The 72089-nt window shown below is 37.2% G+C and overlaps 3 protein-coding genes and 1 long non-coding RNA gene across 6 annotated transcripts; 3 read left to right on the forward strand and 1 right to left on the reverse strand.

Annotated features, from left to right (window-relative positions):
* Window positions 1-2348: 2348 nt before the first annotated feature.
* On the forward strand, window positions 2349-2804 carry LOC141634522 (uncharacterized). Its single transcript, XM_074446663.1, has one exon. The coding sequence runs from the start codon at window positions 2349-2351 to the stop codon at window positions 2802-2804; it is 456 nt and encodes a 151-aa protein (XP_074302764.1).
* A 21861-nt stretch (window positions 2805-24665) lies between these two features.
* LOC141627405 (uncharacterized) lies at window positions 24666-27482 on the forward strand. 3 transcript variants are annotated; one of them, XR_012536980.1, is made up of 3 exons: window positions 24666-24917; window positions 25259-26760; window positions 26885-27482. It is a non-coding gene; the product is annotated as an uncharacterized LOC141627405 (long non-coding RNA). The 3 variants fall into 3 exon arrangements; XR_012536981.1 differs by having other exon boundaries at window positions 25259-26483; window positions 26682-27482; XR_012536979.1 differs by having other exon boundaries at window positions 25259-27482.
* Window positions 27483-28601: 1119 nt separating this feature from the next.
* LOC141634526 (uncharacterized) lies at window positions 28602-49161 on the forward strand. Its single transcript, XM_074446665.1, has 5 exons — window positions 28602-30275; window positions 31558-32334; window positions 32482-32793; window positions 48154-48419; window positions 48963-49161. Exons 1-5 carry the CDS (start codon window positions 28602-28604, stop codon window positions 49159-49161), a joined length of 3228 nt encoding a protein of 1075 aa, XP_074302766.1.
* Window positions 49162-54348: 5187 nt separating this feature from the next.
* On the reverse strand, window positions 54349-54828 carry LOC141634535 (uncharacterized). The gene has a single exon (XM_074446673.1). It carries the CDS (start codon window positions 54826-54828, stop codon window positions 54349-54351), a length of 480 nt encoding a protein of 159 aa, XP_074302774.1.
* Between the last annotated feature and the right edge of the window lie 17261 nt (window positions 54829-72089).

Genomic DNA, 72089 nt, shown 5'->3' on the forward strand with positions numbered 1-72089 from the left:
GTGTGAAGGACAACCAAATTGGTTGAAAAGAATGGAGAAACCCATCATCAAATCTGAAGTCCAGATTAATCACCCGTTTTTTTATTTTTTTCGTTTCGTGTTGCCTAATTAGCTGTAATTAGTGTAAGAAGACACTAATCTTACGTCCAGATTTATTAAAACGTTTATTATTGTTAAATGGAGGCATGTCTCCATATGTAATGGTTGTTAAACAACTTTGTTTTGTATAATTATCACTAATGATGTAATAAATGGGACAGTTTAATCCCATTCTTAAACATGTACTAATGTTGTTCTATTTTTTGGAGGGAGCAATTAACTTTATGCTTTATCTTATTTAACTACTAATTATTCAACACTCTCTCCACTCAACAAACCCCACCAAAGTCCTTTATTCATTCTTTATTCACTTCCTTAAATATTGTGCCCCATCCAAAGGGGAAGAAAAAGAAGAATAGGAGGGAGTATAATATGTGTTGAATTGTCATCTAGTGAGGATCGAACCCATGACCTCTTGGTATGTGTACCCTCACTATTACCACTATGACACATTCAGCTTGTTGATATTAAATACAACTGATTATATTTAATTACAATTAACAGATTAATTCGTCCAAGCTAACATTATATATATTTAATTAAATATAACTTATTATATTTATTTTACGAATTGACAGTTAATTCGTCTCAACTTAATATTATTTAATTTTCATTAAATAATTATCTCATCAACACATTGACTAACTTTTTAGTCATTTTGGGCATCAATGTAATTATATTTCTATAACCACATTTCTCAAACACGTCCTATAGGTGTGACCTTTAGGGACCAGTTGATCACCGCCATCTGTATGATAATAACGTCAAACTCTCTAGCAAGCCAACCGTTATTAGGTAAACGTTAATCAACTGATTAAATATACGAAGTATACCCTTGTGAACCTGTAAGAGATTTACAAATGTTATCTCACTAATTTGTGGAGGACACAAGCTCCAACATGCCTATAGGAGAATGCCCTTCAGGCTATGTAATGCTCCCGCCACATTTCAACGTTGCATGATGAGTGTCTTTTCTGACTACTTAGAAACCATAATGGAAGTTTTTTATGGATGATTTAAGTGTCTATGGAAAAGATTTTGAGTCATGTTTACATAATTTGTCACTTGTCTTGCAAAAATGTGAGGATGTTAGCCATGTTTTAAATTGGGAGAAGTGTCACTTCTTGCTCAATGAAGGCATTGTCTTGGGTCATTTCATTTTGGAAAAGGGTGTCGAGGTTGATAAAGCTAAAGTTGAGCTAATAGAGAAATTACCGCCACCCGTGAATGTCAAAGGGGTGCGGAGTTTTCACGGCCACGCGGGGTTTTACCGACGATTCATAAAAGTTTTTTCCAAAATTACAAAACCCCTTACTCAACTTTTGCTTAAAGATGCCTTATTCAAATTTACTCATGAGTGTTTTGAGGCTTTTGATAGGATTAAAGAAGCTCTAATTTCGGCACCGATTATTCAAACGCCAAATTGGGAGTTGCCTTTCAAGATAATGTGTGATGCAAGCAACTATACTGTTGGCGCAGTTCTTGGCCAACCGATTGGGAAAGCTTTACATGCCATATATAATATAAGCAAAACCTTTGATGCTACACAAGTCAACTATGATACCAAAGAAAAAGAACTTCTTGCTATAGTGTATGCCTTGGACAAGTTCCGCTCCTACTTACTTGGATCCAAAGTCATATTATTCTCGGACCATCATGCTCTTAGACACCACTTGGTAAATAAAGAATCAAAACCAAGATTGTTGTGGTGGTTATTGTTGCTTCAAGAATTCGACTTAGAGATAAGAGACAAGAAAGGGGCTGAGAATGTAGTTGCGGATCACTTGTCAAGAATTCGGTTTGACAACAATGAAGAAGATACACCAATTAATGATTCCTTTCCCGATGATGTTCTAATGGCCATCCACACACAACTCGAACGAGACACAACACCATGGTTTGCCGATTTTTCAAACTACATTGTAGGAGGAGTTCTTCACCCGAATTTGAACTACAATCAACGAAATAGATTCCTATTTGAAGTGAAGAGGTATTTTGGGGATGATCCCAATCTCTACAAGGCATGTAGAGATAGTCTATAGCGAAAGTGTGTGCCACAATGGGAGGATCAAGGAGTTTTGGAGGGTTTCCACTCATCCCCATATGGAGGACACCATGGAGCAAGAAGGATGGTTGCCAAAGTCCTACACTCGGGCTTCTATTGGCCCACCATGTTTGAAGATGCTAGAGAATTCATCCTTCTTTATGATCCTTGCCAAAGAACCGGGAACATCTCTTGGAGAAATGAGATGCCACAACGAGGCGTATTGGAAGTTGAAATCTTCGATGTTTGGGGAATTGATTACCAAGGTCCCTTTGTATCGTCTCAATGTAACAAGTACATTCTAGTTGTCGTTGATTACGTTTCAAAGTTTGGAGTCCCTAGAGCTATTATTAGTGATGGTGCAACACACTTCCATGAGAAAAAACTTGCATCTCTGTTGACAAAATATGGTGTTCAACATAGAACTGGCTTGGGATATCACCCTCAAACAAGTGATCAAGTCGAAGTTTCCAATAGAGAGATCAAGAAAATTCTTGATAAAGTTGTTAACAAGACTCGTAAGGATTGGAGCATGAAACTTGATGATACTTTTTGGGATTATAGGACGGCCTATAAGACCCCTGTAGGAGCATCCCCTTACAAGTTAGTCTATGGAAAGGCTTGCCACTTGCCGATTGAATTAGAATACAAGGCCTTTTAGGCAATCAAAGCTCTAAATCTTGATCTCAAGCTAAGTGGAGAGAAGAGGATCCTAAAAATCGATGAGGTGGAGGAATTTCGACTTCACTCATATGAGAATGCCAAGATCTACAAAGAACGCACTAACATGCTCCATGATAAGAGGATCAAGTAAAAGGCATTGCCCCAAGGGAGACAAAGTCCTTCTATATAACTCCATATATCGAATCTTCCCCGGAAAGTTGAATTCACGATGGACGGGTCCCTTTGTGATCACAAATGTTGGAAAGTATGGAGACTTTGAGATAATGTCGGAAGAAGGAAATTGGTTCAAGGTCAATGGTCAACGAATCAAGCCATATTATGAAGGAACCTTCTTAGGCAATGTTGTCAGGATCGAATCCTACTTTGGATCGAATAGGGGTGGTAGGATCGGATCGCAGGATCGAATCGTAGGATCGTAAGATCCTACAAATAGCTTGGATAAACAAGTATATGTAAACTATTTAGTATAATTTGTGATGTATAATGTTAAAAAGTTTATTTAATGACATGAAAGTCTTAATAATCATATCAATATATTACATATACCTTTAATTTAGAGTTGTAAATATACAAGAACAACCTACTCACAAATTTGTTGCACAAATAAGCAATTTACGATCCTGAACGATCCTACCATCAATCCTACACGATCCTGTATGATCCTATCCGATCCTACCCAATCCTGACCGATCCTATACCGATCCTACCGCCAAAACGATCCTACGACGATTTGAATCGTTTTCCACCTACGATCCGGATCCCAATTTTAACAACATGGTTCATAGGAGAGGTTGAGGCCATCCACCTCGAGCCTCTCCCACCATGATAAAGCATTGAAATAGAGAAGAGTTTTGTGGAGTCCTCTCTAAATCACCACTTGTAAATATACTAACTTACTTTCTAGCACTTAACTTCTTACACTGCATTTTAATTACCTTATTTTAAGCATAATTTTTGATATGAGAGGAAGTGCGGGAGGCTTAATAATCAAATTTGATATGTGAAGGTTATGAAATTCGAGTGTGGGGAAGCTATGCCTAGGCTAAGAGAGCCTATAGCAATCAATCCATTGCTAGGAAGCTAGAAGGAGGAAGCCTTAAAAGAGCTAAAAGGAGGATCCCCACGAGTTGGCCTCAACCCATGGGAGTGGGGGCCAAAAAGTCTTGAAGAAAAATTTCTGCAGCAAAAGACAGGCGTCCTGGATTCGACCCGGGCATCCCAAATACTCAAAACGGGTGAGCTAGCTTGAGGACGCACATCCCTATATGCCTCTAAGAAATAATTTTTCCTGAAGCAAAAGTCAGGCGACCTGAATTCGAAACGGGCGTCCCTATACTCAGGACGGGTGAACCATCTTGGGGACGCACATCCCCCTTTACGTCTACAAAAATTTCTGCAGCAGGAAACGCACGGCTTCCTCACCACTCCGCGCGTCTCCCTCCCATGCTCCTCTTCTAATGACTACAAACCCTCTTTTGTTTTCCTCATTACCACCACACTCATTAAGACACATCAACTTCTCTCTCTTGTAGTAACCAAACGTCCCTCACAAATACTCAACACCACCAAACCTCATCTGCAAAAACCCAAATCAACCTCCCTAAACATTAGCTCACCCAAATCTAGGGTTTGAGAAGTTCCACAAAGCAAAGAGATCCTATTTAGGGAATTTTGATTTTACTCTCAACCACAAAGTTCTATGGAATCCCTAACTCAAGCAAAAGCAACTTCATAGCAAGGGAAAAGAGAAGGCCAACAAGGTTAATTGGGAGTTCTTCTCGCTCACACCACAATGAAAGGAGAAGGGAAAATGAAGACATCAATGATCTCTCTCGACTTGAGCGGTTCCCCAACATCGAATTCGTCAATGATGCACAAAGTATAGTCTTCCACCGGTTATAGGGTAAAAACATCCTTCCTAAAAAGTTTGTTTGTCTTGATACCTTAAGGTAATTGGGAATTTATCATCAAACCGAGGATTTGTTTGGACTCTCAACTATGTTTCACATGCATGAACTTACCTATCAATCACTTATGAGTTTCCTAAAGATCTCTACCATAAATGACACCATTTGCATTGAGTTTCATTTGGAGAATGTAACAAGGATGATAACTTTGGTTGAATTTGTGGATATCTTGGGTTTAGATGTATCGACCTCTCGGCCATACAAGCTTAGGAAAAATAGTGTAGCACCTCTTTGTAGAGCCCTAACGGGCCGTGACTTGACAAAGATAAAAGACTGTTCGGCTTCCGACATAAAAAACCCCATTATAAGATTGACATACCTTTTCATCACGAGCACCCTACTAGCTTGACGTGACCCGGCCGTGGTAAATGAGATTGATATTAAATTCATGGAATCATATTTTAAAATACAAGGGAAATGCGAGTGTAATTTCAATGCCCCTTTTGTGTTACTTGAACGATGGGCACGATTTCACAATGGATGTGATAATGGGATGAGACACATTGTCAATGGAGGCTTGATTACAATAATAGCCAAGAGGTATAACCCAAATTTCAACAAAGACAATTCCTATGTCCCTCTTTCGGGCGATACTAGGATCAATGAACGACTTCTATTCCAACAACAATATTGGATAGCCTATTAAGGGTATGAGAGGCAATTCAAATGGTTAACAAAAGGGATTGCCCCACTAAGCCTTCCAATGGAAGTATTGACAAGGATTTCACCAAGGAGAGGGCCCCTTTTCCCAAATATCATCATACCTAGTGCCCAAAAATTCAAGACAAGCAGGTCAACCCCCACCCCCTACTCAACAACAAGCAAGTGAACCGCAATAAAATGAGGGGGAAACAATCACTATTCCTCCCTACCTCTTTCCTTGCCAACCCTACAACCACCCAAACCCGTTTATTCTCCCAAAGGATAACTTTGCTATGGGTTTACTTCAAGCAATGCATAGACAACAAAAAAACGATAGGGTGGATGACTACTATGCTCTCTATCTCAATTTCCATCAATTGGCCTGCCAAGGTCAGATTAATGAGGAAGGAGCCCATCCTTCATGGGCTCAAATTGACATACTCTTCTCTACTTCGGCCCATGGGAATGAAGGAGCTACTGGTAATGGTAACGGGAAGGAGGATGATGGGGATGAGTTTATGGATTTTTATGAGAGTGATGAATCGAGAGTGAATTAGAGTGATGAACTTGGAAGGGATGATGATGAAAAATGAAATAGTTCTTTGGCATTAGCTTGGTGGAGGAGGGCAAAGAGGCACCCAACATGGCTTTTAAAAGATCTTTCTTCCTCTCTTATTCTCGTGTCAGAAGTTAATTTGCATAATAACATAGTTTAGATCAATTCTTGCTATTTTGGCTTTTGCCTAATGAGTGTCCTAGTAACATCAAAGGAATTTTTCCACCTTAGCAACATCAAGGTGATGACAAATTTTACTCCCACAAGAGAAATCCAAAACGACAATTTGCATAGCATGCATGGCTTTGTGGCCAAACTCCCTTCATAGCCTTAACCGGTTTGAGGAAGTTTGATCACAACCATCTTGAGTTAATTTAAATTAGCTATCCGAAAAATCGAAAGCATGCATCATATAGCATAGTTTAGTTTGCATCATATGTAAATACATTCCATGTAGTATGCATTTAGTGTAGAATTCATGCATTTCATATAGTTTCATGCATTTGCATATTTTCCTATCGTCTTGTCCATTGATGACAAAGTCCATACTAGTGTGGGGATGAGAAATTCTAACATCTAACCTATTTCAAAAATGATAAAAATTTAAAAATTTAAAAATTCCAAAAACATGTTCTTTCTTTGTAGTATAGAATTGTATATATATTTGTTTGTTTGTCACTCTTATCACATGAGGACGACTACGCCACATTCGAAGCATGATGGATATTGAAGATAACATGGTATGATCTTTACAAATCTCCTTCCCCCTTCTTACATGTTAATGACAATGTGGCTATTTTTTATTGATGCGGTATGAACCTATGTGTTGTTAAGAGTTTGCATTTAGTTTAAATGGCATTTTAGTTGGTAGAAGCATATGCATTAGAATTGTGTATATGTTAGTTGTATCATTGCATGTAGTTACATGATAGAAATGTTTTGTGAAAATGCCTATTTAGGAAGCTTGACAAATGTCTATAAGGCCCTTGTAGATAATTTTTCTCCTCGAGACTTTGTTTGCTAGAATACTTTCAAGACACCCTAGGATGTGTCATACTAGTATCTTTTATCCCATGGTCTAACGCCTAGTCAAGAGTGGCTTGTGGTGTGATAACTCCTTGGCTACCGTCTATTCCAAGGTGACCCTTGATGCCATGTAACCGTCCTTGCACTTCTATCATCATTTTGTCAACAAAAAGGGAATGGGCACAAAAACATCAAATTGAGTTCAAGTTATCAATGTTAAAAATGTTTGCAATTGCATCAATGAAATGATGAGAAAAAATAGATTCCTATGCTTTTAATAGAAGTTCCCTTGCTACAAATGGGGTTACTTTCAAATGTTCAAAAATACAAAGTTGAAAATGCCATACGTAAAAAAATGGCATGAAATGTTCTTTGTTGTCAAATGCTACAAAAATGAGGGGAAAATAAACCCAAAAGCAAACTACTATCATGAAACTCTTATACTTTGAATCCCTTTTATCCATTGATGATCCTATCTTTGTTGCATGGTAGAAAGGGGACGACCCTTCTTCTTATCTAGGCAAGAGGGGAATTCCGCGATCCTACAGTGTTTTCTAACACAAGGGAATTGGCTCTTGACAAAAGCATTTAGCAATTATGGACGAAAGTAGCCTAGTTTAACACAACTTAGAAGTGACTTGTTTGTATCCTCTTGGACTTAGTAACTAGGAGAACTAATATCTATGATGAAGTGTGTACCCTTAAATTGCTTCCCTTGTAGATGATTTCTGCCACTTAGATGAGGAATGTGGCTATTCTTTTGTAGATGCATCCTTTGATTTGTTTTTGTGCTTAATGTTTGGATGCATTGCCATTTTGGCAAGCCCCACCTTACCTTCCAAGAAGGCATATTACCTCATAGATGTCTTATTGTGAGTTGAAGGGGCGGAGTGAGACCCGCTAATTGTCTCACATTGGCTATGTTATAAATATAGGTCATAGTTTTAGTCACCTCTTTACTCGGGATGAGCAAAGGTTCGGTTTGGGGATATTTGATGTGACTCTATTTACGCACATTTAGCCCCTAACTAACCTCGTTCCTATGCTGCCTAGCATGTATTAGGGTCGTTTCTATATTAAGCTTCCTATTTTGCATATTCTATGAAGTTTTGTGCCCTTGGTAGGGGAGGAGTGTTGGGAAATGTGTCCTCAACAGTAGTGCAATCACATGATTTAAATATCATTATTAAATCTCATTTTAAGAATACATGTGGGATGTAATTTTTTACAGTCAACTGGTCCACACATATCGGTAATGATTGGCTGACTAGAGTTTGACATTACTGTCGTGCGACGGTGGTGATCAGTTGATCCCCTTAAGTAATACCTATAGGGAAATACTCTTAGTTGATTATTTAATTTATCGTATACCGATACGAGTTAATTAAATTGCTTAAAATTGACGGATGATTTTGTGAGTATAATTTACGTATCTTATTGTAAATATGATTAAATGAGACACGGTCTAAGTAATCGAATTGTTTAATTACTTAGATGAAATCATTGTTTACAGAAACAATTGAAACGGAATGAATAAATTATTATAAATACATAATGTTCTAATTTATAATTTGGAAATATTTTTGGTACGAGTAATTACGAATTACTAGTCGATTTTGTAAATGACATATTTTATGAGTATGTTGATTTTTAATATGTTAAAAATACATTACATTGTGACATGTCATGTAACATGTTACATGTGACAAAATTGACAAATGACAAAATAAAATGGACCATCCATTTTATTATGAAAATGCCGAAATTAGAAGGAGTATGGGGTTAATATTGTGTTTTCATATTAGTGGAAAACATAATGATGAAAGACTACCTTCTAGCCATGCAACCCTAAGCTTTTGAGAAGAGCAAAAATAAAAAGCATTGGGCATAGTACCCAAGGCCAATATTTCGGCCAACCATATGAGAAAAGAAAAGAGAGTTTTTTTTTCAATATTCATTCATCATTTTTGATACAAAAATTTTCTAGTGTAAGAAAATGTATAATCTCTACAATATGTGATTTTTCTAGAGAAATAAAATCTCACAAATACTCCCTCTTGACCGAAATTTTCAAAAGTAAAAATACAATTTATTTTGTGTCAATTTTATAGTAAAACCAATATTATTACTAGATCTAAATAATATTGGTTATTATGAGTTTCCTTGGGTATATGCTTTTGGGAGAGGTTCTAATTTGAACCTTGTTCATCCAATATTTGGAAGCTCAAGAACAAGTGAGTAGGTGAACTCACTTGTGCCCATAAATCCGAAAATCACAATGTAAGATGATGGTTTCTTCTTTATATTGTTTATTAGTTTGCATGCATAAGATTACTTATTAATTTTATGACAAATTAAATTAAAACATATATGAATATGTTAGCATATAAATCTACCTTTTCCTTCAATCGGTATCAAGAGCCTTGGTTGTTTGCATGCAAATCGGTTAAAAGTTTTTCCGAGTTATAAAGATTAACATATAAAACTTGTATAATTTGTGTTATTATGATATATCACAAAATTAATTTTTGCATGTTAAAGTTTCTGATCCTAAAATGTATTTAGGATATTTTGGTTAATTTATGGATTTTATTGTTGGTTTTATATAATATTGGCATTAAAATGTGATTTTTATGATAAAAATGTCATTTTTGGACGAAAATTAGCTCAACTTTGAATTTTCCAGTGTTTTTTGGATATGTTTTCACATATATTATTTTTAGATGATCTGGAAATTTTCATAATTTTATGAGTTCTTATGCTCGAAAAATGGATTTTTCATGATAAAAATCGGATTTAAGTGAAAAATAGGTTAATATGAGATAAATTTCGAATCTGGTCATAGAAATTTAGTATGTTGTCATATGCAATTTTACAAGATGTGTGTAATATAATAGGCTATATTGAAGTCTTTGTGCATGATTTATGGATTTTTGATGAAAAATAGCATAAATAGTGACATTATTAGTGAAAAATTAATAAAACATAATCTATGACTAAGGAAAAATGTCACATGTTGCATTTTATTGTCTTTTTCAGATCTAAAATTGAAAAGTTGATGAATATAATTTTCTCATATTTTTATGATTATTTTGTTAAAAAACCGATAAACCGCAACATTGTTTTTCCGGAAAAATTTCGAAATTTTTAACCTAAGTTTTTTGAACATTATGAGTGTCATGGTATTTTTTCCAGAATGTTCATGAGTTTAAATTTTGAATTTTGAATTTATTTGAATTTTTGTGATTTATTTGAAGTTTATAACATTTTTATTGTAATTTTGGTCCATTAATGAACAATTTTAGAAATATGAGTTAATTATGGTCAAATTATTAGTGAAGACTAAATTTTGAGTCCTAAGAGGTTAGGGTAATTAACTTATGCATAAATATGAATTTATGTAATTTTTGTGATTATAAAATGTTGAAATCACGCAAATCCGTAAAAACCGAGTAATATACGATATTGGCTAATTAAAGGCGATTTAGCATAAAATTGGGCATGTTCATACATATTATAATGCTGCATTTTCTTTATGATTGTCATAATTTTATTTATGTAATTTTGAATTATGTAATTTTTACTTAGTATGGCCTTAGTTTTTAATTGGTATTACCCGAAATGTATGGGAATATCGATTCGGTTGTAATTTTATTGTGATCTCGTATCACCGTCTTGTAATTTAATAGATTTATTTTATTATAGTTACAAATGTATAATAGGAAATTATGTAATTTATTATGTAATTTTATTCATTTCGGAGTTCCCAAAGACGGATTTCTTCAAGATGGCGATACATAAAGACGGTGTTACCTAGAGATGCGTGCCACAACCGAAGTTCAAGGGACCAATGGAGTTGGTTTCCGAATATGTAATAGTTAATTAGATTTTCTATTTTAGGAAGGCCATACTAGGATTTATTTTTTATGCTTTGCATTTTATTTATATGTCGCATGCATCACTAAATCGCCATAACTAAAACATGCATTATCATCTTCATCGAGTGTATCGACCGTGTCAATTAAAATTATCTTAGTTCATCGCTTTAGTTCACTTAAAACGTGATAGATAATAAATTGACATGACCTCTCGCTAAAACAATTAATTGAGACATAGCCTTACCAAATAGTAGAAACCATGAAAACCTATTTCGCGAGGGAGTGCACTCGGCCACACCGGGGTACAAACCTTGTTACGTAGGAGAAGTGGGTGATAAATGTCTATCCACCGAATTCATGTTGATAAGGGATGTATCGGCCACACCGTGCCCAAGTTGATGGGGATTTGGATCATGGACACATTTATTCGAAATTTGGGTTGAACTCAACAAAAGTTTTTGATAAGGGATGTATCGGCCACACCGTGCCCTTGTCGGATGTGTTTTGGGCTAAAGATAAATGTTAATGTAATTTTATCGACCAAGAGTTCTAAAAGTAGAATCGATTAAAGAGTTAATCCACCGAGTTATATTGATAAGGGATGTATCGGCCACACCGTGCCCAAGTTAATATGAATTTGGATCTTGGAATCATTTATCATAGTTGGGTAGAGGTCACTATGTAAATGCTATACTTGTTTTTCAAGTATTAATAAAACGATAAATGTTAAGTTTTCCACTATTCCGTTGTTATATTGTTCTATTTCTTTACCACAATTCATATACGATATCATTTCGATTCAAAACTCCATTAAAACATCATATCTAAAGACAAAATTTGAATTTTTTTCTAAAGACCTCGAATGAACCATTGCTAAGGATCTCTTGTAAAGAGTATAGATTAAAGTTATTCATTATCAAACAGGTTTTTGATTCTTGACTAACACTTCTACTTACAATGGATTATGTTTCATATACTTAATTGAATTAAGTACCATGAAGCGATAAATTGTTTTGGTAATTAGTTTTGTCAGAATTCGTAATTGACCAAAATAACGCAACCACTTCAATGAAAGTTTTAAGACTAAAACGATTGAATTGAAGAGTAATCTTTATAAGATTCACCTTTGTTTCTCTAAGTAAAGACTCATTGAAATGACAGGGAGCATTCTCTTAAACCGTTAAGATGAGGACAAGGTTAAAGAAGTAAAATTAGAATGGAATTGATACAAGGTTATGTTAAAGGTAAAGTTGTTGAGAATGACGATACTAAACCTATCAATCCCGACCGATAAAGTTTCCATTGTCTTAAATGTTAGACACGAGAAAGGAAACTACCCCAAATTATTGAAGAATCAACAAGTTAGTTGTGGGACATCTAATGAGACCTTCTTCGTTAAATGTTTATTTGATTAAACATAAATTTTGCTAGTATTACTTCGTCAATATTAGAAACCGGTGGTGGTTTTCATCATTATGTTTGATACATAGGATGATTAGAATATGACGACTAGCAACAATGAAGTCAAGAGATAGAGTCATTGTGTACTAAATCTAGTTTTCGGGTTTGGAGTTGTACTTAATTGTGACTATTAAGTACATAAACTCTAAATAAGAATACAATTTGTTAAAGATACAAAAGAGGTTTCACTTTTGGGACCCTATACACCATGATTTGATGTATGGCTAGCCCATCATCAAGGTGATTATATTATAAACCAAACTAGAATGATATATCATGAAGATGATGCAAGACTCAAATTGGTAACCCAAGATTAAACCTCAAATTTTGGAATGATGAACGCAAGAGTTATCGAGTACTCTTAAAACGATTAGATTGTTAATGGTATATGCGTATCTTGTATTCAAATTAAGCAAGATATCTCGTACCTTTTGGTTGAAAAGGAGATCGAGGTTATAAATCATCGATCCAAAATAGGTTGATCATCATCTTTTACCAACGATTTAAGTTGACACTGGTGTGTTCAGTTAATAAGGTAAATACAGAAATCTTTGAAGAAGTTCAAGAGTTCAAGGAATCACGATTTAGTCGTGATGGGATTATCAAAGTGAAGACTTTGATATAAGCCAAAGGAAATGTGATATAGTATCACAATTTAATCTCTCCTAGCACGCATTATGAAATAATGTGTGGATGGATAAGAAATCAAACGCTATTCGATATGGTTTGGACTTCAATCAAGTTACTTTGAGTTACTTGATCCTTTTGGGGATTTTATCATTTTTGTCTAAATTATTTTTCCACTAAATCGAATCATATGAGATATGAAATGGTAAGGGTACCATGGTTGTAAGTTTTCACAAGAAACAAATGATCATTTTTCCCTTTTCAATTATCACGAGCACGACGGGTTTGCGGCTCATGAAGCTGTCTTTCTAAAATACAAGTTTATTTCTAGAAGACAGAGTGGGAGAAATTATTCAAGAGCCACAGAGAATGTTATGTCGCAAGAAACTGGTCTTTCTTGGCTACATGAGACGTTTTTTGTAAGACATTATTTCTTCAAAACCTAGGAGGTTAAATTCGTCACTTGTTAAAAATGATGAATTCATGCTACTTTTAAAAAAGTAAAGAGCTTATAACTTAGAAAAGAAATTGTTTGATTCAAGTTGATTACTTCTAGAAAGTAATGAACATATGACTTACATAAGAGTGTTTAAGTCACAACTCAATACAAGGCTTAGAGCCATGAAAATCCGAAACAAAAGGGCTTGATTAGTGACAAAGGGTTTTGCACTAATAAAGAGATATTTCAAAGCAAGATTGGTTGCAAAGGGTTTTGCACTAATTGAAATGATTAAGTCTATTTGGATCTTCTTAGGGATTGTGTTTTATTATGAGGATATGCATACAGCAAGTGAATCTAAAACCCACTTCTTCAATAGAAGGAATGCATTCAATATATGTCATGAGTTTTATGGATTCTTGCAATTCTAAGATAATGTGAAACTTAGGAGAGGATCTTAAGTAGGACATCAATGAGTTATAATCAACATTTTGATCATGTCATAAAACATTTCTCGAGAAGTCGAGAAGTTGTGTTTATACATGGAGTTTAGTGGGAGTTACGGAATTTTTAATTAGTCCGATATGTGGATGACATATTGATCATTGAGAATGATTTAAGACTTTTGGAGTATTATAATACATATTGAATATCCGGATTTATGAAGATAAATCCACATGATATTAGCGTCAGTAAGAAGTCTTATGTTGATAAGATTCATAACTAGTTCAATTAAATTGAACATATTTGATTGATTTCATTTGCTTCCGCTGCCGAATCAATTAAAAAGAAATGATGTATAACACTTCATATGCCTTGAGTATGATGAATTGTTTTCAAAATCGAATTTTAGTAATCTTTACCAAGTAAGCCATAAAGATTACCCTTAAGTGCTTGCAGAAGCATTAAGGCTATGATGCAAAGTGTTTATGATGCAATTTTGTGTAAGGGTGTTACACAAGTGACAATTGACAATTGAGATTGCGCATGGTTTCCGACAAAACCATAATCAAAACACATTATGATGGTTAAGATACCATTGTGGCAATGTTAATTAAGAAGTAGATTTTCTAGAATCGTTCTAGGCAATAAAGAACAATGAGAGATATTTATAACGGAAATTGAGTACACTTGCAATCATGAGATGTGCAAGAAGGATGAGTCTCGCACACTGTGAAAACAGTGGGAGCTATTCTTAGGCTAGAGGGCCTATGTCTTGAATGGATCTCGACACGTACTCAGAAAGTTTTGTAATGCAAATGTATACATTACAAAGGAAAACGAGTATGTAGTAAGGTTGAGTAAAGTACAAGAAATTGATAAAACCTACTAACCAAAGCCTTCTCAAAGGCTAAACATGATGAGTCATGTCATTTCAATTGAATTGAAATGAACAACTACATACAAGATCAAATTAGATTATAGAACATGAAATAGTAATCAGGCATTGACTATTTATATGTGATAATCGCATTTGTCGTTCGAGTTTTACTTTAAAACTCTTTTATTATACTTTTTTACATCCAAACGGGTTGTAGAGACAACGTTGAACCCCGTTAAAGTGAACCCGGATTAACATAGTATTAGCCTATAGTCGCTTGTATGAGGTGACGTCTCGAAGTGACTAGAGTGTGATGCGATTGATGGCAAGTTCAAGTGCCATAGAGTCATGTGAGATGACTAGTCGATCACATAGGCGAGAATGTTAGGAACACTTTGTCGGGCCTTATGACCGCTTATAGAGTTACTCGCAATTTATATAGCCTGGTCGTGGCGAGAGCAAAATATAGTATTCTAATGAGTCGATTCTTTTGACTAAAGACCTGTTCGCCTAAGATGGCACGATTTGATTAACTTTGATTTGTGTTACTACGACCTTCGTAAATGGGGTCAAATGGGCATATTTTGGGTTATGATGGCTGTGGCTAGTCGAAGGGAATAAGTGCGATAGGAATTGTCCACCCCCTTGTCAGGGTTAAAACAATATCTCAGGGCCACTCGAGGAGTAATGAACTGGAAATGAGTGGCCACGCTCGGAAGGTATCTATGATAGATAAATTCGGTCAATCAGTTATTCTCCAGATCGAGTAAACCACTCTCGATATGATCACTTGCAAGTACGACCTGAAAGACACCTTGCATTGAGTGGGAGATAGTAATAGGACAAGAGAATTGGTGACGCACACTTGTCGAGGACAAGTGGGAGATTGTTGGGAAATGTGTCCTCAACAATAGTACAATCACATGATTTAAATATCATTATTAAATCTCATTTTAAGAATACATGTGAGATGTAATTTTTTACAGTCAACTGGTCCACACATATCAGTAATGATTGGCTGCCTAGTGTTTGACATTATTGTCGTGTGACGGTGGTGATCAGTTGATCCCCTTAGGTCATACCTATAGGGAAATACTCTTAATTGATTATTTAATTAATCGTATACCGATACGAGTTAATTAAATTGCTTAAAATTGACGGATGATTTTGTGAGTATAGTTTACGTATCTTATTGTAAATATGATTAAATGAGACACGGTCTAAGTAATCGAATTGTTTTATTACTTAGATGAAATCATTGTTTACATAAACAATTGAAACGGAATGAATAAATTATTATAAATACAGAATGTTGTAATTTATAATTTGGAAACATTTTTGGTACGAGTAATTACGAATTACTAGTCGATTTTGTAAATGACATATTTTATGAGTATGTTGATTTTTAATATGTTAAAAATACATTACATTGTGACATGTCATGTAACATGTTACATGTGACAAAATTAACAAATGACAAAATAAAATGGACCATCCATTTTATTATGAAAATGCCGAAATTAGAAGAAGTATGGGGTTAATATTGTGTTTTCATATTAGTGGAAAACATAATGATGAAAGACTACCTTCTAGCCATGCAACCCTAAGCTTTTGAGAAGAGCAAAAATAAAAAGCATTGGGCATAGTACCCAAGGCCAATATTTCGGCCAACCATATGAGAAAAGAAAAGAGAGTTTTTCTTTTCAATATTCATTCATCATTTTTGATACAAAAATTTTCTAGTGTAAGAAAATGTATAATCTCTACAATATGTGATTTTTCTAGAGAAATAAAATCTCACAAATACTCCCTCTTGGCCGAGATTTTCAAGAGTAAAAATACAATTTATGTTGTGTCAATTTTATAGTAAAACCAATATTATTACTAGATCTAAATAATATTGGTTATTATGAGTTTCCTTGGGTATATGCTTTTGGGAGAGGTTCTAATTTGAACCTTGTTCATCCAATATTTGGAAGCTCAAGAACAAGTGAGTAGGTGAACTCACTTGTGCCCATAAATCCGAAAATCACAATGTAAGATGATGGTTTCTTCTTTATATTGTTTATTAGTTTGCATGCATAAGATTACTTATTAATTTTATGACAAATTAAATTAAAACATATATGAATATGTTAGAATATAAATCTACCTTTTCCTTCAAGGAGCGCTAGCCTTGCGTGTATGGAGCAAAACAGAGCTAAATTGATCGCATCTAACAACCAAGCAACAAGGAGGAAATCGATACTAAAGGCGTAAGATGATTGAACAAATAAATGGGTAATGATGAAGGACCCCCACGACCCTTGAAGGATCCCTATGAGTTAGGGGATAGCCAAATGAAGAAGAAGTAAATATGCCCTTGAGGACGGGCGTCTCAGAAGCAGGACAGGCGTCCCACTGAGAAGGACTGGCATCCCCAAGCTGAGCCCGAGCGTCCCCAAAGCAGGACATGCGGTTTTCAATAGAGGATGGGTATCCATCAAGAGGAGGTCGTGTGCCCCGTGCCAGGACTTGCAAGGCGTTGGACCTCATTTAAGGTGCTTAATCATCATTTAAGCCCTTAGTTAACCCAATACTTGTACTTAGTATAAATACTCTCTTATAATAGGAGATTAGCATCAAGTCATTATAGTACATTAGACATCAATTAGCTTAATTATATTTTAATCCTTCCTTAATTATTGTTCAAGAATTCTTAGATCTAGTTGGGTAATTGAAGATTATTTGGGTTAATTATTGGAGAATTGACAACTATTCATCATCAATCAAGTTATCTTCTATTATTCTTTCCTTTCCATTTGTTCATCATAAGTTTCGTACAATTTCTTTACTCTTTTCTTAATCATTGTTTATTGCTTTACCCTTCCATCATGTTTATGTTTGTTAAGTTGATTGACACAATTGTTAACATGATTTCCATGATAATGAGTTAGCAGTTTCTTAAATAAGGTTAGTGGGGGATTAAGGGAGTTAATCATGGTGTACATCTTTACTTAATGAGTTTATATAAATGTTTGCTTGTTATAGTTTCAACTTATGCACATGTTATGCTTGATGAAATGCTTGATTGACAACCTACTATGATTCTCTTATCCTTTCAACAAGACTGGTAAGACCTAAACCAACTCAAGGTTTGTTAGACCATGCATATAGTTGAATAGGGAGAATTAAGTCGTTGTTGGTGTTGTAAAGTGTTGACCGACTCGGCTCCGAGACCCAAAACTCTCTAGGAATTGTAAGATATAAACTAGCTCGATTCCATTACAACAATAAATTGTTTGCATCTATTAAACTTATTTATGTGATCTCATCATTATTTCCCTATGAACCCATGACACCCTAGTATCTTTAATCAATTGCTTACACCACAATTACTTATCTTGCTTTGCTTTTCCATTTGTTTACATTTCCCTTGTTAAGTAGTTTAGAATACATTCTCAACTTAAACCAAATTGTGACCTAAGACATAAGTACTTGCATTTGATAGCTTAGTTCAATACCCGTCTCTTAGGATCCGACCTCTACTTACCGCCCTACTAAGAGTAGTTTTTTGAGACTATAAATATTGTTTGAGAGCGTACAACGACACGTTCATCATTAATCCTAGGTAAAAGTTCATGTATGACCTAATATGAATGTCTATTCCATTTAATTTGCATTCTAAAAATTAATTTAGGTCAAGTAAACGATTTAAAGAACACGATAAAAAAAACCACACAACAAAGCCTCACGTGGCATACTAATCAAGACCGACACAACATTAATTTGTGAGACACGTTCACCAGGAAGAGGATCAAAAGATCAGTACCCAAGTGCCGATATTATACTCTCAAACTCTTGCCATTTTAGAATTAATCATAACAAACAAATCATATTAATACTTCGTAATAAATCAAACAATTAATAATATGAACAAACTAAACCAATTATTTCATAATTAGGCATGTGATCATAAGATTTAGACAGTTAAACCCTAATGGCCGAAAATCACGAAACACAATAAATTAAACATATATAGGCCAAAGAATTCATCTTTAAGTAATTCAACATATCTATTTCATAGATCTTGCATAATTCACCCATAATTAACCAATTAAAGCAAAATTCAACTAAACATGCGATAATGGATTAAAACACGTGACAATTAAGACAATTAAACATGCTAACACACTTAGACATATGATTGATAAATTAACTAATCCTAAACAACATTTAAACCTCAACACTAAGCATAAATAAATCATAATTAACATACGATAATTAGCATATGATAGATAATTAATGAAACAAGTGATACTTAATAAACCATGCTAAAAAAATGTGTAAAAAAGGAGAAATGAAGGATTTTGCGCCCTCAACTTACATGTAAATTGGACACCACTCGAGATCCCGTATGCAAGCTTTGCTCAAAGGTACGTCGTCTACGTTTTTCAAACAAAACAATTAGGAACAAAGGATTTTTGAAATAACAATTTCAAAAACGTGATTTTAGTGCACTTCGTGCAACGATTTTCAAACTCAGATTGTGACTTCGTTTCTTACTCAAATTCAGTTTTAAAAGATGTCCCGGAATTGTGAGACTCCAAATTTTAAAACTAGCACAGGAAAAAGAAGCTAAAAATGTTTTGAAATATAGAAAAACGAAGGAAAACAGGTGCTACGCGAAACAAAAGCACGGGTAATGAAAGAGCAAAAGGACGCTCAAATCTTTACCTATGCTCGTGTGTGATGATGTGAGTTATTGCTAGGGAGAGATGGAAGATTGAAGGAGAAGTCGATGTTAATGAGGTGTGTCATTAATGTGTGGAAAGCTTGGTATTTATAGTGAATGGTTATAGGAAAGTTAGAGCACGGTTATGGATTGGTGTAGGACTCCTATGGAAAGATATTTCTTGAGGTTTAATGCAATGAATACAAACGGCGTTGGAATAGGAAATATCGAAAGATTGTTGCGGGTTTTTGCTAAGTGTTTGTGTCGATTTGTGTAAGGGAGTTTGAGCTCTGTTTTGGAAGGATCATAGGAGATATTTTTAGCTTGGTGAGCAAGGTAAAGGTTTTAGTTAGGTGGATAAGCAATGGCTACATGTGGTTTGAGCCATAGCTCAAAATATGGTGCGAAATAAACTCAAGTTGCACCCTTTTTTAGCGCGTGAAAACAGGGGTCTTGGGTCAGGTTTGGGAGTTGGTTTTTGGGCATGGCTAGGACTAGGGCATGGGTTATGGGCTAGGTGAGGGGAATTGATATAGGCTAGGTTGGGTCAAGTTGGGAGGTGTTTGGGTGTCGGGAATGAGCTGCAAAACAGGGGACACACGGTTGGGTTTGGGTTGTTTGTGTCGTGATTTTGGACTGGTTTAGGAAGGGATTTTGTGTGGGTTGGAGGTTTTTTGAACACTGGGCTATGGGTGGTAGAAGTGGGGTTGAAATCTCCTTGAAAATCGAGCCCATATCACACAAGAAACAAGCTCAAAAATCACTACAAATGACGGGTAAAAAACCGCTTTAAAATCCCAACTTTTGAATTAAAATAAAAGTGATAAATAAAACCGTCACACATCTTAATTTTCTAAAATAAAAAATAAATTTAAACAAAACTTTTAAATAATTCACTTTCCAAAATAAATCATACAGAAAAGCTTTAAATTCAAATAAATTTGAAAATATAAAAAACCGATGATATAAATTTCATTCATTTCAAAAATTGTAAATAATTTAAAGTTCATTTAAATTTTAAAACCTTCAAGTATTACCCGATTCGCGTTGCAAAACGGAACTCACTGATGAGCGGCGTCAATAATAAGCATGTGTCTTATCATCATCGGGTGTTGGTCGGGATTTCTATAAATTCCAATATCGACGGATACGGGTATCTACAAGGGGTTGTTTTCTTTTGGTATGTGGGGGTATTTGTATCCTTCTTGTGTAAGAAAGGACTACTTACGTATTCACCTGAAAAGATAAAAACAAACCATGCTTGTAGTTCAAGTGTTTTTCTTTGACGTTTGTTTTTGGTGGGGTGTGTGTGTGTAGGTGTGTGTGTGGGGGGGGGGGGGGGTTGTATCCTTCTTGTGTAAGAAAGGACTACCCACATATTCACTTGAAAAGATGAAATAAAACCATGCTCGTAGTTCAAGTGTTTTTTATTTGTGCAAATGGATGATGTTTTTGAGAGATCAAAAGCTGCTGAAAATATGGCATGGTGCCATAACTTAGACTCGACAAACATGCAATTTCAAATCAGAATGTTTTAGGAATTGACATGAGAGTTGGGTGCGGTTGTTAGGAAGGGTTGTTGATGCTGGGTTGTGGCTAATAGTAGCGAAAATAGGGGTTATTGATGGTGCTAAGTTTCAAGGGTAGTATTTCTTGAGTTGGTCTAGGTTGGTTGGGTTTGTGAAGTCATCCCCGTCTAGGTCACTCAATCTCACTGCGCGCCCAGAAAGGATTTTCTTGACCAGGTATGGTCCTGCCCAATTTGGTTTGAATTTCCCTCTCGGATCGACAGGTAACGGTGCTCGAATTGACTTGAGAACCAAGTCGTCTTCTTTGATGTTTCTGGGTTTGACTTTCTTTTTGAATGCTCGTTGTATATGTCATTGGTATAGCTGGACGTTGTACAAGGCGTTGAGTTGTCGTTCATCTAGATGAATGAGTTGCTCGTACATTCGGCAGGTCCGTATTGCTTCCGGGACTTGGCTTTCTAGTACCATGCATAGAGGTGGGACTTCTAGCTCTACCGGTTGTACCACCTCCATAGCGTATGCTACATAGAAGGGTGTTGCTCCTGTTGTTGTTCGAATGGAGATTCGGTATCGCCAGAGTGCGAATGGGAGTTTGCTCGGCCAATCGCGGTAATCGTCCTGCATTTACTTGATGATTGTGATGAGTGTTTTTGTTGCTGCCTCAACCGCTCCATTGGTTTGAGGACGGTAGGGAGATGAACGGTTTTGTTTGATTTTGTACTTGTCTAAAAAGGCTTGTGCATTTGCTCGGAAATGGGAGCCTTGGTCACAGATGATTTCATGGGGTACTCCATATCTGCAAATGATGTTGTCTTAGATGAACTTGGCCACTTATATAACAACCCGACCCACCACGGTCGTAACACACCCCAATAAGATGGGATACGTACCTTTGGGCCCATTACTTGTCCTCACTTAAGCCCAAAAGCACAAGGCCTTGTTACTAAGTGGTGGGTGGAATCCCTTATAAACATATCACAACCTCCTCAATTCCCCGATGTGGGACAACCTTACTCTCAATAACTGGGGTGTTACAATCTCTCCCACTTAAAGAACACAACGTCCTCGTTGTGCCTCCAACTTGACCGCAGCCAAGCCCAGAATCCTTCCCCGCTGGGTGTGTGACCCGGGTACTCCCGACCACGGGCTCACCACACGGTCGCAGGGTTGCTCTGATACCACTTTGTAACACCCCCATTTATTTAGGAGCCTTTAGCTAGATATTCCCAAATAAATAGGACTGTTACCATCTCGGTTTCCCGAGGTAGTGAATAACAAAGTACAACAATACCAAAGTAATTTAAATTAAAACTTAGCGATCACATGTTTATTAAAAATGAATCAACTAAAACTTAATATAAAAATATTTACAACTCGCAGCGGAAATAAATAAAGTGATATAATTAAACTATGTGATCTAGACTTCAACTATGGTCCATGTCGAGCTCTCATCCCATTGCTCCCAAGTCAGCTAATTTTTTGTACCTGTCAAATCTGCTCCCCATAAAACGGTTCACCGCAGGTGTTCACGAATACACAGTCAACCGCGAGGTTGAGTAGGAATAAAACTAAACAACAAGAACATACAATTATCAATCCAATTCAATTCACTTTCATTGCACAACCCCCTGACAACGTGCTCCTTTCCTTTACTTAGCACAACTCCCTTAACAACGTGCTCACATTACTTTGGTACCCCTCCCTTAGCAACGTACCGCCAATATGTAATAGTACCCCTCCCTCACAACGTACATATTACTATCTCCCAGTGTACAAACTCCCTCAACAATGTACACTGACTGTCGCACAGCTTTACACATAAGTCACAATCACAACCAACATAATTCATCCTGTCAACATTATCAATATAAACAATTCCAATTTCATCCACCGTGTCAATATTATTAAATACAACCAACACAAGACAATTTAATTCTCCTATTTCAACATATGAACAATTCCACTTTAACGTAAGTAATTCACCATACCAAATATAGATAATTAAAAGTCGAGTTGAGTAGGATTATCCCTACCTGGCAAGCAAGCACTCCAATTACGCAATCCAATAATTAAAGCGAACAAATCAGATTATAAACTCTTCACAATTTCCGTCACCTATATAATAATAACAATTACAACAATTATAATTACTAACTTTATTTATTCATTTATTTATTTATTCCTTTTAGTATACAAATTATTCAAACCAATTTATTTATTATAATTATTAAAGGTTTACGATTATTAAAACTCGATTCACTTATTATAAATTAATTAATTACGTCAATTATAATCTCGTATAATATAATTCAAAAACCAACTAACTCACAACTAACTCATGTTAACCCATATACTAACTCCTATACACACACACACGAGAGACACGCTCACACCTAACAACAATGACACCTCGACAACCCACAAACACCAGACCATCCACAACCACCAGCCCAGCCACAACCACCAGACCCGACCTTCTCCCATGACACCTCCACCCACCACCGTAACAACAATAGACAACAATCAGCAACAACACTACCAGGCCAATACCGATAACCCGTCACTATTCTACCCGGCTACCATTAACACCACACGGCACCACCGTCACTACCCGACCTACCCACCACCAGCTTGCAACCCAGAGCATCTAACTCACCCCTAAACACCAACTAAACTGCCACTAGAAACTCACAAACCCACGCCCTAAACCCCGCGAAAAATACCCCCTACTCTCCCCTGTTTCGCTAAATCCCGACCACCACGAACACCAACCACCACCAGCTACCCTACCAACACCCCCACCGTGGTCGAACCAATCCCCTGAAGCCAAACCAGCACAACCCAGGTCAAGTCAGTCCCGTTTATGGGTCCAATTACCCATCAAAAACCTCACGACCAAAACCCGTAACCCCCCTGACCAGCTACCTTTAGGCGCCTGCCACCGCCACCCTAGGCCTTCCCAGACACCACCACTACACCCATTCCAACCCTTACAACCCCACGAACTACCTCCTAAAGTTTGGTCTGATTCCGTCAAGGTTTGGGTCAGTTTCTAAGCGTCTTAAGATCGTCTGACATTCAGCGGTATAAGAAAATAAAACAAGATTAGAAATTGTTACCTATTAATTAACGCTTGCTAATTCCGTCTCCAAAAGCTCCTCCTCTTAATTTGTGATTTATTTCTCAGATTTAATAGGGTATTTATAGGGTAGGATTATAGAGAATGCGAGGTCAATTAGGAAACTACATAATTTACCTTATTCTAATTAGTATAGGAATTATCATTATTATAATTACCATTATATTATTATTATTATTATTATTTTTGTTTTTATTATATGTTAATCTTACCATAAATAGGATTTCCTCATACAATATTAACTAATTTATTATTTGTCATAACTTTATAATTATTATTGATATAATTATTATTACCTTTATATATTATTATTCCCATATTATTTTATTATTAATTCCCAATATAAATCCCGATTACACTTACACCAATTTAATAAATTTCGGTCCAATTACCAATGGCACACGGCCCAAGATCCACTTATAAGCTTAACCCAATTCCCGACTTAGATTATTAATTTATTATTTAATTAACGTCATATTATAATTACTATTAGAAATGTCATTTAATCAATTATTAAATTACATAAATTACTTTCATAAATAGTTATCAAAATACGGAGTATTACAACCCACCACAACACCATCACTACCAACCAATTTTGCAGCTGCCACCAGAGGACCGACGAGGCACCACTGTTCTCCGGGCAATGGCTGGAGCTTGTCGGCGCACCGCGGAGGTGTCGACGTTGATGGAGCTGCCATATCATGGATTAACTTCACCAGTCAATTTTCCGACTTCTTCAGTTTCATGAATTGTATTTTTCGGCTCTAAATTTTCCGATTTCTTCAACGGTAGAGTTAGTTTTCTGAAATCTTACTTCGTTTATTGTAGATCTCGTATTTCGATTGAATTTTGCAAAAAAAAAATACTAACAACGATAATCTGGGTATTTCCCAATTTGTAAAAATTTTGTGGTTTGATTGATTTTATTGGAAAATTGGTGGACATTCAATTCAAGTTTGGTTTTTTACCTATTTGGGAAAGTTATTTTAGGGTTTTGATTGAATCTTTATTGTGAAACGGCTAGGAATTGATTGATTAATGTTGTTTTTCATATTTGTTTGAAACTGTTGTTGCTACTATGTTTTATTCGGAGTTATAAAATAGGATTTTCATTTATCTCTTAAACCAGGTTTGTAGCGTCAAGATTTGTGGAGGAGAATATGCAATCGGGTATTCAACTCTGCAATACCGATGCCGTTGTGGTTAGTTTTTTTTTTCCTACGACTAATAAATTGTTGATTGAAACTTAACTTCTAGAAATCAATAATCAATATTTGAGGTTTGCATATGAGAAAATTCAATAAAAAAAAAAACTATACTCCCAGATACACGTATCAATTCTCTAGATACAAAAATCGATTTGTGTATCCGGGAGTATTGATATGTGTATCTGAGATGCTAACATGTGTATCTAGAGTGGTTGTGGGGGGCAGGGTTTGTGTGGTGGTCAGGGGAAATAACAGTCGGTCTGTTGTACAGAATCATGTGAGAGCTTAGTTTGTGCAATGTTTAAACTACTTAGATTTGTCGATTTTCGTAGTTGGTAATTGATGCATTCGATTTAGATGTAGTAGTATTTTTGCTGTACCAAAGGTCAGATTTTAAGAACTTGCTGAAGTCATTTAACTGTTTAAGACAATGATACAAGTCAGTCAATCCTACTACGGAGCTAAAGCTTTGTTGGGTGTTGAGTTCTCGTTGTAGTCAAGTTTCAACTGATGTGTATTCTTGTACTAGTCTTTTGTTTATTATATGATTAACTTGATGCAATAAAGAGTTACACTTTCATCGGAAGAAACTTCCTTGAATCTCTACAAATTTTTATAATTTTTGCCTTGTACACAGGTACCTCTATTTTGTAAATTAAGTTTTTTTCCGAAGTGAATTATTATTTGTTGGTGTCAACCATTTGATTTAGTTAAGATTGGATCCACTTAGGACCATAAATTGAGCAAATTTTCTCCATGTAAAATGGTCATATTTGAAGTTGGCTAGATAAATTAGTCAGGTTATAGTAGCAAACATATCAGAAAACTCAAAAAACATATCATGTGACGCAAAAGTGTTATCTGCACCATCCGATTTACCTAGCGTTTGATATACTTCACATTGTCGATAGCAAAATGCAAATAACATCCCCGATACACATGATATTACTACTAGATACACAAATCGATTTGTGTATCTAGTAGTAATACCATGTGTATCCGGTAGTTATACCATGTGTATCAGGTAGTAACACGTGTAGTTGATGTATCTAGTACATTTAAGACGACTTCTATAGTTTCTTTCTAGCCCTCTGAATCAAGTAAAGGCGTACTCTTGGGAAAGAATTACGAAGAAGATAAAGAAAGGTATATATTAATGTCTATACTACTATGGTTATACTGTTACTCGATACAAAAGTTATAAAGAAAGGTATTTGTTATAAAAGTTTAACTACGGTTATCCTTTATTATTCATTTCATTAAAGATTTATTAATTACAATTTTCGTACGATCTTTTAAATTGATTGTATTTATACCTGGTGTAATCTGGTCGGAATTTTCTAGGATATCAGTTTGGTTAGGAACTTTTATGTTGCTTTGCCCTTCATCCATTGCATTGATTTTTCTTGAAGAAGATTTGCAGGTTAGTAAATTGAGCTACTTCATTTTTTGAATACCTCTCCACTCTAATCATTTTATTTTTGCATTAAAATTTTAATGATAACCTGCAAGTTGAAGAAAACTTATCATATATTCCTTTCCTGCAGGTTTATCTTTGTTTGATTTTTTCCGCTTCTTGAACTCACAAATTTTGTCATAAATTTTAGTTCTCAATCAAATTATTCAGTGTCACTAAAAGATAAAACTATAAGGATAAATTATTCTCAGATGAGTATAATGAGGTTCGTCTGAAGGGAAATTCAAATTGTCATTGAACTCTCCTGTGACAGACTGACAGTGCATAGTATTGAGATGGCATGAGTTGAATGATGGAGAAGGAATGAAGCCAATACTACGACAAGCTGTTGCTATTGGATGCCTCATAATTTATTGCAGATGTTCTTAATGTATTTGAATGCTTTTAGTAGGATTGGAGATTAGGTAACCGAGTCTCTCTCATAAGGGTTTGGTTGGTCTAAGCTCTCAGTACCAGGTTGCATAATCAACAGGGAATATTGTTTCTCTATGTAAACTTAGATGAACGGTCCAACTGGATCCATACGAGTTATGGTTGTGTTAACGAAGATACGGCTGATGAAATCATGATATATCATAATAGGAATGTGCTTTTTTAAACATTGCTGATGCAACTACATTTGAGGCACCCAACAATAGATGAAATCGTGAAATTTTCATATTGTTTAATTTTCAATGCAACATTTTCTCTTTTTTTAATCAGATGGATTTTTTTTTCACTTGTATATTGCTATCTTATTACCCGGCTCAAAAATTCCCACCAGAAGTGATATATCAAAATTCTAATATAATATAGTCCGTATGTTATATCCAATCCAAATAGTAGTCATCCCATGATATACTAAGACCATCCCCAAGCAAAGTCAATTGCTTGGTCATGACCTTACTTGGTCATGGTTAGTGACTTAATTAAGCTAATTAATTGGTGATCAAATGTGTTAATTTGTGACCAAATACAATAAAAGGTCAATGTGTGACCATACTTGAACAAAATTGACCACTTTTATGACCTTATATGTGTCCAAGTTTTATTGGTGAACAATTAAAAATAATAAAATTCATATGAAAAGAGAATGTAGAAAATGATTGGGAATGTTGTAAAGTGGAAAATGATTGGGTTGATGACCTAGGTCATGACCATCTGCTTGGGAGGGTAAAGTAGGTCAAGATAAATAAAATGAGATTAAGAATAAAACCGGGTGGCGACCTAATTAGCGCGACCACTGCTTGCGAATGGTCTAAAGAAAAATATTTATTCATGCTTTTGTCTTAATGTACATACATGCCCCCGACTCCGCCGCAATCTCTCACCACAGTGATCACCATAACAACAATTAACAAATTAGTCATTTGAGGTTAATTTTGTTTATACATGTATTATTAGTTATGAATTGGGGCTTATTTTGTTATAGTTTACCAAAATCGAGGTACATGTTGACAAAAAAATACACTGGTTTATTTTGTACAAAAAGTATGTAAATACCCATTGGATGACTAATCAAAGTACCAACTCATATAACCTTCTAGCTCAATGAAGTACATTAAAATTGTTGAAACCCTGAGTAAGTTCTTAATAGAATATAAAATATTCCTTAGAATATTTTGTTATACTACGTACATTTGTAATTATAGTTAGCTTATTTCTTGGGATTGAAATCCCCTAACTTAGGAAAAGATTGATTAGGTCTTCCTAAATTATTGGGTTGACAAAACTGACTATGGAAACAATGTTTCCTATATATTGTACTCGCTGTATTTGCAAATGATCAAGGGAAATCAATTTCTTATATGGTATCAGCTACCAATCCCGATCCTCTCTTAATCTTCCGCTATACTCTCCTTCGCTTCAATCTTTTTCTCCTTTGTGCTTTTAGTCGACATCTCAACATGACTAATGACGCCAATCCAAAATCAACATTCCATCCCGCATATTCCGTCTCCAACATCAAAAACTTCGTCCCTATTGTTCTTGAGGCCGAGAATGTTCACTATGCATCATGGGCAGAGCTTTTCCTTAATACCGCTCGTGCCTACGACGTTCTGGATCATGTTGCACCTCCTAAAGATGTCGCACTTCAAAAAGACAGTCAGTGGGATCGTCTTGATGCTATTGTCAAGCAGTGGATTTATAGCACGATCTCACTTGATCTCCTTCACACCATTCTTGAACCCGGTCTCTCTGCTCAAGACGCGTGGGATCGTCTTAAGGACATCTTTAACGAGAACAAAAATTCTCGTGCCGTCTTTCTGGAACAACAATTTACCAGTACCCACATGGATAATTTCCCGAACGTGTCCGCCTATTGCCAGAAACTCAAAATGATCGCTGATCAATTGACTAATGTTGGCTCGCCTGTTCCGGAGACTCGCTTGGTCCTGCAACTCGTCACCCATCTCTCTGCCGGTTACAATAGTGTGGCGACTCTCATTCAGCAAAGCGATCCGTTGTCCTCCTTCTACAAGGCACGGTCAATGCTTACCCTCGAGGAAAGCCGTATTGCCAAAGAATCTCCTGACACGGCACTGCTGACTTCTCAAAATCCCTCTGCCGACACCAATACTAAAGGCAACAACAATAAGAATGGTAATTCAAATAACAATTACAAGGGCAAAGGTAATCGACACAACAATCGAGGTAATTATCGAGGTAAGAATCATGGTGGTGGTTCTAATTTTCATGGTGGTGGCAATAATAATAATAATGGTGGTTCTTCTAATTCATATTATAATAAGAATAATTATCGCGGACAACAGTCCTCTGTTTCCGGTCTGCAGCAGCCGTGGACCTGGGTCCCTCTCTCACCCTGGTCACAGCAGCCCCCACCGTGCCCGTACCCCACCTCCGGCTGGTCGGCCCCCAATGCTAACCCCTCTGCAGGTATTCTTGGTCCTAGGCCGCAGCAGGCCTTTATTGCTCAACCGTATTTCTCGTCTCAGGCGCCTGGTGCTTTTGTCCCGACGGACATAGCTGCTGCAATGCAATCTCTGAATTTCCAGAGCACTGATGATGGTTACTATATGGATACCGGGGCTTCGTCACAAATGCAGTCCTCAAATGGTACGCTCTCTTCTTATTCTTCTTTGAGTGATAATCGTCACATCGTCGTTGGCAATGGTACCCTTATTCCAATTATTGGTCTCGGTCATGCTCATCGCCCCTCTCCTCACCATAATTTAATTCTGAAAAACGTTTTACATGTGCCTAGCCTAATTAAGAACCTTGTCTCAGTTCGGAAATTCACTATGGATAACAATGTTTCGGTTTCTTTTGACCCGTTTGGTTTCACTGTGAAGGATCTCAAGACGGGGAAGCAGATAATGCGAAGTAATAGCACGGGCGACCTCTGCCCTCTCATCCCAACTCGTCCCTCTGCCACCGCCAACCCCACTGCCTTGCTGGCCGCATCGTCTTCCACGTGGCATGATCGCCTCGGACACCCCGGCCACACTATTTTTAATTCTGTTTGTCATAATAAAACTATTGCTTGTCGTCCAATTAAATTAACATCCATTTGTCATTCGTGCCAACTAGGGAAGCATGTTAAACTTTCTTTTTCCGATTCTACGTCAAACACTATTAGTCCTTTTGATATTTTACATACCGATTTGTGGACATCACCCGTTCTTAGCTCAATGGGTCATAAGTATTATGTGTTATTTTTAGATGACTTTACCAATTTTCTTTGGACTTTTCCCATCAAACACAAATCTCAGGTTCACTCCATTTTTACCACTCTTTACAACATGATAAAAACACAATTTCATTACTCAATTAAAACTGTCCAATGCAATAATGGTAGAGAATTCAATAATGACTCGTTTCACCAATTTTTTGCCAAATTCGGTCTTATCTTTCGCTTTTCTTGCCCCCATACATCACCCTAAAACGGTAAAGCAAAACGGAAAATTCGTACAATAAATAAGATCATGCGTACCCTCCTTCTTCACTCTCACATGCCTTCCTCTCTTTGGCACCACGCCCTCGCCATGGCAACCTATTTACATAACATCCTCCCTAGCAAAGCAAACAACCATATCTCTCCCACCTCGTCCCTCTACCAACGAGACCCTTCATATGCTCACTTACGGACTTTTGGATGCTTATGTTACCCTCACATTCCCCCGTCCACAATTCATAAACTTGCCCCTCGTGCTATTCCATGCTTGTTCATCGGCTTTCCCGACAACCATAGGGGATATAAGTGCTTGGATTTACAGACCCGGAAAATTATTGTAGCCCGTCACGTAACTTTTGACGAGACTACATTTCCCTTTGACAATGCCTCCAAACCACCTGTGACTATACCCTCTGACCCCACGCCATACATTCATCATCATATATGGCCGTCCTCAATGGACATTCCCGTACCTGACATGCCACCAACCGAGACTCTCCCTCCATCACCCATCCAGACTCCTCCCACGCCACCCGCCTCACAGCCTGCCACGTCCCCTGCTCAATCTGCCCAGCCCCGACAACACCCGCGTACCCACCTTTTCACCTCAAATGGCCACCCGCGCCCAACATGGTATATTTAAATCCAAAACACCATTCGACCTCTGCACAACATCGCTCTCCCCTGTTCCCAAATGCCCCATCACTGCTCTCCGTGACCCAAATTGGAATAGAGCCATGACCGACGAATACGATGCACTCATTAAGAATGAGACTTGGGTTCTTGTACCTAGGCCGGGGAATGTTAACATTACCCGTTGCATATGGTTATTTAATCATAAATTTAAGGCTAACGGTGACTTGGAGCGGTACAAAGCTCGTCTTTTTGTCAATGGCAGGTCCCAACAAATTGGTGTTGATTGTGACGAAACCTTCAGTCCGGTGGTCAAGCCCACTACGATCCGTGTTGTTCTCAGCCTCGCCGTGTCTAAGAAATGGTCTATTCACCAACTTGATGTGAAAAACGCCTTTTTACATGGCCATCTTGCTGAGACGGTTTATATGCACCAACCACCAGGTTTCCGAGACAAAGACCGTCCTAATCATGTGTGCCTCCTCAAGAAATCTCTTTACGGTCTCAAACAAGCTCCCCGGGCGTGGTACCACCGTTTTGCTTCTTTTATGTCTAAAATTGGCTTCACCCACAGTCGGTCTGACAACTCTCTTTTTATTTTCAAGAATGGTAATGATATTTCTTACCTTTTATTATATGTCGATGATATCATTTTAGCAACCTCCAGTGATAAGCTCCGTCTTACTCTTATGCGACTTTTACACTCTGAGTTTGCTATGACGGATCTTGGACCTTTAAATTTTTTTCTCGGAGTACCAGCTATTCGCCACAAGCACGGTCTTTTCCTACACCAACAACGGTATGATGATGATATTGTAAACCGGGCTAATATGGGGACTTGCAAACCCGCTAATACACCAGTGGACACGAATTCAAAATTGAGTGCCACGGCTGGTGCACCCGTGGCAGACCCGTCCCTGTTTCATAGTCTCGCGGGAGCTCTTCAATATCTCACTTTTACGAGACCCGACATAGCATACGCCGTCCAGCAGGTATGTCTCCATATGCATGATCCCAGGGAAGCTCACTATGGTGCTTTGAAACGGATAATATGCTACATCAAAGGCACTTTTCATTTTGGCTTACATATTAATGAGTCCACTGCTACTAATCTTGTTACTTATACGGACGCCGATTAGGGTGGGTGTCCGGAAACTCGGAGATCCACTTCCGGGTATTGTGTGTATTTGGGAGTCAATCTGGTCACATGGTCGTCTAAGCGACAGGCCACAGTATCTCGTTCTAGTGCCGAAGCAGAATACAGAGGAGTTGCTAACGTTGTCGCCAAATCTTGTTGGGTTCGTAACTTACTACTGGAATTGCACTGGCCTATTCGAAAGGCGACATTCGTCTACTGTGATAATGTTTCTGCCATATATTTATCAGGTAATCTGATTAATCATCAACGCATTAAGCATATAGAACTCGACATCCACTTTGTGCGCGAAAAGGTTGCTCTCGGTGAAGTTATAGTCCGACATGTTCCGTCCCGATATCAATTTGCGGATATATTCACTAAGGGTCTACCAAAAATTCTTTTTGACGATTTTCGATCCAGTCTCAGCATCCGTCCTCCTCCCGTTTCGACTGCGGGGGTGTAATAGAATATAAAATATTCCTTAGAATATTTTGTTATACTACGTACATTTGTAATTATAGTTAGCTTATTTCTTGGGATTGAAATCCCCCTAACTTAGGAAAAGATTGATTAGGTCTTCCTAAATTATTGGGTTGACAAAACTGACTATGGAAACAATGTTTCCTATATATTGTACTCGCTGTATTTGCAAATGATCAAGGGAAATCAATTTCTTATAGTTCTATTTACTCTGAAATGACCCAATGAACGTCTACACAATGGGTATTAGCCTCACTATCTCCTCTTCCCCGAGCACGTCCTTAATAAATCATCAGGTCCAAACAAAAGAAAAGTGAGTAATGTCACTTGACTCAGTAGCCCAACTTCTGAGATGTCGAACGAAACATGGCGAAAAAGATCCATTTGAGGCGTAGTAACTAGCAATGGCTCTACAACATTTTATTAACAGAGGTGGGCTTACAGGGCCAATTGTTATGTCTACAATCAGCGGACTGGATTAGAGAAGAAAATATACGACAAAACCAGCAATAAGAATGCCCCCATATATAAAGGTTTGAGATGTTTGCCGAGGGGACTTGTATTCAATATTGCAGCATTCCATCTTCTCCCTTTCGCTGACCAATATATTATCCACATACCTGCATGACCAACCAAGTAGTTGTAAACTACAATTTTCGAGTTTGTTTAATGACAGAATTGAATAAAATCTTTAACTAGGGGTTCGTCTTCATTAGAAAATAAAAATATTATGGTGCTGATTTTTGGGACTTGATAAAATGCAAATAAATGTTTTACTCTCCAAGTTGCGTCCTCAAACTGTTGATTGTGGTCCTGATTAGGTTAGCTTGGATGAGGTCGTAACTAATCTATTAAAAGACATGCACTAACATAAGCTAAACCATACACCAATCAAAGTGTGTACAGCGTAAATAACGTATATAAGTTAGTTGTTACAATTACTTGAATGAGTTCTTCAAGTAATATTTTACGTATACCTAGACTACTATTTTATGTATTTAAGTAATTCATAAGATTTGCACTGTAAGAAGATGTATCTAGTAAGCTAAAAGAGTATATCTTGCAAGGTAAAGAATTGTATCGAGGAAGTTAAAGGAATGTATCTAGCTTGTCAATATGTGTATCTAGCAAGGTAAACAAGTGTTTCTACCAAGGTAACAAAATGTATCTTGCATGTCATTGATGTGTATGTATCTAGTAAGATAAAGAAATATATCTAACATGTCAGAGGTGTGTGTCTAGAAAGGTAAAGAAGTGTATTTAGCATTTAAAGAAGTGTATCTAGCTAGCAAGTTAAAGGAGTATATATGACACTCTGATGGAGTGTACCTAGAATGATATAGATGTGTATCTAGAATGATATAGATATGTATCCTACAATTTATCAAATAAAAATAGATTTCCCACACATTTTTAAAAATTCTAATATCACTCATCAACCTTTCTCAGTGTATCTAATATTGAGTTATTTGACACTATCCTCTTTCTCTTTCATTGTTTTCAAAAAAAAATTAACTCGATTCATCTACAAAACCGAAAAAATTGACAAATAAATCACTATTTTCATGTCGTTATTATCCTGATTTTGAGTTCAAATTCCCTCAAAATCAAATTTTTCATAATTTATTGTTTTCGGATCGGCCGCAAATAGAGCAAAGCATTTGTTCATAGTTCTTAATTATTGATTTTTTTTTACTCATTCATCAATGTGGCTATTGCTGGGGACTACTCCGGTCATCAGATGGCCGAATTACGAGGCTTTTTGTCAATTTCATGGACGATTCTGCTATACATTTCAGGACCTCATAGAAGCAAACTAATGCCCCCACAACCACGTTATCCTCTTTCCTCAACCCACATGGTGTTTGACAGATTTACATCATTTAACCATGATGTAGGTCATGTGACATTCATAGATAAAAACACAATGCATAATTAAATCTGCAATGTTTAAACTCAATATATAAACAATTTCGACAACAAATCAACAAAAAACCAGTTTAATTAACGACGAAACATCAAGCATATTTACATGTTTAATAGCTCAAAACACAATGTGCAAGTTAATTCTGCAATGTTGAAACTCGATATATAAACAATTTCAGCACCAAGGCGACAAAATCCAGCTTAATTAATGACGAAATTGACGCACAAAATACATTAAGCAACTTTTTAACAAGCAAAATATAATTTGCTAACTAATAATAGAATTTTCGAACTATTATAAGCTGTAGAAAAGTGATTGTATTAAAACTTCGCCAATTTCCGAGCATAAACTCATCAGCAACAAGAATTTTTTTTTACAAATTACAAAATTATAAATAAATAATCGATTTCGTAATGTGATGACAAGTTTTATACCAGAAGAATGAGAGTCTTGCTCTGTAATTTCTGATGCTTGCACTTTTTTCCAAAACTACCTGAAAAGTTCACAAAGAAGAACTCAACAATAATCGAACATACATAATTAATTAAAACAATGATATTAATGAAAAGTAAATATAATGAAAATTTTTATGATGGATGAAGCGAAATTAACCATTATCAAAAGTCGAAGATGAAAAGTAAAAATAAAGCGTCCAATTAAGGTTCGATTTTTTCGTACTAGGTCAAATTTGGGGGAAATAATTACCAAAATTTTGAATGTTGAAATAAATTCAGCAAGAGTGGTGGTGCAGGCGACGAGCCGACGACGAGGATTGCGTGAAGTGGAGAGAGAAAGCCAAGAAAAGAGAAGGATGAGAACTAACGACGATGGTTGCCGATAATGTTTGTCGTACGAGGGCCCTAGTGAATAAAGTGGTCGACGGTGATGTTGGTGGTCACCGTGACGGCTGAAGGTGGCAGGGGTAGAAGAATCGAGAGGATAAGGTGTGAAATTGGGGTTTGGTTTTGACTTATGCGTTATTGGCTTTATGCGAGATTGAATAGGCAGCGAGATTAGTTGCTTATTATTTCAATTTGACGGCTATTATTAAGTTCGTACCGTTCGCACCGTAATTTAGTTCGCACGAGATTCTGATTCTCTCTCTCTCTCTCTCTATATATATATATATATATATATATATATATATATATATATATATAGAGAGAGAGAGAGAGAGAAAGAGAATCAGGTCCCGTGCGAACCTAAAGTTCGGTGCGAACTGTGCGAACTAACTTAGAAACCTTGTCACAAACACACGCGCTATACTACTAATCCATTCCCGCACTCCCTCTTTCATATTATCCCTTCATCCTCTTTCTCTCTCATCAATTCCCCCAAACCAAACCCAACGCCTCCACCACCTGTACAAGCCGTCGACCGTCAGTCGCCAACCACCTTTCGACGGCGATACCTTCGCCGACCATCCAGACGCCGGCGATACACCGGCCACTGTTTTTCTCTATACTCGACATCATTTCTTCCATGTTCTCCGTCGTTTCTTCCCTTCTCCGGCGACTGACTTCCGGCAAAGTCTCCTTCCATGTAAATTTCATTTACGATATTCCCTTTATTATTTTCTGTTTTTTATTGGTAAATTTGTAAAAAAATGATTTATAAATGCCAGATATATGAATTTGCAGTGAAATTTTCGAAATGGGTGACCTTACGTATGGTATATGTGGGTGCGTCTTGGGTTGGTGGTCGTGATGTAACACCCCCATTTATCTAGGAGTCTTTAGCAAGACATTCTCAATAAATATGACTGTTACCATCTCTGTTGCCCGAGGTAAATGATACAAATTAAAACAAACCAAAGTACATTAATAACTTTAACTGAAATAATGGTTTTATTACATTGCCAACTGATTAAATTTAATCCTTAACATTACAATAAACTATGCAGCGGAAATTACATAAATAAAGTGATATAACTATATACTATGTGATCTAGACTTCAACTACGGTCCATGTAGAGCTCTCATCGCGATGCTCCCGAGTTAGCTAATCTTTAGTATCTGTCAAATCTGCTCCCCATAAAATGGTTCACCGCAGGTGTTCATGAATACACTGTCAACCACGAGGTTGAGTAGGAAACCAAACATTGAATAAAGATACAAAAACCTGCAAATAGATTCCACAATCACACTTTGTCCACTCCTCACCACCACACACACCCACTTCTAGACACAGAGTTATACTCCACTTCTAGACACATAGTCATACTCCAGACACACACGATCCCGCTCGGACACACGGTGGATATACTGACACACACGATCCCGCCTCGGTATGTAATACTCCGTATTTATAAGTCTTTAGGTACTCTATCGAGTAGCCCTTACTCTGTCGAGTATGGGCAAGTTGCGGAATAAAATAGTTTCTGACCTGTTGGGTACTCGATCGAGTAGCTGGGGCACTCGATCGAGTAGGGGGGTACTCGATCGAGTGCCTTGGGTACTCGATCGAGTGTCCGGTTTTACGGGGGAGTTTTCTCGGGTTTTGTTAATTACGCGATTAAGGTATTTAAACATATTCGTCATTGTTTTAAATCACTTTTTACAAAACCTAAAACCTGTTTAAGAGAGAAAGCAACTAGTTCTTCTTCCTAATCGCGTTCTTGACAATTCCCGGAGTAAACCTAAAACCTGTTTAAGAGAGAAAGCAACAATGCGTTCTTTATGCATTGTTTTACATGTATGTTGGTCTTGACGCGTAAGTTACCCAATCTTGTGGTGTAGTGAGTGACACCTGTGGTGAGTATGAGTTCGGTGGGAGGACATCAGTTATACGTGGTTGTAATAGATAGTGGAAAAAGAAAAGGAAGATTGTTATGGCTTAATTGAGACATAGAGCATGTTTTCTGAGATGAAATGAGATGACTGATATGAGTGTGTGTTGAGTAACGTAAAAGTAAGTGAATGTGGGCAATGGATGATGTGAGTCTAAGGAACGTGAGAACGAAAGGATTGAGAGTAAGGATATGGATAGTGACAACTTGAGATGTGTAAAGAATTATGGAGGGAGGTAGTTAAGAGCCGTGTGGGTTAAGAATATACATAATGAAAGTTCGTTTTAAAGGGGTTGAGAAGAGTGGTATATAGTGAACTTTGTGGAGTCATGTCGCGGGGTGGAGATTTGGCTTTTTAAGAGAGGAAACTACTGTGTGATTTCCTTGGGCAATTAATGGTACAAAAGGAATTCTGATTTCTAGAGAGGTACAAAGGAGATGCAATTGTTAGAACAGTGAACGTTGATTTTATGGATAAACTAGAGGCAAGGGTGATTAATGGCATAATAAAATAATATTTATGGTAAGAAAGAGTGAGATGATATCGATATGAAATAATGGGGTTTGAGTTTTGGAGCAATGAAAAGGTAATCGGAGCACTAAAGAGTTAGATAGAAGTAATAAGGAGCTGAGCTATTAATGGTATTTTTGAGTATAACGAGAAAAGAAGGATAAAAGTAAGTTGAGAAAAAGTTCACCGGAGTTATGTGACATAAAGTAAGGAATCGTCGAGATGTATGATACTATCAAGGGTAAGTAAGTTAGTAGTTATTACGAAGTTTCGGACAACATGATTAATCATGAGTTTCGAGGAATTAAGGGAGTACGAAGTTGGTGGAGTATTTGCACGATACGAGATTTTTGGTGGAGAATTAGATGATGATACAATTAAGGATAGTATTGGGAAGAATGTTGAGGTAATTTTGTTAATGGATTGGATGTTCGTTATTTGGGATGTCAACCAAAGATAGGAAACAAATCGTGATGTTTAGAGATGAGTGTAAGAGGTTTGATGCCCTGGACAGCGTAGTGTTATGGTTTGTGACTAGTGGTTAAGGGTAATGGTATATTAGAAAGGTAACAATTCTAAAGAGGTTGATTTTGCGGAGACCGTTGATAAGTACAATTATGAAAGAGTATAAGATGTGGTTATATGAGGCGGTTGTTAGTAGTTGAGTATTAATGGTGTGGCTACATTTGGCAGAGGGTGATGGATATGCGAAAGGGAGAATATGTTATGAGGTGTATACGAGTTAAGCTCGAGCGATCGGTAACCTATGTTGAGTGGTAACTTACGTGATCAGGATTGACTAGTTGGTTGTGATTACGGGTCTATGATATGTGTAAATGTTTGGGTGAGGTTCTGACCTCACAAGAAGTGGTATGGTGTGATAATTATAAAGTTGTTTTATAAATGTTCTCAGAATATATATGTTGGACACGGTAATTTAATTGAATGATATACAAAACGGTAATAATTTGATTAATTGACATGGCTAGTTATAATTTTATGTGTATTAATAACACATGTGTATTCCGTGAAATGGTAGAGATGATGCTCATGAGATGCTTATCTCGTATCCATATAATATGTTGCGTGGTGACTTAATAAAGTAGATTTGAGTAAGTTTTTCTTGTCTCAGAAGTTATCTTTGAGTCGGTGTTTATGGGATTGTGTGTGTTGTGATGTCTATCGATGTGGTTGTGGTGCCTCGGGTGGTGATCCGGGCACGATATTTAGTGTTGTGATGCGGGTATTTTCGCACTACGGTGTGGCTGTTGGTGGCGGTGTTGTGATGCCGTCACCGGTTGTGGTGGAGTCGGCGGGATGATTATGATACGAGTTTTCCAAAGTGCATACCAGTTATACATAGATTGTTGTTTTGTTTGTTGTTGTTCTTTGTGAGTTTTGGTTGAACATATAGACAGTTGTCTTGCTTATTGATGTTTTCTTTACCAGGTTAAGTTAAGAATGAGGTAGAGTATGATATGCAATAGAGTTGAATATGTTTTCGTTGTTGTCATGGTATAGTGATGTTCTATTGATGGGATACGGTTGTGAGAGGTTGTTACAGTAATTTTGATCTTGTTCTAGATAAGGCTTTAGTAGACATGGTAATGGAAAATGATTCGTGGAACATGTGTTGTAACGATCCGAAGGCGGCGGAGTTCATAATCTTTTGTTGGGACAGTGAGTGTAGGGTGTTGGGGGAATTAGTGTCATATTAAGTTATGTATGAGTTTTGCGGTAATGAAGGAAAGAACTTGAGGGTCTGGAATGAGTGCACGTAACAAGTGTGGATCGTGAGTTATGCTTTTGATGACGGGAGTTTCATATAGTTTATATAGAGAGGTATGTCATGTTGCGGTAATGTGGAAAAGTTGAAGTTTTGGGTTAAGATAAAGATTTTGAGGTATAGGTTAGGTGGTGTGACGAGTGAATTAAAGTATGAGAATTGTTTAAGTAAGAGAGCCTTGGATACATGCATGGCGAGTGTTTAGAGTATAGGTGATTATCTATGACATGTGATGATGATGAGAATAATGAGAAGATATAACTAAGGATATAGTATTAGTAGGTTACGAGGACGTAACATTTATCTTAAGAGGAGTAGGATGCGATAAAAGAGATTTTGATGGTTGTTCATATGGTAGTATATTTGGAAGTAGAATGTTGGTGTAGCATAAGATATTGATTTGTATATGTTGTGGTTGATAGTGTTAAAAGGTCACGGACGTGCTTGTAGTAGTTTGATGTTAGGAATGCGAGAATACCTCGGTAGTGTTGTGATTGGATGATGAGATTTTGAGCGTGAGTAAACTTCGAGGACGAAGTTCCTTTTAAGGGTGGTAGAATGTAACATTCCGTTTGATGTCTATGAGTGTCTTGATTTTGGATTTGATAGTGGATGATATTATGGAGCTAGCGTTAGAGAGGACGGTAGTTGGTTATGTATGGAGTTAGTGTCGTGAGAGATATACATGTGGTGGATACGATATCGTGAGTCATGTTAGGGAAGTAAACATAGTTGGTGGAGTGGGTGTTAAAAGTTCATGTTTTCTGTTTGATCGAGTTCTTGAGTTCTTAGTTATGTTGTTGTGTCTTGGTCGAGTTAGTATGGTTGTTTTTATGTATGGGTTGAACTTCGGGGACGAAGTTCTTTTAAGGAGGGAAGACTGTAATACTCCGTATTTATAAGTCTTTAGGTACTCTATCGAGTAGCCCTTACTCTGTCGAGTATGGGCAAGTTGCGGAATAAAATAGTTTCTGACCTGTTGGGTACTCGATCGAGTAGCTGGGGCACTCGATCGAGTAGGGGGGTACTCGATCGAGTGCCTTGGGTACTCGATCGAGTGTCCTGGTTTTACGGGGAGTTTTCTCGGGTTTTGTTACTTACGCGATTAAGGTATTTAAACATATTCGTCATTGTTTTAAATCACTTTTTACAAAACCTAAAACCTGTTTAAGAGAGAAAGCAACTAGTTCTTCTTCCTAATCGCGTTCTTGACAATTCTCGGAGTTCAGACGGTCGGTTCGTATCGTAGTTCGTGTCGTTGGATTCCTTGCGTCGAGGGTAAGCTTTTAATATAATTTCTATAATGTTTTGTTAAGATTGATGAAACCCTAATTTAGGAATTGGGGGTTTTTATGAGTAGTATTTGAATGGTAGCATCTATGTGTTGTATGATAGGAGGAGAATTCGTAGAGGAGCCGTTTTGATACAAATTGTAGATACCGTCTGCGTGTTGTGCTTTCCAGGTAGGATTTCCTACTCGGTATTAGTCCCATAATGGGATATTGGTGATGTCTTTGTAGTTAGTTGTTTGATATGATGATTGTGATTGTGATTGTGATTGTGGTTGTGTTTGTTGATGGTTCTCGAGATGCGTTCTCGGCTGAGTGGGGTCACTTGCGGGAGTGATCTCACGCCCTAGTTTCGCCCTTCGTGGAACCCGCCACGAAAGGGGATGTGCACATTAATGGACAGGGTTATCGCTCGTATGATGAGCGGGGCTTAGGTGGGAATGGCTGCGGTCCCCCATCGGCGGGTGGGTCCAAAGGACGATCGGTATTGAGATGATGGGAATTGGTTGGTGGTGTGTGTGTGTGTGTGTGTCATTCAATTTATGTCTTTTATCTTATTGTTGATGTATATTGAGTTGTGTGATTAGTACTGACCCCGTTTAAATGTTTTAAAAACTGTGGTGATCCATTCGGTGGTGGTGAGCAGTTGCTTGGCAGGTATATCTTGGATACGCGTGGGATCTAGCTGGGGATGGAGTCATCACATATCAGAGTCTTAGTCTTCCGCTGTGTTTGTTAGGACAGTTCCTTTCAGTTGGTTTATAGTTTGAGAACAGTTGTATTTTGCTTACAGTTGGTTTTGTAATGTAATCACTTAAACTTATTTAATAAAGTATGTTTCTTCATTGTCTTATGATTATCATGCCTCGGGTAACCGAGATGGTGGCATCCTTATACCTGAGTGGTCCTGGTAAGGCACTTGGAGTATGGGAGTGTTACACAGACACACAGTTTGGTTACACACAAAACTTATCTCCCAACTCCAACAACAATCGATAATAATGACAGTCTCAGAAATATAACCAAACCAGCATGATATAGAATTAAGGCATAAGACAAAAAATCCAGCAAGATAATAATATCGTTGTAAACAGTTAAACACATCCTTCACCAATCCATCACCTCATACATTTAATCCAACTTTAGCAATAACAGAAATAAGATAAGATTGAGTAGTTTCCTACCTGGCAAGCAAATCCAATTAAGCAGCTCAAAGCGCTCCAAATAATTAAAGCACACGAACCGGATTATAAATTCTTCACAAATCGTCACCTAACAAAATATTATAATATGCATAACTTAATTATTAATTATTAATTATTCAGTTATAATTTAATTATCTTAATTAATTCCCGTACGAATTATTATTAAAATCCCGTCTTGCAAATAAACAAGTTAACTCACTACCATACCCTTGAACTTCCCGTGAAAACACAACCCCAAACACAAACCACATACTACACGCAAAAATCGTGTTTGACAACCCTTCCTTAACCCGCTAAATCCCGACTCCTCAAGCCACCATCGACACCATCCAACCTAGCTACCCCTAGCCTTCAACCAGAGGCACCCCAACAACCCACAACCACCAGCCAAAGCACCACCACCATCCTACAAATTTACGCCCTAATCAGCCACTAGCATCACCAACTACCGAAAACGCGACATACAAACTCACGTTTGACTTACAACCACTACCACCACTAGACGTCACCATCATCCCCCATCATACCCAGCACCACCATCAACCCAGCCACGACTAGCCACCATGCCCTAGCTGCCTTGCCTTGTTCAAGACACCCATAACAAGACTTGCACAACCATGGTAGTCGACTACCACCCCTAGTCCTAACCCATCCTAGCCCAGGTTTATTTGGTCCAGTTTCATGGGTCGAATTTCCATAAACCCCCTTTCGACATACCCTAACAACAAACCCCAACAACCACCCAAAACCCGCCTAAAACACCCCTTTCCCGAGGCCCCTGGTGGTCAAAGGTAGGTCCTGGTAAATCCCTGGTGGTCCACGGTCATGGTCATGGTCACGGCTTGTCCTATGGTGGCCTGGTTTACGAGTTATAGTTAAGCAAAGTGTATACATGAGACGGTCTTACCTCGAGTTAATTGTTGATTTTGAGTCTCTTGTCTCGTTTCCCTAAATCCCCAATTGTCTCTTCAAATTCCAGATTTATTATGACAATTTAGTTGTATTATTTTCCCTTTTATAAGACAAGTTAAGCTAATCCCTTTTCAATTTAGGAAATCCGTTTTAAGGTAACTATTTCTATTATAAAAAAAAATTTTATTATTACTATTACTATTACTATTATTATTATTATTACTATTATTATTATTATTATTATTATTATTATTATTATTATTATTATTATTATTATTATTATTATTATTATTATTATTATTATTATTATTATTATTATTATTATTATTATTATTATTATTATTATTATTATTATTATTATTATTATTATTATTATTATTATTATTATTATTATTATTATTATTATTATTAAAACTACTCGGAAATTCCGAGCACACATCCCTGGGTCCAAATAGCCCATCACATATTCCCGACTTAATTGTTATTTTATTATATTATACATTATTCCATCTTATTCACAATTATAAATTATATTATAATTAATTATTTAAAATGCGTTAATTATTAATATAAATTTTATCTAATTACGGAGTATTACACATGATGTGTTACGGATCTGGGGTGGTCGTTGTTAGCTGTGGTGGGTAGCGACTGTTGGCTGTGGTCATGGACTTATGGGTCTGTGTTGTGCCGGAAACAATTGGTGGTGAAGGCGACGTTCGGAAGTGGTAATAGGGAGGTTCGCATGGTGGGGTGTTGCGGGTTGGCTTATGGTGGGGTGAGTCGTGGTGTTACAGATCTGGAGTTGTTTGTTAGTAATGGTGATAAGGTGTGAGCGGAGTAATGTGGTGGTCGTGGGTGAGTAGTCGTGGTGGTGGGGTGGTCAGATATGGTGGTCAGATGTGATGGTTGTGGAGTATTATGGTGGTCGTGGGGTGATAAGGTATGTGGGGAGTAATGCAGTGGTGGTGGGGGTGGTGGTGGTTGTGTTGGTGGTGGTAGGATAGCGGTGGTCGTGGTGATGGTGATAGACTGACGGCGGTTGTGATGGTGACGGCTTTAGTGGTGGTGGGTGGTGATAGGCTGGCGGTGGTGTTGGTGACGGTGGCAGTGGTGATGGTATGTGGTGGCGGGCTTTGTGGATCGTGGTGGAGCGGTAGATACACATAATACCAGCCCGGATACACATCGTATTACTACGGGATACATGTGTATCTGGCAATAATACCATGTGTATCTGAGGATAGTAGTATGTGTATCCAGAAGTATTATACTGTGTATCTGAGTAGTTCGTACGGTTTGCATCGTACTTTAGTTCGCACCTGACCCCAACCCTATATATAAATATATATATAGATTTAGGATCCGGTGAGAACGATCATTCGGTGAGAACGCACTAGATACATTAGAATATATATATACTAGGTACACTTTTTTTTACCAAATCTCAGATACACTTTTGACTATTGTAGGTACACTTTTTATCTGAATTTTATATACACGTTTTAAAAATGTAGGTACACTTTTTTTTATCGTAGGTACACCTTTTTCCTGAATTCTATATACAATTTTTAAGTATGTAGGTACAACTTTTTTCTATCCTAGGTATACTTTTTTACCTAATTTCTATCTACACTTTTTAAGAATGTAGGTACACTTTTTTAGAGTTTCTTAAACCAAACAAACCCTTAACTATATATATAAAACGACATGTTATATTATGGTACTATACTACTTCAGTGAAACAACAAATACTGACATACACCATTTAAAACCCAATAAGTTGAATACAAACAATTAAAAAAATGACACACACGACGAGCAAGAGCTAGTGTGACAAAATACAATCCATAAATGTTATACTCAAAGTCATTTGTGCTTGACTAATGTGCATATCACATGAACTGACGACACATGCTTACATACAGCTCCTTCTTCCCATTTTTCGTAAGCATCCACCATCGCCATAACGAGGACATCACCGACCATCACTACATCAGACCAAACCGAAATAGTTGCTAACGTCCGTGCTTCCTCCACATCACCATGTATTAGCCTTCTCGTTACCCAACTCCGGCGTGATGTTGCCGTCATCGAAACCACCAATTGTAATTAGCCAAAAATGATATTTTCGGATTAGAAATTCTCCGATTAGGCCAGTATTACGATTGGGTTTTCAAAAATCAATTAGGTTTTAGTTTATAAATAAGAAAAGGAGAGAACGATGATATTCGTTAGTGATTTGATAGGCGACGATGGTGGAAAGGACAAGGTAACGGGAGGTTGTTGGTGGCCGGAAAGACGCGCTTAAGAGGGTTAGAAAGGTTTTGATGGCGGCAGCTCGGCAGTAGATTGGGGCTGTTAAGGGTGGGACGTGATATTGTCGGCGTCGGGGTGATTGGAGGAGCCGATGACGATGGCAACTAGGCGGGTTGTGAGCATGGTCTACAGTGATGTTAGTAGATGGGGGAGGACAGGGTGTAAAACTCGTATATGAAGGTTGTGAATGATTTTTGGGTTTGTGTGTATGGCTTATGATGAATTTGTGAAGGAATAATGGAGGTTTTGTCGTGGTTTGAGCGGATTTTGAAGGTGATGTTTCTGTGGAAATATCGGTATACTTCCTCTATAAATATTCGGAATATAACAAAATTATAAATATGAAAACTAGTCATAAACGAATTTACATAAACAAAAGAATAGATTAAGAATCAACCTTTGGTCCTAGAAATTTAGCCTAACAACAATATCGAAATCGATATTTGCCTAATCGTTGCACCCAAGATGCTATGAGAAATGCCCTTGTTCTTTCTAGAATAGATCCCCAAAATTGTAAATTAATTTTTAGGGTTTTTTGTGTGAATGATGAGAGAATTAGGTCAAGTGAGAAGTAGGTAAAAAAAAATGTTCTCCTTTTCCTCTTATCAAACCGTGTAAAGGAGGGGAATTAGAGGAGATATTTTTCTCCTCTTTTTCCTCTTTTTCGGTTTTACCTACTACCAAAATAAGGAGGAAATCTTCTTATTTTAGGTAGTAGTCTAAAAGGTATATACTGTGTATTTATTTATAAATTGTCATTTATGTCGTCCTGTATTAATAAGTCCACACACTTAATACCGGTCCGTCATCCTTTATTATGACAATATCGTACAATATATACATTAACTATAAAATCGCATATTTATAATTTGCTTATTAAATGTAACTGGTTACGTTTAATTACGAATTAACATCTTAATTCGTTTAAGCTAACATTATATACATTAATTAAATATAACAGTTTATATTCAATTTACGAATTAATAGTTAATTCGTCTCAGCTAATATTATTTAATTGAATTAAATAATCGTCTCATCATCACATTGACTAACTGTTTAGTCAAATACATGGACTAACCTTTTAGTCAGGCATCAATGTGATTATATTTTCATACAATCACATCTCTCATACACATCCTTTAGGTGTGACTTTTAGGGACCAGTTGATCACCGCCATCTGTATGATAATAACGTCAAACTTCTAGCAAGCCAACCGTTATTAAGTAATCGTTAATCAACAGATAAAATACGAAGTATACCCTTATGAACCTATAAGAGATTTATATATGTTATCACACTAACTGTGGAGGACACTAGCTCCAACAGTTTCCGCTTTGTTTTTGCGGGTTTTCGGGACAGTTTTCGTGTGTTTCTTGCTCTTTCTCTCTCTAGTTTTTCGTGTATGTTGCTGTGATTTTGTCCCCTATGAATGGTGATAGAGGCAGGTATTTATAGGTTAGAGATATGGAGAAGGAAGGATATAGAGCACACATTTTCTTGGCTAAAAAGTTAGGAAGTTTTTGGTAAGGAAATATATGGAGAGTTGGAAGGTCGGTTTGTGTAGGTATTTGGCAGATTATGGAAGGAATACGAGATGGCTAGCTTGGGGAGAAAGCAAGGACGAAGCTCGGCTAAGCTTGAGGCATGTAGCTCGACACATTAAGCCGCAAAAAAACAACGTTTACGAGGTGGGTGTTGCACGGTTCTGGTTTGAGCTGTTGTACCGCTTGGTTGGCAGGTTGGGTTGCGTCTGGATGCAGGTCGGGTGAATGGGTCAGGTCGTGGATGAAGGATTCGGGTGCATAAAGTGGGGCTAAGCCTTAGGCATGGTTTAAACACGGGTTTGGGTAAGGGTGTAGTTAGCCATGGTTTGGGAAAGATAAGAGAACGGATTTAATGTTGGCAGTGGGATTCGAACATAGGATCAATGGATAAGGTATACGCTTTTAAATCGTCTTAAAAATCGCGCGAAAGAACCGCCTTTAAACCGTCATTAAAGAATTGATTTTTCTAATCAAATTAAAATTGCAATTTTTAAACCGACATAGAACCTTGAAATCAACTTCAAAAATTAATTTAAGAAATTATATTTAGAAATTAAAAAAAGTCTCATTTTGTTTTATTTTCAATAAAACGCAAACTAACAATTTTAAATTAAAATTAGGACGATAAAATCTCAAATTAATCAATTAAAAACCGATTTAATCAATTAAATTAATTTCATTAATAAAGCCGATTAAATAAAATCAACTTGTACCTACATCACAAATTGACCCACAACTGAGTGGAGTTCATTATCAATACACATCGTCCTATCATCATCGGGTACTTGTTGGGTTTTCTATAAATCCCGATATCGACAAATACGGATATCTACATATAGTTTAAATTTATTAATCATTTAATTATTTGTAAATCACTAAACTTGTTACTTATCTAAGTTGTTCTTTAATTAGAGTTTTGAAACACTGCCTCAAGAAACCGAGATGGTAACTTCCTCCCATTATCTTGGCCGGGTAAGAAGGGGGTGTTACAGAGGGGAAGAAGATGCATCTAATTCTAAGGACGTGACACCATCCATGCCTTCATATGAGCCACTTCCACCTTTTCCCGAGGCTTTTAAAGATACCAAGAAGAAGGAGCATGACACTGATATTTACAAAACCTTTCGTAAATGTGAGGTAAATATTCCTTTACTTGAGATGCTTAAAAGTGTTCCTAGGTACGCAAAGTTTTTAAAAGAACTTTGTACAATTAAAAGAAATAAAAAGGAACGTAGTTTGAAAAAGCCAAGGGGTAAAGCTAGTGAATTTTTGTCGGCTTTGTTTAAGAGTCCTCCAAAGTGTAGTGATCCGGCTATGTTCATTATACCCTGCACCCTACGTGATACAAGGTTCGAAAGAGCCATGTTAGATTTAGGGGCGTCAGTAAATGTTGTCTCCTACCATGTTTATGAGTCTCTTAAGCTTGGTTTAGTAAATAGTACTAGGGTGGTAGTCCACCTTGCTAATCGGTCTAGTGTCCACCCTAGAAGAGTAGTAGAGAATGTAATGGTTAAGGTAGATCGATCAATTGGTCTTTCCAGCAGATTTCTATATTTTGGATATGGCGCAAGAGGTTGATGCAATCCCAATTTTATTGGGTCGACCATTCTTAAAGACCGCAGGAACCGGGATTGATGTTCCAAAGGGTTCCTTGATTATAGAGTTTAATGGGAAGATGGTTAAATTCTAAATTAATCCACCTAATTCAACTAATTCTATAGTTTTTTCTTTGTTGCTATTGCTACTAACCATAATTCTATGGGAAGCCAGAAGCCACCACTTCTGAGCAAAGCTTATGAAGTTTTGCAGAACTCTCCACCTATAGTGAAAAGGTGTATCCTTTTATGGGAGAATCTCAAAGATGTTGAGGCTGGTAAAATGAAGGGTAAGACTTGGTTTGATAATCTAATTCTCAGGTAGAGCAACATAAGTTATACATATAAAATCAAGTGCTCATCCATTCCCTTGAAAAGGTAAATCTCTAAACTCTATCTTAAGTCGGGTAGTTCACCATTCTGCGAGATGTCGAGCCAACGACATTAAACAACAACGCTTCTAGGAGGCAACCCATAGATTTGTTTGTGCAAAAAAAAAAGGGAAAATTCAAAAAAAAAAGCAATCGGAATTGCTTTGGTTTATGGTGTTTGGCGACATAATAAGGGAGATGTAGAAGGTTGGATGGGTAGGATAGAGTCTATGGTATGGAGAAACCATGGTGCGTTTTAGAGGTACTTGGTCATTGGTTAGGATCAGAGTAATAAGAGACGTTAGTCTTCGTTGGTTACTCTTTTCTTTTGTTGGCCTTGATTTACTGTGCCTTATTAAGGATGCTAATGGAGGAGGTGTGATGATTGCTATATTCCACGTGGTGTTGAGGATTGACATAATGTCGTGAGTCATTCATGTTTTCTCCATTGAGATTTGTTCTCCTTTTCCCTTTATTGTGTCCTTGCAACATTGAGGGGAATATTTCATTCAAGTGTGGGGAGGGAGAATCGTTCCGATTTGTAGTTATTTATACTAGTATTTTGTGCTTTTATTTCAGTTATTTATTTCAACAAAAAATAAAAATTGAAAAAAGAGAGAACAAATTGACAAAAAAAAGTTGAGAAAAAGAAAATAATGAATCTCGGCTAGGTGAAACCCTAAAAGAGTGCCTAGGCAAGATTGGGATGTGGCTGAGGATGGAGTGAAAACCCGAAAGGGCGCTCCGTGTAAAATGAAGAATCGAGTTGCGTGCCACTGAAAGTATATGAACTATGATCAAACTAGATCATGATGAATAATAGATGATTGTATGTGAGAACGATGGAGAGATAGGAAGAGAGAGAAAGAACAAAAGAGATGAATGATATTCTGTAAATTGATAAGTGATAAACTGATTACATGATATGTATATATAGGTAGTTAGTTAAGTCGGTTAATCTAACAACCTAACAACCTATTATACTAACAACCTATATTCCACATCCCCCCCTCAAGATGGAACATCTTGGTACAATTTAAAGCCTAATTTGGGTGCAAAGAAATGATGCTCCTGTTTTCCAAGAGCTTTAGTCATCAGGTCAGCCAGTTGCAGACCACTTCTAACATGATGAGTATATAAAAATCCTTCCAGCTGCTTGTCTCGAACAAAATGGCAATCGATATTCAAGTGTTTAGTCCTTTCATGAAATACTGGATTCAATGTTATGTGTTGTGCAGCTTTATTATCAAAATACAAAGGTATTGGCAGCTTGATTTCTACTCTGAGATCTTTGAGTAACCCTGCCAACCATACCAACTCACTGGTAGTGTAAGACATACTACGATATTCTGCTTCTGCAGAACTCTTGCTGACAGTCACCTATTTCTTGGTCTTCCAAGAAACAAGTGAGTTTCCAAGGAAGATACAATAGCCACTTAATGACCTACAGCTTAATGCACAGGAGCCCCAATCAGCATCACTGAAGGCCTGTAAACTCATAGATGCAGCAGAAGGATAAAATAGTCCAGCATTTACTGTCCGCTTGATATACTTGAGCAAATGTTGTGCTGCTTGACATTGAGGTTCTCTTGGTTGACTTAGGAACTGGCTCAAATGTTATACACTATAAGCTATGTCTGGCCTAGTAAGACTGAGGTAGAGGAGCCTGCCCACAAGCCTTCTGTAGACTTCAGGATCACGAAGGAGCTCACCTTGATCAATAGCAAGCTTTAAACCCTTATGCATAAGGAATGATGCTGCCTTGACATCCTCAAAGCCTACATCTTTAATGATATCCAGAACATACTTCCTTTGGTTCAACATTATACCAGGGTCATTTCTCCCAATCTCCAATGCTAAGAAAAACCTCATCTCACCCAAGTCCTTAATGGTGTACTTAGAATGCAAAGCTGTCTTTAAAGAATTCAAGGCTTCTAAATCATCACCAGTAAGAAGAATGTCATCAACATATACTAAAACCAAGGCCAACTTATTAGTCAAAGGGTTCTGTAGAGTAAATAGGGAGTTACCCTGTTTAGACTGCACATAACCCTGTTGGATCAAAAATTTTGACAACTCTTGGTTCCATTGTCTAGATGCCTGTTTCAGGCCATACAAGGACCTTAGAAGCCTACAAACTTGACCTGTTCTAGCCTTATTATAGCCCATGGGAGGCTTCATATAAACCTCTTTATCAAGATAACCATGAAGAAATGCATTATTAACATCCAATTGGAAAAGAGGCCATTTCCTTTTAGCTGCAACTGCTAGTAAAGTTCTAACAGTAGTAAATTTTACAACGGGAGAAAATGTATGCTTGTAGTCTTTATCTTTTATCTGATTGAATCCTTTAGCCACAAGCCTTGCCTTTAACCTTTCCACAGTGCCATCAGCTCTATGTTTAATCTTATACACCCACTTACTACCTATAGCCTTCTTATGTTTAGGTAGATCAGTTAGCACCCAGGTATTATTCTTCTCAAGTGCAAATAACTCTTGTTCCATGGCAGCTATCCATCTTGAATCTTTACTAGCTTGACTGTAATAACTAGGCTCAATTTCTTTGATTACATTAGATAGTGATGAGATATAGGTTGGATCAAAATTATCAAGCTGCTGAATAACAGCTGTATGCAAAGCTGTGGAAATAGAAGGACAATGATATCCAGATAATCTGCCGGATGTCTTTATTGTCCTGCTGGATCTCCTAACATCAAGAGGACCTGGAGAAGGAACAGACTGTACAAAAACATCTCCATTGCTAGATGGAGGATTACTAGGTAAAACATGAGGAGTACTGTTATTTTTAGTGATACTAACTGTTTGATTAGTAAGACCTGCTATATTATATGTTGAAGTAGATTATGATTCCTTGATAATGTCAAGGTTAGAAATAAAGTCAGTAGAAAATTGCTGAATATTGGTAGTCTTAAAAGGAAAATAATGCTCATAAAACACTACAACTCTATTAACGAAGACATCATGTGTCTCTAAATCATAGAGTTTTTAACCTTTTTTAGCAGGGGGTACCCAATAAAGAGGCACTTTCTAGCTTTTGGCAAGAATTTATCCCTGGCAGTAACAGGTCTAGTAGCATAGCATAAAGACCCAAAAACTCGTAATTCATCATAAACTGGTTTAGTATGAAACAATAGCTCATGAGGTGTTTCCCAGTTCAGAATAGAAGATGGTAGCTTGTTAATCAAATATGTAGCAGTAAGTAAGCAATCCCCCCAGAACTTAATAGGTAATTGGGCATGAAACCTAAGAGCTCTTGCTGTCTCTAACAAGTGTCTATGCTTTCTCTCTACCCTACCATTCTGTTGAGGCCTACCAACAATGCTCCTTTGATGAATAATACCCTTAGATGCAAAATAATCATGACACTGTGTCTGAAAGAACTCAATGCCATTATCAGATCTTATGACTTTGATTTTAGCATTAAATTATGTCTCTACTAGATTTATAAAGTTAATAATCAAACTAGGAACGTGGGTCTTTTGCTGAAGTAAAAAAGTCAAGGTACTCCTGGAATAATCATCAAGAACAGTCAAGAAAGAATGAACACCAGTCCTATCAGACTCTTTATATGGCCCCCATAAATCAATATGAACAAGATCAAAACATTTAGTAGCATGTGAAAGACTTCTATGAAAAGGCAAGGAATGATGCTTGGCCAGAACACAAGTTTCACAGAACATTTTATTAACTCTTTGCATCATAACAGGATTTACATGCTTTAGTTTATCAACAGATGAGTGACCAAGTCTAGAATGAAAGAGAGCTACATTTATTTGCTGAGCAACATTAGATGTATTTAAGCTAGTTGTATTACATGCTTTTGAAGTAACAGAAATCCTAAGTGTGTATAAATCCCTTATTCTTTTACCAACTGCAATAGTAGTATTACTTGAAGGGTCCTGAAACAAACAATTATTATCTGAGAATGTAACAAGCAATTTAGACCTGGAAATTAACTTGCCTACAGACAAGAGATTAGGTTTAAAATCAGGTATAAGCAGAACATCATATAGAACAATATATTTGGTCAGATATACTGCCCCAGTTTTATAAACTGGTTTCAATGTGCCATCAGGTAAAGCTACAAACAATGGTTGTGGCAAATCAATAACGTCATGTAAGATGGAAGCATCTGAAGTCAGATGGTCAGATGCTCTAGTGTCAATCACCCAGTCTTTGTAAAAGGAAAAACCATAATTACCAAAAGAACAAGGAGGAGAGATACCTACAAAATGGCTAAAAGCCTGAAAATTAGGTTCACCAGTTTGAGAAGAATAAGCCTTATCAGATAAAGCCTGAAGAACCTTAGTCATTACAGAATCAACAATACCTTTCACAAGATCAGGTGAAACTTGGGAAACCTGAGAATTCTGAAAAGCATGAGAAACACCAGCAGACACTGAAGCATTCTGATGGTCCGGTAATGACATCCCAGGTGTATTAAAGCCAAAAGAAGTGGGATAAAGAAGACCCCCATTCTGAGAAATAGGACCACAAACAGGTGCATATTCAGCATCTTAATTATGGCAAGCTGCTGCAGTATTTGCAGATTTGGGAATAGCTGGGTTAATTGTTCCAGCAGAATTGGCAGCCTTCTTGGCTTGCTTAGCTTTCCAAGCCTTGAATTTGTAGCAATGCTCAATAATATGTCCCTTAATGTCACAAAACAAGCAAGTCTGAAGTTGAAAACAATCTTCAGTCTTATGGTTTGATTTGCCACACTTAGCACATGGTATAACAGGCTGACCAAGAACATTAGCTTGACCAGAATTATCTTTAGAACGCTTGCCGTTTGCATTGTCCTCAACATATTTGTGATTACCAAATCTTTTCTTAGCAACATAGGCAACACTCTCAAGAACAACAAAATTATTGTTATCATTAATGGATTTTTGCCTTTCAATCTTTTGCAAAATCCCTAAAGCATGGTTTATGGGAGGAAGGGGTTCCATAGACAACAAAGATGATTGGACTTGTTCATAACCACCATGTAATCCCATCAACAACTAAATTAACTTGGATTGGGTCTCCCTTTCTACCAACCGTTTAAGCATATTGCAATTACATTTAGCCATAACCCCACAACTACATTGAGGCACAGGATCCATGTGATCTATGTTCTACCACAATCCCTTGATTTTACCATAATAGTCCAACAAAGAGGCATTTTCTTGTTTAATATTTGCAAGTTCTTTCTTTAACTCGTATAATTCTAGCACATTTAGCTGACCAAAAGGCTCAACTAATTCAGACCAAAGATGCTTAGATGACTGAGTATATTGAAAATTATCTTGCAAGGTCTTAATCATTGAATTCTTAATCCAACGAGAGACAACTATATCACAACGAATCCAAGCATTATACTTTTTATCAGACTTGTCAAGAAGAGAGCATTCACCATAAATAAAACCAATCTTGTTTTTGGAAAGAAGCGCCTGGATTATGTCTCGCTGCCATTGACGAAAATTGGAACCATCAAACAGAGTTTCTGACAACTTCAACCTAGGTTGATCAGTTGGAGACAGAAAAAATGGATCATCGAGAGGAGAATAAAGATAATCTTGAGCAATTGATTGAGAATTTGTATCAGGTTGCAACATGATTGTGTATTTGTGATAAGAGAAGAAGAATTTTATGAGAAAAATTCAAAGATTTAACAATGAATATGTTCGATAATTGATGTAGAAGCGATTTATTGGATCTTTAAACCACTGATACCATATGAACTATGATCAAACTAGATCATGATGAATAATAGATGATTGTATGTGAGAACGATGGAGAGATAGGAAGAGAGAGAAAGAACAAAAGAGATGAATGATATTCTGTAAATTGATAAGTGATCAACTGATTACATGATATGATTTTTTTTTTATTAATAGAAGGGATAAAATCCCAGAGACCTACAGAGAGTAGGGTCCCAGAAAATTCATAAGAGGCAGAAATATAACAAAACGAGTACAAAAACAAACAATCCATCCTTTTCAACACGAAAAACTTGCGTACTAGTATCACGCACCAAGCCTCCTTTGCATAATCCTTTTCTCCTTCCATGATCTTAATGTTGTCCAATTGTTTAGCCATTCCTCCAAAGTGTAGGGTAAAAGTGTCCTCCATGATGTGCACCCCAATCCAAAACTCAAGAGCAATTCATCCATTATAGAGGGCCGATTTGCGTGCTTTTATGATAGAATGACGTCTCAGGTCTCATTCCGACAATAAAATTACTTAAGCAGAGCGGCAATGTCCAACCTTTCACCAACCCCAAAGCCCAACAACTTACCTAAATCTTTGGTCTTTCTTTCTTCCATACTCCTATCATTATCATAGTCATCATCCGACCAAGGTTCAGTGCTATCTTCCAAATTTACTTCCGTCATATTTGCGATTTCGTCTCTTAAGAATAGGTCTTCCGCTTTCCTGCTCGACTTTTTTTTTGAATCTTTAGTGCTCTTGCGATTAAACTCCTTTGCTGAAGACTTGGTCTTCCTCTTGAATTTTTTGGCATTGAAAATCTTCTTGAAGCCAGGGGGACAATCATCATCATAAGACAAAAAGTCTGATGGGTTTTCTAAATGAGCACCGTCTAATCTCCGCCTCAGTGAGATTATGTCCATTTCCTCATTAATATCATAATTGACATCTCCAGTCACAGTTACCGTTCTTTCACTTTCTTTTGCTTCGTCATTATTATCAGCTGTTTCAGCAGCCGTAGCCATGTTCTCAGAAAGCTTAGCCCCCTCACAATCTTGGACACCAAACTCAACATGGTTACGGATTGATAGTGTATCATCCCATTGATGGGATGACAAATTCAAGTTGAGCTCAGGAGGTTTGATATAACATGTAGTCAAGTTTAACCCCTCCCTAACATGATATGATTACATGATATGTATATATAGGTAGTTAGTTAAGTTGGTTAATCTAACAACCTAACAACCTATATTCCACAGAGTAGAAGTGAGAAAAAAAAGAATAAGTTAGAGTGAAAATCCATGATGGAGTTTAGTTAACTTTTCTGTACTTAGTGGACCAGTGTTGGTATGAAGTTAAAATGAGTTCTTTGAGTTTACTCGAGGACAAGTAAAGGTCGAAGTGTGGGAAGTTGATAAGACGAGTATTTTACATGTTAAGACGGTCGATTATGTGACTTTTTCAGAGCTAAAAGAGTTTATTAGTGAGGTCTAGTCGATTCATGTTACGTACTCGTTCCGTCTGATAATGGTTGTTGATACCAAGTTTACTCACGCATTGAAGACTTGAGTCAAGAACCGAGTGAAGCTACGTGTTAATGGGGACCGAAGAAGAAGCTTAGGCGAGGGCCTGGAGGGCGGTCGTTGGCCTGGCGAGTCAGGCGAGTCAGGCCAGGCCCGACATTGCCGACCCGCCAATACAAATAGGAGCACGAATTAGCAAGGCGGAGAGCCGCCTATAAAGCGGGCTAGCCGCGCGCACCAGCGAGCCACCCAGGCCACAGGCTAGCCTCCTTGTGCGCGTGAGTAGCGGATGGTTGATTCTTGGGCTTGGTCATTGTTTACTTGTCTATGGACCTTACTATACTGATACGAGGCAACTTAATAAGACATTATAAGAATACTAAGATTATAGTTATTATGATATTATTATTATTATTATTATCTGCTATTCCTATGATAAGTAGTATATTATTACGTAGCTCGTATTCATTGAGTTTATTCATATATTATTTCCAATAAGTGTAATTTTGGGGGGGGGGGGGGGGGGGAAGGACTTAAGAACCCTAGTTTTATTCGTCTTAAGCAAATTATGAGGAATTAATCCTCCCTTCTCGATTCAAGGTACTTTGAAGGTAATTAATGAATAATCTAATGCAAGCGTCTAGATTTAATTCACTAAAGCTAATCCTCCCTTCTCGTCTAGATTTAAGCAAATTATGAGGAATAAATTGTGAGACCGTCTTAATCCTTTGTTTTATTACTTAAGTATTATTTGTTCTGTGTTACAATTATATGATTGTTGTATATTAAATCGGTATGGCCAATTGATTATTTCATCTTTCAATCTATTGCAGTTCTATATGTTTGAAGCTGTAATTGCTCAATTTATTAGATAAAGTTGCAACCTTTAATCCAATTATTTGTATGCGTTTCATCGTAGTTGGGTACAAGGGGGAATAAATATATAATTCGAACCAATAACCATGTGTGTTAAAGGTTGTTATTTTCGTTGATTGTTTCATTCGTTCAAGTTGTTAGTGAATTAAATCTAGACGCTTGCATTAGATTATTCATTAATTAGGTTGCTTAGTCTCGCATTTCAAACTGAGTAATATTATCTAAGGAACATTTGAAATTCATATTTTCACAACGGGATACTCAAAGGATAAATTGGGATTACTGATCGACGATCATATATTAACTAGTTAGCGGATAAACATTGACTCGGGACTTTTAATCTTCTAAATTCATCTTATTTACTCATTTCTTGTTTAATTTTAATAGTCATTAGTTATTCAATCATTATAAATCCTCCCATCTTTAGTTACCCTTGCTCTATATTACACACATTTATTTACATCGCCTTCCCTATGGATTCGACACCCGACTTACCTCTACTACATAGTTTAAGGTACGACTTTATTATTTTTCTTTGGGAGTATACGACCTCGGCTCACCAGTTATATTTAGAATAAAACAAAAAACGACTTTTTTTATTTTAATTTCTAAATGTAAATTTCTTAAATTAATTTTAAAATTGATTTCAAGGTTTTAAGTTGGTTTTAAAATCGTAATTTGAAATTGATTAGAAAAATCAATTTTTATGACGGTTTTAAAGGCGGTACTTGCACGCGATTTTTGAGACTATTTTGAAGCCCATACAACCTCCTTATTGATCCCATGTTCGAATCACACTACCAACATCCATACCCTTCCTTTTCTTCCCAAAACCGAGATTTAACCCAAGCACTTGAAACCGAGTCCTACCTTTTAAACCCGTAACCCTTACTCTAGCCTAGCCTGCACTAATCCTTAGCCATGACCCACGCCCTTCCCTTACCCACCACCCAACCCAACCCAAACCAGAGGCACCAAACCCATGCTCAAACCAAAACCGTACAGCACCCAGCCCGTACCCTCTTTTTTTAGCATGTTTTTAGCCCAGTTTCTATGCTCAATTCGTCCTAGCTCGCTTCCTTGCTTCATCGCCAAGATAGCCATCTCCATATCCTACCATAATACATCATCTAAAGCTCATCAAATCCTCCGCATATCGAAACATCTATCCTTCCCATATTCCTTTCCAAAATCTAGTTTATGTTCATACACAAAACATGCATCCTTTGTCCATCATAAACCAACCTAAATCTAGCCTTTGCTCTCCTATAAATACTAACCTGTCATCACCATTCATGGGACAAAGGATACACAAAATAAAAGAAAAAAAACCAGAGAGAGAAAGCTTGAAAAACCTTCGAAAACAGCCGCATACAACACCGAAAACAGAGCAATCCTTCAAAAAACCTCCATCTATCCCACGTAAACCACCATTAATCCATCACAAAACCTCCATAAATCATCAACAAAAACTCATAAATCGTCCTTGATCCTTACGCACGAGTTTTAATAAAGATTTGAGCATTAAGTTGCTCGAATAGTTACATTCGCGCTGCTCCTATTGTCGCTCATTTTCAGTTGTTTCAAAGTCATTTTCACTTCTGATTTTTATTAAAGATAAAAACTTTGTAGTCCTGCGATTTCAAAACATCTTTCGAATCGAAATTTTGTTGAGAAACGAGCCCGTGGTGATGATTTGAAAATCTTTGCGCAAGAGGTAAAAACCGTGAAAATCAATCTTTTAATTTTTCAATTAAAAGTCTAATGTTTTGTTTTGAGTTGAATACTGTCGAAGACGTACTCACTCTCGTTAAAACCTACATCCATCAATCAGAGCTGAGTTCATCATACATGTAAGTTTAGGGTGAATAAATTCTCGTCTCTCTCTCTCTTTTACTCGTTTTTTTATTGTTCATAGATCATGTCTATTGTTTAATTAATTAGTTAGGATGCAGATAATTATTTAATTAATCATCTTATGTTTATGCATGAACTTTGAATTAAGGTAATAAATTTAAATTGGTTTGATTAGAATAAGAGAAATTATTTAGATTGGTTGTTTTAGTTAGTTATTTAGAAAAATTAGTTAATTTATTTTAATTATGCATGTAATGAATTTAGGATTAAATTCAAACCGATAAGTTAATTAGTTTGACTAGGAATATGGAACAAATTAATTAGGTTATTTACGTTTGGTTTAATTCTTGTATTTATTGCGTTATATTTAAGTTTTTACTAATCATGTTTGTTTATTATTTTATTCAATTGTTACTGTTGTAATAGTTTAGCTCCCAACGGCTCCCCTCTCCTCTAAGCCATGTTGTGGTTGTTGTTAGGATAGGTAAATGAATCTCGCATGCTAAATAACTTGGACAAAGTAGTTTTTGTATTAAAAGATGACCTTGAAATTGCTCTCACATGTTAGGGTTAAAACATTGTTAGCACTTCAACAAATCTAATTCATTCGACTAGTCATCATTTCGCTTAGTAGAGGCCGTTATTGCAACAGACGGGGATGGGTGTCTTATTAATGGGCTTCCCATCACGTACCCACACTCGAGCCCTCTTCTCTAAAACGGTTTTCAAGTTTTCCTTAAAACTTGTTGGCGACTCCATTTTCAAAACCCTCGTGGATGATTTCCCTTGTCCACACATCACTGATTAGTGATTCATTCTAAAGTCTATGATAAATTAATGGGGAAGTCCTAGTGGTTTACATTAGTGTATGGGCTTAACAAGGCAATGGAAAGAGCAAGTTTATGGAGCACCATTAAGCAGAAAAGCAGAGATATTTTTAATGCTTATATGATGTGTGGGGTTTTAATAATCTCATGAATTTGAATGAGAGAATTGGAGGGGCTAGTGTCACTTAGAATGACATTTAGACTGTGAGGCAGATGGTAGCTGACTGTCATCTAAATGAACTAAAGACTATGGGTTCCTTTTTTACATGGAACAGCAAACATGAGAATACTACTAAAGTGTATAGCACGATTGATAGGGGTTTTCAGGAAGGTGCATTACCTTTCAGATACATGGGTTTCCCAATTCAGGCAGGCAGACTTTTAAAAGCTGATTGTAACATTCGTATTGACAAATTAGTGAACAAGGTGAGAGGAATTGGTGCTCGCAAGCTTAGTTATGCTGGTAGGCTGGTGATCATTAATTATGTCTTTAATACTTTAGATAACTATTGGTCCTCTATTTTCTTAATCCCAAAGGGGGTTATCAGAAGGATTGAAGCAATTTGTAGGAACTATCTTCGGTGTGGTAATTCTGAGTATCATAAAGTTCCTTTAGTAGCTTGGCAGAAAGTATGTTGTAGTAAAAGAGAAGGTTGCTTGGGAATTAAAGAAGCAAGGATGTGGAATGTGACAACTATTGGCAAGTTTGTGAACTGGATTTATACTAAGGTTGATAGACTTTGGGTATTATGGATTGATCATATGTATATGAAAGGGGCAGATTGGAATACATACACTCCTTCTCCTGATTCCAACTGGAACTGGAGAAACGTATGTAAAATTAGGAAAAAAATGGAGGCTGGTTTTCAGGGTGGTCAATGGTGAGGGGTAAGATCCGTATAATACCCTATAAAATTAGGACTATAACGCAAATTTTATATGCAATTTATTGTCATAAACGAAAAACAACAATGAAACGATAAAGATTAAGAATCAACCTCGGGTCCTTTGTAGTGCGGCGTAATGAACAGAAATCAAAGTAGATTTCCTCCTAATCGTTGCACCCAAGACCGTCTGAGACTATGCCCTTGTGCTAGAATTACTCTCTAATTGATTTGCAATATTGAGAGAGTTGTTATGTGAGTTTTTCCGATGTGAGATCTGAATTTTGAGAGGCAATGTTCTCAAAACCCTAAATGATTTTTCAAATGAATAACAATTAGGTTACAAAAGAGAGAGAGCTCTCTTTTGTTTGCTTGGTTCGGCCAAACCGAGTGGAAGAGGAGGAAATGGGCTTTCATTTTCTCCTTATTTTAACTCGTGGTCCGATGCTAAAATGTATATGACGCGGTCTTTATTATAAATCGTCATCGGTTATCGGTTATTAAAACATCAACTAATGACACGGATTAGTTGAATTATTAATACATGTCCGACAAAGACAATATTGTATAATTAATTCAATATACATTAATTAAATATAATCGTTTATATTTAATTTACGAATTAACTGTTTAATTCGCCTTAGCCCATTTTATTCAATCCGTATTAAATAAAATATCTCAACATCGCATTTTTGACTAATTACTAGTCAAATAACTCGGACTAACTGCTTAGTCAATTTTCTGGCATCAACATGACTGTATTTTCATACCGTCACATCTCTCAAACGTATCCTATAGGTGTGACTTTTAGGGACCAGTTGATCACCGCCATCTGTATGACAATAACGTCAAACTTATCTAGCAAGCCAACCGTTATTGATAAACGTGGACCAACTGATTATGATACAAAAGTATACCCTTTGATCCTTTTAGAGATTTATAAGTCCTTGCACTAATAAGGACACGGCCCAACAAGTTCCCACTTGTCCGTACAAGTGTATGTGCAATGACGTTATCCGCACTAACCGGAGGACACAAACAACAAACTCCCACTTGTCCGTACAAGTGTATGTGCGATAACCGATTCTCATATTCATTTAAAATTTCTCCCACTCAATGTAAAACAATTTGCAGATCCGGATCCGCAAAGGTCGTATTTTACAATCGATCTGTATCTAGAGTGGTTTCCCCGACTAGAGAGTAACTCAACTGATAAAATGAATTCGTATTCGAGCATGGCCATGCATTTCGATTCTGACTCCTCAAGTGGCCCCCGAGAAATATCGAGTACCCGATAAAGGCTGAATATTTCCTTCAACTCGACTCCTTCCGAACTAAGCACGACATGAAATGACCCGGAAAAAATCTACTTGGCCCCCTGTTACGGATGACCGTGAGAAAGAAACCAAAGTCACCCAAAATCCGCCTTAATCTCAAGAGACAGTCGATAGTCAAAAGAATCGACTCTTAGGATCACCATGGAGGTCCTATCCACGACCGGGCACCGAATGTTATAAAACATTTAGGACTACACGTCGATGTCACAATTGTGTCCTACGAGATATCCGTATAAATCGCCTCTCGTGATTGGTCACAACCTTTTGACTTATGGCTCGTTGAACCCACCATCAACCAACGTCACAAAATAATTACCTTGAGTTATCAGCTCACGTGGGCAATTAAGGACCAAAAATATAATGTTTGTTCAGTTCACTTTGTGGTGTTCAGAATTTGTCGTACAAATCCACATGAAAAACAAAATATATAAATATCAAAACGATGATGTCGTATAGAGTACAAAAGAGAATGAATCTAATCCATAAAAGAGTACTACAACTTAGGAACACGTTTAATTTCCATGGAATTAACGTGCCCTTCATGCTTATCTTGTCGTAATGGTTTAGTGAGAGGATCTGCTATGTTATCATCTGTAGCAATCTTTTCTATCACTACTTCCTTTTTCTCCACGTAATCTCGGATTAGATGAGCTTTCCGTTGTACATGTCTAGACTTGTTGCTAGATTTTGGCTTCTTAGCTTGGAAGATGGCACCTCTATTGTCGCAATAGATGGTGATCGGGTCATTCGAACTAGGCACTACAGATAGTCCTTGTAAGAATTGACGCATCCATATCGTTTCCTTTACAGCTTGAGATGCGGCATAGTACTCGGACTCGGTCGTAGAATCTGCTTTGTAACACTTTGTTTGGAACTCTTCCAAATTGATCAGCGCCATTAAGAGTAAAAACGAATCCAGACTGAGATTTCGAGTCATCTCGATCCGTTTGGAAGCTAGCATCTGCGTAACCGGTTGCGCATAGCTTTTGATCGCCTCCATAAGTCAATGCCCAATCTTTAGTCCTCCGTAGGTACTTAAGAATGTTCTTGACAGCCATTCAATGTGATTCACCTGGATGCTGTTGGAATCGACTTGTCATACTCAATGCATATGCCACGTCCGGACGTGTGCATATCATGGCATACATGATTGATCCTATAGCCGAGGCATAAGGAATCCGTGTCATGCGCTCTTTCTCTTCCGGTGTCTCTGGTGCCTGAGACTTGCTCAAATGCACCCCCGGAGCCATAGGAAGAAACCCTTTTGGAGTTAGTCATGCTTTGAATCTCTCTAGGATTTTGTCTATGTAAGACTCCCGATCGAGAGATAACATCCGTCGTGATCTATCTCGATAGATACGGATGCCTAGAATTCTTTGTGCCTCACCCAGATCTTTCATCTGGAAATGGTTTTTCAACCATACTTTCACCGAAGTTAAGAGAGGTATGTCATTCCCAATCAGGAGTATGTCATCGACATACAATATTAGGAAGACAATCTTGCTCCCACTCGACTTGATATAAAGACATGGTTCCTCGACCGATCGAGTAAATCCATTTTCTTTAATCACTTGGTCGAAGCGATGATTCCAACTCCGAGATGCTTGCTTAAGTCCATAAATGGAACGCTTAAGCTTGCATACTTTCTTAGGATGTTCAGGATCGATGAAACCTTCGGGTTGTACCATGTACTACTCTTCCTCCAAAAAGCCGTCTAAGAAGGCGGTTTTCACATCCATCTGCCAAATTTAATAGTCATGTAAAGCGGCGATCGCTAAGATAATCCGAATGGAACGCAACATAACTACGGGTGCAAAAATTTCATCGTAGTGCAAACCTGGCACTTGGGTGAAACCTTTAGCAACTAGTCGTGCTTTATAGATATCTTGTTGACCTTCCACAGAATGCTTTATCTTGTAAAGCCATTTGCATTGAAGGGGACGAACCTTAGCAGGTAAGTCAACAAGATCCCATACGTTGTTCTCATACATGGAGTCCATCTCGGATTGCATGGCCTCAAGCCATAGCTTTGAGTCAGAACTGGTCATGGCACCTTTATAGGTTTCGGGTTCACTACTCGTTAAGAGTATAATGTCATCTATGTCATGTTCCTCGACCATACCAATGTATCTGTCCAGAGGAATAGAGACTCTTCCCGACCTCCTAGGTTCCTAAGGAATATTCACCGCAGCCGGGATTGAAGGAATTGGTTCCTCCAATGGTTGCTCGGTATTTGGTTCTGGAATCTCCGACTGGTCGAAGGTTCTATCACTCTTTGCATTCTCGAGAAATTCCTTCTCTAAGAATGTCGCACTAGCCGCAACAAAAACACGTTGTTCGGTTGGCGAATAGAAGTAATGACCAAGTGTTCCTTTAGGATAACCTATAAAGTATGTCTTGACCGATCGCGGGCCGAGCTTATCCTCGTGTCTCCACTTGACATAAACCTCGCAGCCCCAAACCCGTATAAAGGACAAGTTAGGGACCGTTCCCTTCCATAGTTCATATGGAGTCTTGTCAACAGCTTTAGACGGACTTGATTAAGTATTAGAGCAAAATGACAGAAGAGCATAACCCCATAATGAGTCAGGCAACACGGTGTGACTCATCATGGATCGAACCATATCAAGTAGTGTTCGATTTCTCCGTTCGGACACACCATTCAACTGAGGTGTTCCAGGTGGAGTTAACTGTAGGGCAATCCCACAGTCCTTAAGGTGTTGATCAAACTCGTGAGAAAGATACTCGCCACCACGGTCCGAGCGCGCAGTGTTTTAATCTTTCTCGCCCGATGGGTTATGTACCCGATTCTGGTATTCCTTCAATTTCTCAAAGGATTCACTTTTGTGCTTCATTAAGTAGACATAGCCATATCTACTTAAATCATCCGTGAAAGTGATGAAATACCTATAGCCTTCTCGTGCGGTGATTGACATAGGCCTACATACATCCGTATGTATGAGTCCTAATAGGTCAGCAGCGCGCATTCCAACACCTTTGAAGGAAATTCGAGTCATCTTACCGATGAGACATGATTCACACGTGCCAAATGATTGAAAATCAAAGGCCGAGATAACTCCATTCTTTATGAGCTCAAGCTGCGTTTCTCATTGATGTGTCCCATACGGCAGTGCCATAGATACGTTTGATCTTTGTCACCAACCTTTAACTTTTTATTCATTACGTGTAATATTTCAGTGGTCTGATCTATAACATAAATTCCGTTCATGGAGACTGCCTTGCCATAAATCATATCGTGTAATGAGAAAATGCAAGAATTATTCTCTATTACAAATGAAAAACCAAGTTTGTTAAGTGCGAAACCGAAATAATGTTTTTAGAAAGACTGGGTACATAATAGCGCTTATATAAAAATAACTCAAATCCGCTAGGAAGTCGGATCACATATGTTCCCCTTTTGACGGCAAACACTCGTGCTCCATTCCCAACACGCAGTCCACCTCACCCTTTACGAGGGGTTTGATGTTTCGAGCCCCTGCACATGATTACACAGATGAGAACCACAACCAGTATCTAGTACCGAAGTTCCGTAACTTGCGTGGTTAATCTCAATCATATGAATAAAAGTAGAAGAAGAAGACATACCAACAGGTTTAACGCGACCGCTTTTATGTCCTCATGATAAACAGACATGTGCGCCTCCAATGCCCATCTTGTGGCGTTTATGGCATTCCATGTTTTTGGTTTTGCTCTTTGTCGCGCCTGATGAGTTACTTGCCTCACCAGGCCCACTCTTACCCGATCCCGACTTCTTAAACTTCGGTTTACCTACGCTAGGTCTCGCTTGAGCTTTGCCCTTACCCTTGCCCTTGTTTGACACAACGAGAACATCCTGTTTCGAGCTCCCACTGAACTTCATGTCCTTCTCGGTGCCGTACGAGAAGGGAGTGCGATTCTTGGGGACTTTTCTTCAAATCATTCATATAGTAATTCGCTCTAAAGAGCGCAAAACCATCGTGGAGTGAATGAAGCATGCGGTCTATAACAATGTTCTCGCTGATTTTACAATCAAGCGCCTCCAGATCTCTCGACATTCTCAATCATGCTTTGAGAATGTGTGGGCTAACCGGTTGGCCCTTCCGAGTCTCGCATCAAAAAGCGAGTGGTATGCTCATAGGTCACGATTCTCGGTGCTTTCGAGAATTCCTTGGTGAGCGTGGTGAAAATCTTGTTTGCACCTTGGGCTATGAAGCGTTTCTGCAAATTGGATTCCATTGCAAAAATGAGTACGTTTTTAAACGCACCCGCTTCCATGACGAAGTCGCTATACGTGGAGACCTCGTTAACTCGAGCCGTGGGGCCTGGGGCTGGCGGGAGGGGCTCAGTCAGATACTTGAGCTTCCCGTCAGCAGTGGCAGCATTCCGTAATGCCGCTTCCCATTCCGCGAAGTTTGATCCATCATTCTTCGATCTAGTGGACCGATTCATCCGATTCATAAAGATCCGCCAGGACTCACGGTCCAATGTGGCACTTGGCATTGGGTCATCGAGGATGCCACCATTATGTTATTAGCGCTTTAAAAACGTGATCTACGCTGAAAAAGAAAGAAAAACAAAAACGAAATAAGCAACTCATCGAGGTGATTTAAGTCTATTAAAATTCATTTTAATCGTGTAGACTCATTGCACTTGCATAATTGATCTCCCTCAAGAATATTACAAGTGATCCCAAGACTCAATTTCCGTAAATTGATAAGCCAACTGTTTAGCTAGTTCTTCCGTAAGAACTCTTGGTCGATAGATTTCCGTAAATCCTATCTATAGTCCACCATAATCACAGGATCGTACGAGTGACCATGGTGTTGAGATAAAATAAGTCAATCAGTTCCAACTTACCCGACGTAGAAGGGGTCATATTATGCCTACCGACGAAGAAGGGATTCATTGGAGTTTGACCTATAAAGACTGTTCTCAATTTTTGTTTATACGAGGAAGATCCCATCAACTTAGTTTTAATTCATTTTAAGTGAACGAATAACTAGCATTATGTGAATGAATTAACTTAGGTGATGGCTTAAACTTGATCGTGTGACATAAGAATGTCATAGAAAACTAACGCGTGACCTCTATATGAGTCAGTTTTCATGCATTATTAGGTGGTTTGGTTTTTAGGCGGAATATGATGCAATCTATCGTTACGAAAAATAAATGAAAGAATGCAAAACGTAAATAAAAATTCCTAGTGTGGCCTATCCTAGTAAAAAAAACATAATACAACTTTGGAATCCACCGTTGGACCCGAGAAGTCATCTTGATGTTCCATCTTTGTCCATGCAAAATGGAGTGAGCATCCGATCTCCATCTTTAGTCTTCTCAAAATTACAATTAAAATTTACAAAATATAAACCTATTTACATTCTAAATAAAAACTGTAATTACAAAAAAATAAAAATGGAGATACGAGATCTCAAAATACAACCAAGACCGTGTTCCATCATTACGGTAACACGTTCTACTAAGGCCACACTAAGTTACAACCGTTTGTAAAAAAGAATAAATACGTAATAAAAAGCATTCAAGGCATTCAACAATAACGATAAAAAAAATGCATCAACTAAAAATTAAATTTATTCGTGACATAATTCCGTAGTTATGTTAAAATTAATCCAAACCACCAAAGATAATTAAAATTATGTGATAAAACCGCTTCTATCAGTTTAATTTTAATTCATCATAATCCGTTACTTTAAATTGTTTTAAAATAACTAAATGGTACGTGAGTGAACCGTTTCACTATTAAGCGAATGCATAAGATCCGTATTATGCACATGTTAAGGCCAAAAAAAAACAATTTTTTTTTTTTCTTCATGTCTCGCCGTGAAATGAAACATTTACCGAGAAAATTTTTTATTTTTTTTATTTTGGAGCTAATGCCGAGAGCTCAAAAGGCCAAAAAAAAAATTCAAGCGGCTGGAAAAAACGAGAGCCTCAACAAAACAAACTAAATCGATTTGTTAACAAACAATTGTAAATTGAACATAATCCGTATTAAAGCAAAATTACAATTGACATGATCTTCACATATTGTTATAATTATCGTTTAAAACAACAATACGCAAAGAACAAATCGAAAACAAAACAGAAGATCGTCACAAGGCACGATTTCCAATGCACAAAAAATTCAGCCGTGTAAAAAAAAATTTAAACCAGTAGACAAAAAAAAATGATGCCTCACGTTTTTTTATGCAAAAATTATCGATTCAATATCGTTTGATGAAAAACACATAGAAAAATTTACGTGGCCTCGCTCGATACCACTTGAGGGTAAGATCCGTATAATACCCTATAAAATTAGGACTATAACGCAAATTTTATATGCAATTTATTGTCATAAACGAAAAACAACAATGAAACGATAAAGATTAAGAATCAACCTCGGGTCCTTTGTAGTGCGGCGTAATGAATGCGAAAATCAAAGTATATTTCCTCCTAATCGTTGCACCCAAGACCGTCTGAGACTATGCCCTTGTGCTAGAATTACTCTCTAATTGACTTGCAATATTGAGAGAGTTGTTATGTGAGTTTTTCCGATGTGAGATCTGAATTTTGAGAGGCAATGTTCTCAAAACCCTAAATGATTTTTCAAATGAATAACAATTAGGTTACAAAAGAGAGAGAGCTCTCTTTTGTTTGCTTGGTTCGGCCAAACCGAGTGGAAGAGGAGGAAATGGGCTTTCATTTTCTCCTTATTTTAACTCGTGGTCCGATGCTAAAATGTATATGACGCGGTCTTTATTATAAATCGTCATCGGTTATCGGTTATTAAAACATCAACTAATGACACGGATTAGTTGAATTATTAATACATGTCCGACAAAGACAATATTGTATAATTAATTCAATATACATTAATTAAATATAATCGTTTATATTTAATTTACGAATTAACTGTTTAATTCGCCTTAGCCCATTTTATTCAATCCGTATTAAATAAAATATCTCAACATCGCATTTTTGACTAATTACTAGTCAAATAACTCGGACTAACTGCTTAGTCAATTTTCTGGCATCAACATGACTGTATTTTCATACCGTCACATCTCTCAAACGTATCCTATAGGTGTTACTTTTAGGGACCAGTTGATTACCGCCATCTGTATGACAATAACGTCAAACTTATCTAGCAAGCCAACCGTTATTGATAAACGTAGACCAACTGATTATGATACAAAAGTATACCCTTTGATCCTTTTAGAGATTTATAAGTCCTTGCACTAACTGTAAAGGATACCAGCCCCAACAAATGGATGGTAGATCATAAAGGCTACTCAATTAGTTCTGGTTACTATTGGTTATAGGGAACACATTCCCCTGTACAGTGGTACAAAGAGCTGTGGGGTAAATGGAATGTGCCCAAGCATTTCGTTGTTGTGTGGTTAATCAAGAATGAAGCTCTGAACACGAGGGCTAAGTTATTCAATTTAGGCTTATATGAGTGTAATCATGCCCTGTCCTAGACTTCTCGGGACCCTAGGCGAAATCGTGAATTGGGGCCCTTTAAAAAAATACAATGTATGATCAGTGGCGGAAGTAGGAATTTGAGACATGGGGGCACAATTTTTTCCCCCAATAAATTATTTTGGCTTGAATTTTTTTAAAAAAAATTTCCTCTAACTAATTTTATTTAGCGTAAAAAATATCGAAAACCTTAATAATGTCTCTTGTTATACACACTATAAATTTTTAAATAAATAATGTTTTAGTTTGAATTTTTCTTTAAAATATACAAAGTTTCAAATAAATATACATACAATAATTAATATCTTGGTAAATAACTTAGAGGTTTGCAGCACATATAACGAAATAGAATAAAAATTATGGCTAAGAGTCTAAGACCCAAATCAACATAAAAAAACAACAACTACTCTTCTATAAGACCGTTCTATAGCATAGGACGGGCTTAATAAGAAAAGATAGCCCAACAAAAGAAACAAGTTACTTCATATTAGCATACCAACACGACTAAAAAGAACAATTGAAAACCTAAAGTACCAAGCACAAAACCCCCATTAAACTCCTGCCTCCTCCGCCACCACTTCCTCTATAGTTGACGGTTCAACACCACCATCCGATCATGAATCGCATCTTCTTAGGTCACCTCCTTCTATTCTTTTGTCACTGTCTGGCGTAAGAATTAGCCAAGTTAATGGAAAATCTGAAATGAGTTTGCTTTGGAATTGAAGAAAATTGACTGTGTACAAAGGAATTGAAGACAAAGAAGATGGTGAAATGGATAAGATTTTGAGAAAATTGATTGTACACAGAAATTGAAGATTACATACCTAGGAGCAGGGGCACTAAGGCACATTTCTGAGTTTTGAGTTTTTTTTTTCATATTGGGCCCCTTCCAAGGTTGGGCCCTACGCAAATGTCCCTCATGACACCCCCTAGGGCCGAGCCTGCTAACAGAATAAACTCTGGTGTTTGCCACCCATTGATTATTCTGAAAACCACCTGCCAAAGCATCCCTGACTCTACAAACATTTCTCCAATTCCAATTGGAATCAACAGAAGGTTCATAAACATTCCAGTCTCCTCCTTTCAAGTAAACATGATCTATCCAAAGCACCCATAAACGATATGTCTTTGTGTAAATCCAGTTAACAAGCTTCCCAACAGTTGCTAGATTCCACACCCCTGCTTCTCTTTAATGCCGAGACCACCCACTTTCTTGCTACAGCAAACATTATCCCAAGCCACAAGGGATGTCCCATCATATACATCATCACCACTCCACAAAAAATTTCTACAAATAGCCTTAATTTTTTTGACTACTCCTTTTGGAATTAGTAATTGTGGACAAGGCCCTCGGGAACTGCGTCCGCGGGATCCACACTAGGCATAATCGACTCGAGGTTCTTTCGAATCAAATTAAGACATATTAGAGTCGCCACCAAGTTTTTTGGGAACTTGGAACCGTTCAAGTCAACTTTACACCTTTCATCGAAAAGCATAAAGCCAATCGACTACGAGTGATTAAAGATAAAGACTTGTACCCTATATCACTCGATTTGAATGACTCTCGTAATCCAATGGTATTTAGACGGATCCACAAACCATAGATCTTGAGTAAGGGGTGAGGGTACGTGTTAGGAAGCCCATAAGGACACCTAACCCCGCCCGTCAATAACGGCCTCTACTAAGTCAAGTATCGGATTTCAAACAAGGTCATAGCTACTACGATATATGATATGCAAACATCGTTTTAAAACCCTAACATGTGACAACAATTTCTATGTCGTTTAATGCATGAATACTAACTTTGTCAAAGTTGTTTTAGCATGTTGGTTGATTTGAAATAAAAGATGCGCAAACACGGCTTAGGAGGAATGGGGGAGCCATTGGGATCTATCCTATTACAACCCAGGCATTTCATGCCGACACAACGAGAAATAAATTACAACTCAATCTAATTACAACAACTATCGTAATTACTTTGACTCAGATTACAATACAAACTAACAAAATACAACTTAAATTATTAAGTCTTAATAAACGAAACAAATGTAAACAAAAAAGCTAAAGCTAAGTTAGACTAATTAAAGATGTTAGCCGAATTATTAGTTAATAAACAAATTAGATTAGAATTAAACTAATTAAATTAAAATAAATAAGTATAAAGGCTTGAAATAAATTAGGTACAACTTATTAAAATTATTCACCAATCCATATTTATTAAAATAGGATTAGTAAACAATTAAAGAAACAAAAGAAGAAAAGAAACTAAAACTGGCAGACCCGTGCAGTGCACGGATCAGAAGTCAGACAGACCCGTGCAAGGCACGGTTTTTGTAGAAAAGCAAAGTTAATTATGTTTTAATTACGAAATCAGTAAAATAAAT

The sequence above is a fragment of the Silene latifolia genome, chromosome Y (assembly GCF_048544455.1).
Source record: "Silene latifolia isolate original U9 population chromosome Y, ASM4854445v1, whole genome shotgun sequence".
NCBI lineage: Eukaryota > Viridiplantae > Streptophyta > Magnoliopsida > Caryophyllales > Caryophyllaceae > Silene > Silene latifolia.

Excerpts from the sequence above, each read along its gene's own strand:
- LOC141634522 (XM_074446663.1), top strand. The coding sequence starts at position 2,349 with ATGCCACAACGAGGCGTATTGGAAGTTGAAATCTTCGATGTTTGGGGA.
- LOC141634526 (XM_074446665.1), top strand. The coding sequence starts at position 28,602 with ATGGTATCAGCTACCAATCCCGATCCTCTCTTAATCTTCCGCTATACT. Across the intron at positions 30,276-31,557 it reads GCCACACTATTTTTAATTCT|GCTAACGGTGACTTGGAGCG; the intron begins GTTTGTCATAAT and ends CATAAATTTAAG. Across the intron at positions 32,794-48,153 it reads TCCACTTTGTGCGCGAAAAG|AGTTTTGAAACACTGCCTCA; the intron begins GTTGCTCTCGGT and ends TTCTTTAATTAG.
- LOC141634535 (XM_074446673.1), bottom strand. The coding sequence starts at position 54,828 with ATGTTGCAACCTGATACAAATTCTCAATCAATTGCTCAAGATTATCTT.